At 40.5% G+C, this 72089-nt stretch overlaps 2 long non-coding RNA genes across 3 annotated transcripts in view; both read left to right on the top strand.

Annotated features, from left to right (window-relative positions):
- Positions 1 to 19802: 19802 nt before the first annotated feature.
- LOC131901220 (uncharacterized) lies at positions 19803 to 57689 on the top strand. The gene is made up of 3 exons (XR_009376437.1): positions 19803 to 19871; positions 27887 to 27985; positions 57020 to 57689. It is a non-coding gene; the product is annotated as an uncharacterized LOC131901220 (long non-coding RNA).
- A 13827-nt stretch (positions 57690 to 71516) lies between these two features.
- The window catches only part of LOC131901218 (uncharacterized), a 21785-nt gene continuing 21212 nt past the window's right edge, over positions 71517 to 72089 (top strand). The window contains exon 1 of one of the 2 annotated variants that reach the window (XR_009376436.1): positions 71517 to 71914. This is a non-coding gene — a long non-coding RNA (uncharacterized LOC131901218). The remainder of the gene's footprint in view (positions 71915 to 72089) is intronic. The other variant, XR_009376435.1, reaches the window with a different exon arrangement.

The raw sequence follows: 72089 nt of genomic DNA, 5'->3' as shown, positions 1-72089 counted from the left end.
AAGGTTACAGAAAAAAGTGTTGAAGGAAGTTTTGATATTCATTTCTAGATACTGAAAGCAAAGATTATTTATCATGTTTCTATTTTTTGAAAGTTACATTTTATATATTTTCTAATAAGGCAAAAAAGTGTCTCTGTTGTGAATTAAAAAGTTATGCCTTTCAAACAAACATAACAGGTACTCAGAGTTGAAGGTAGAAAAGAGCTAACACAGCAAGGTGGCCACTCGGAAAGTTCTGTTGCCTCCTTGGCAGGTGTCTGGGAGTTGGGATTTCAGTTTATCTTTATATTTATATACACATGTATATGCTGTTAGATATGGTTGTACATATTATGTATACCATATAGGTACTTATAAAAACATGCACATAACTATACCCATAGCTCTGCGTACAACATGCATACCATACACATGCTTACCTGTAGCTTGAGTTTTCCTGCCTGGCCCACAGTCAGGACAAATCTCTCTCACCTGCCAGTCCCACAGCCGCTCAAACCCGACCAAGTAAACACAGAAACTTATATTGGTTACAAACTGTATGGCCGTGGCAGGCTTCTTGCTAACTGTTCTTACAGCTTAAATTAATCCATTTCCATTAATCTATACCTTGCCACATGGCTCATGGCTTACCGGCATCTTCACATGCTGTTTGTCATCCTGGCAGCTGGCAGTGTCTCTCTGACTCAGCCTTCCACTTCCCAGCTTTATTCTCCTCCTTGTCCTGCCTACACTTCCTGCCTAGCCAATGGCCAATCAGTGTTTTATTTATTGACTAATTAGCAACACATTTGACATACAGAACATCCCATAGCACATACCAACACCACAAAGATTGTTTGTTTCTTTTTAGTTTTGTTATGCCAAATTATTGTACATCTAATTAATTTAATGTATATTTCTATGTGTCTGCATGTGGGTGTGTGGGTGTGTGTGCATGCGAAGGTGTAGACAAAAAAAATGTTTCTAAATTTATGAAAGTGGGCTCATATATGTGAGTATAGTGTGTAAAAAAGCATGTGTGTATTGTGGCACAACAATGATGGTGCCCTCATCCTTTATGATGGGCTAGTGGCACTATTACTTTTGGGTGGGGCATGCTTGAACATGCTGCATTCTGTGCATGGAATTTCCACGCATCTAGAATACTGATGTTGTCTAAGATGTTGCTAACAATGTGTAGATGTTTCAGGTTCTTTCTTAGATGGATATCTACAATCTATGTCACATGTTAAGCCCTTCAGATAACATTTGACACCAAGCATATGTAAGTTTTCAGTTTCTCCTTCCTCTTCTACTGCACTTTCAGATTACAGTAAATCATCACCATCAAGTAAAAGTAAAAACACTTACTGGCTATCTAGAACTTGGTGAAGACCAGGAAATTGTGGGTTCCCAGGATACAATGATGTCCACTGGAAGACTTGCAGGAGGGGCGTTACTGCTGCAACTGTTATAACAGGCATCCAAGCTGAGACAGCAAAGAGACATCCCTGCTGGCCAACCGTGTAAGTTCTCTTCTTCTGGATTCAGCTGCTGCAGACAGGAAAAGTATTTCAAGCTCTGTGATTAGATAGCTGGTTTTATTGAGTCCACCCTCCCAAAATCCTGTTTGGCTTTGAGAATAGCATAATGCTTACGCTGCATCTAGAAATAACAGGAAGACATTCCCAAGAGTTTCTCTTTTATAACTGAGATTTTATTGGTTGAGGACCAGTAGAAAAACATGTTAATTCAGTTTGGTTTTCTTTCTTTTTGCATGCCACAATTCTTAAGTGTAGGATTCCATCCTCATAAGATAGAGGAATGGAACACTGTGATACCTTGACTAACTCCTCAGATCTCTAAGATGCCTCCTTCCCACTATCCTTAAATGTCATATTATGGCAAGAAAAAAGCATCTATGATAAAAATAAATAAATAAATAAATAAATAAATAAATAAATAAATAAATAAATAAATAGGAAACCCAACAAAAAGGAGAGTGAGTTAGAAGAATCGCTGGAAATCTGAGACCAGCCTTGAGAGATAAACTTTCAAGGAAGGAGAGAGTCATGAAGGCAAAGGACAATGGGAGATTGGGAAGGGGTTTTCTCAAAGTGGGATATGACCATTATTTTCTACTACTAATCTCCACTAGCATTTGTTAGAAAAAATGACAACAGCTGAGGCAGAGTCAGCACCTGTCCCAGGACTCCACTTTCCAAAATGGGACAGGATGAACTGCTGTTACACTGCTATCCAGTGAGTGACAGCCTCAGAAGTCATCAACTACCATAATGAGAGGAGGTAGGGACAGCCTCATGGCTCTATGCTTTCTGGTCAATCCCACTTCAAGTTGTGTTTAATGATGGTGAAGGGACAGGCTGGAGGGCAAATTTCAAACAGCTCTGTTCCCCAAGCCCCAGGTACCGCAGATGGCACAATACAAGCCTCATGACAAGAGAATCTTGAAGACAAACTGAGTCCCAGAAATGATAGACGAGTATTTGAACTGTGTACATATGGCCTGAGACTGCCCCATTCCCAATGACCTTCTTCCACTCTGTAGTGAACTTCTGTGGTAGGAGAGGATGACTGAATGGGAAGTTGTCCCCAAGCAATGATGATAACTGTAGCCTTCAGGCACCTTCCCTAATTACCAGTCCAAAAACATCTGCATAGCTTGACCACCTTTGTGCTTCCCTGAGCAGAGTGAGGCCTGAGCTCTGTAACACTCTTTAAGGAATCACTGTCATAATTATATTTGTGCCTTTGACAGGTTGGCAGCTCACTCTATTAAAGTGGCCTGTGATCCATAACAATAATAATGTGAGCAGGAAACAATTTCTGTTAAGTCAGTGCAGACATTCTTTGTGGGAAGACCTGATCGCACGTCAGTGAATGGACACGACAAGGAGCTTTCTTACAAGGGATCACAAAGGCATGGTTCATTGTTCCAGGGGTTTTCAAGGTAGAAGACAAATGACATTTTGAGAAGTTTTTACATAGCAAAGACCAGGGGAACAGCCTCATTAGTGCATGCCATGAATGACATACAGGAAAGGACACCATGCCCACACTACATAAAAGGCTCCATGAAGATCTTCATAACCCTCGCGTGCCTATCAAGGCAGCCTCTAGATCAATGGAGGGCCAGCCTCTGTTGTTGTATTAACTGCCTGTGAGATGCCTTCATGGGAGCAGACCACAGAAGGAAGGAAAGGCAGTAGGGGCCTTGTTGGGACTCTAGGTTGTTATCTTTACTGAGAAGCAACAATTTTCCACATGAGCTCATGGTTCCTCTTTACCATGCCCACAGTCACCAATGCAGCAGCAAGGACTCTTCCAAGCACCACTGTCTCGTTCCTACTTCACCTTTCTATTTGTGTAATATGTAGTTTATTTCATCTGGACTCTGTGCTGTGTGTATTGGTGTCTGTACCCATTTCCCTTGGAAAGAGACAATGTTTCTCATAATATACTTGAGAAGAAAGGGAAGGGCAATAAATACAGTCCTCTATCAATATCCACATGTTATTTTTATTTCAGAATGGCTGAGCATAATCCAAGGCTAATTATAAATTACAAAGCAGCTTCAGGCAAACCTGGACTCAAAAGTATCCACTGCTTCAACCCTAAAAAGAAACAAGTACCAGCCACTCCTATCAATGTAACAGCCTTAACTCTAACACAAAAACTGCCTGGACACAGCCATACCCTGAAGTAGCCCAGGCCAACATGGTCCCTGAAAAAGCCCAGGATAAGAACCTAAAGTGAAAGAAGATCAGGATTAACCATTAAACCATGATGTCAAGAGAGAAGTATTCCAAGGCCTGAGGATGAACCTGATGAAGACCCAGGAATAAAGCCTAAATTAGCAATGGCTTTCCCTCATCCAGAAAGGCCAGGGACCAACCATAAGAATAAAAGTGCCAAACCATGACCTAAGAGAGGCCTGCACCAAAACCTGAAGTTGAATAAGCTCTGACCCAGAGGAAAAACAGAGGTATCCCTGGGTCAGTCCATTAAATGGAAGAGCCAAGGCCAAAGGAGAAAAGTAAAAGTAACAAAATGAAATAAAACAAAAAGAAAAGAACACTCATGCCTAACCTTGGCCATGAAGAATGTTGGCCCCAACTAAGAGGGAAATGAGTTCTACTCTATCCCTTAGACGAAAAATACCTGGACTGAAAAAAGAAAAGGAGAATATCCATGCCTAACATTCACCTGGACTCTCATGAAGATGAGAAGTTGGCCTCAGCATAACTCTGACCCTGAAGACTGGGCCAAATGAAGAAAGGACACAGGCCCAGACCAATCCCTCAAATGAAAGAGTCCAGGGCAAAGCAGGAAAAGGAGAACACAGGGGCCTAACACTTACCCTGACAAAAGCCTGAGAAAAAACAAGGAGAGAAGAAGACCTGGGTCATTCTCTTAAATGAAAGAGGCCAAGAACAAGGCAAAAAAAATTGGTCTGCCTATAATCCTTACCCTGACCAAGTATGGACCTAAGGAAGAAGAGATTTGGGCCACATCATAACCTTAATGCTGACAAAGACCAGGCCAAAACCAAGAAAAGTAGTGGGACAGAGTCCCATTCTAGCTATGAATATGCCTGGGCCCTAATCAAGAAGAGAAGTGGGACTGGGCCATCCCCTAAATAAAGAACACCCAGAAAAAAACAAGAAAACAGCCATGCCCAGCTCTAATCCTTAATCTGAGGACACCAAGGACCAAATGCAGAAGCAGGTCTGGGACAAATATTGACTTGGAAGAATTCAGAGTTCATACAAAGCTCATAGAACAAACCAGGCAAAATCAAAAGTGGAAATGTTACAGGACAACCACAGACCTTGATGAAGAAAAACAACAAACCCTAAAATCAAGGGAGCTCCTGCCAACCCAATAGAGATATGTGGTCACACTTAATGTTGACCCTAGGAAGTCCAGTTTGAAGAGACAATTTAAATGGAGCCTGCTCCAACCACAATGAAGAACTCTTCCTAGGTCAAACACTGATATCAAGTAGCTAAGGACCAAGTCTTATGTGAACGTGTCCAGGCAATCTAAGAAGAGAAACATGCCTGACCATAAACTGCTATCAGTGGAGACCTGCAGCCTATTGAGCAAGAATTAAACTCAGAAGCCCTGAACATTAAGGATGTGAGGGCAGAATATTCTCTTCTTCAACCAACACCCTAACCAAAAGGGAGCCAGAAACACCATGTTCTCAGTGGAGCCAATGACTCTCTTACAGATGAAAGCAAATGGACATCATTAACATATTTGGTAGTTAGAGGGAACCTTGAGGCACTCTGATCCCAGATTTTGATTTCACTTGATATTTTACAGTCAATTAAGGCCTCAAAAAATACACATAGAAAAATATTGGTTGAAAATCTTAGACTCACAGACTTCATGTACAGATAAAAGTTGACATCCTGAGTACCAACTGTGTGGATCACATACATTTCATTTACAACATGTCCCATCCTCAATACGTGCAAGCCAAGATGTACTACTCACCATATGATCCAAGCTCTCATCTGGGTAACTAATTAATATGGACATAGCATAATACAAAGGGGTTATACTACATGCTGTTGTGGCCTGATAAAACTCCAAATCTTAATTTCAACTGATATTTTTAGGAACAAACAAGTCTCAAAAGTAACACAGTAGTAACTCTTCCTACAAAGAAGCTTGGACTAAGCCAAAATAAGCCTTGTTCAATTTAACTGACATCTGGACACATTCTATCCTCCAAAAAGCATAGTTGGTTTGTGTCCTGATTATCAATACAGGTGCAAGGCACAAAACAGATCTCACAGTAAACGTGGCAGTTCCTTGACCTCCAGGTAACCAGGGCTCATATTGTCTTCAAGGGTGAGGGGTTAGTGCCCTCTTTCCATCCAACCCAGGAAACAATCCCACCACAAATGAGCCAGGATTTAAAGGGAACAAACCTCAGCTTAATGGCCAAAGGAAATAGACATACCCATGACTGTGGCCTCCTCTAATGCCAGGCCTTCTCAAATTATTTCTGGACACTCCAAACCTCATCTGTGACCTAGGACATACCTGTTCACCAAGAAACATGGACTCACCCATAATCATTTCTTCACTGATGACTCATATCAGATCACTGGCCATGAACTCCAATGCTAATCTGGCAGCTCCTTGATCATCAGGTAGGCTGAGCTCACATTCTCCTATGACATGAGCCAGGACCACATCATAGACTTTTTGGGTTCTGGGCTTCAAAACCTTTGTGTCCAATCCCCCTTACACTCATTTCCTTGCTCCAACTAAGGCCTCAAAGGAGCCAGAGGCTCTTGCTGACCACAGAAGAGTCTGTGTACCCATACTTCTTAGTTGATCCATAACTATACTACATAACACATTAAGCCTCGACCTAAACTCAGACTTTATGAAAAACTTTAGAGTATGCTATACAGAAGGGACTAAAAGACAAAGAACTCATACTGATACCTATCAGAATGAGACAAAACATCACCATGACCTATATGAAGAGACCACAGGTGCTTCCCCTGTACCTTCATATCAAGGAAACTTGGATCAGCTGAGTTATATGTCCTTTGTACTGACATCATAAGTTCCCTAGCCTCTCCTTATTGACCTTAGCCCTCAATCTGACTTGAATAGAAAATCACAGGACAAATTATGAAAGGAAAGTACACCAGTCAAAATGTGAAACCATAGTAGGCCAGGATAACCTCCAAACCCTGTCCCTGAAGAGCACTGGAATAAACCAATTCTCTAATGATGGTAGGGTTGTAATCTAAAACCAAAGTTCCTTTAGACAATTTCACAAAGACAAGGACTCTGTCATAGGAAATCCTCTTTTGTGTTGAGGGCATGGGACACCAATAGACTCCCTAAGCAATCTAAGCTAATAATAGTGCCTGTGGTCACTTCTCAGAAGTTGAAGGTCACACCCTAGTGACTGAAACATCAAGCACTTGGGACATAAGATTCACAGAATTTGGCCTAGATGTGATATTAAAGACCCCTCTATGAAGAATAGTTTCATAAAACTCGAAGGTGCTACAAAAGCTGCCAGGGAGGGACCTAATTAATTGTGATGCCTATTAACTGCAAAATGTCCAACAGGGTGGTATATCACTGAAGGTGAAATAATGGCACTCATATTGGGTAGTAACTGGTCTATCTAATAGGACTTAAGGCTTGGTTATCAGGGAAGAAATCTTGCCTGATAGTGGACTACGAGGCAACTCAGCATGGCTATTGAGGTCATGGATCTTATTTCAGAACCTCCTCCTGACACTTACCAAACTCTCACAGTTCCTAACTGAAATCCTGTATTAATCCTTGTATTGACAGTTAAGCTTAGCTCTCACACTCACCCATGTAGATAGTTTTGCTGTAGATTCTGCAGCCCATTTCAGAAAGCTACAGCTGGGTTAATGCAGAAGATGTGAGAATGTGGGGAGTCAAAGCCCACTGATACATCTACAACAAAACCCTCAGCTCTTGTACCCTGCGATCACGGAATAAAAGGGGCCAGAAAGATATTCAGAGTCAGAGGGTCTGGAAGTCTTTTGCTAAAGGAGTGTCTCCTAGATAGGACATGGAAGCTGCACCCTGAACCCACAAAAACATGGTTCCCTCAAAAAGATTTCAACAAGAAAACACCATTAGACATGCTAGTGTGGCTGGAGAAACCTCACTGTGACTCTCTCATAGAAAAAGAGCTACAGGCAACTCTAGGCAGTACTGGAAGGGGGAGACTTAGTTTCCCCAAGGATGACCCTGTAACTGGTTATCAGTAATTACTAGACAGCCTGAAACATGCAAGAAACAAGAAACATACATGGCATTCAAACACAGTTACATATTTATGTATAGCTATGTATTTTATAATAAAGGAGAAGGATCTACAAATTTGTCAGAGACTCAGAGAATCATAGTAAGAGTGAGTGGGAAAGAGGTATAATTTTATTTTAGTTTTAGATACTGTAAGCATTAAAATTTGGTGGCCCTTTTATAGAGGCTTTGGCTGGGTTCGATACTAAGCATTATAATATTTATACAATGACACAACTTTCATGTGTTTCTATTTTACTTTAACAGTCCTTCAATCCTAGATGTCTGTTCTCACAAGGATTCACAATCACAGTAGTCACATGTTAGTCATGACAGTGACAGCCGACATAAGCCTTTACAATATAGATGAAATAAGGGCCACTATGCTCTCCCCAAGTCTTCACAGTACCCTACCCTAGTTCCCAAGCCCCTCACATTCAGAAGGTAAAAATACCAGTATTCTCCATAGTCACTGGATCAGAAGAAGCTGGATCTGTCATTTGATTCCGAATTATACAGGTAACTGAGTCTTCCAGTGTTTAGACAACAGAAAATCAAGAGTTATTCTACATGTATATTTTACATTTCCTATTAAATGACCCAAGGTAAGTTAATTAAGACATGACCCGCCACTATTTTCCTACACCTCATATTTTTCTTGTATCCATCTTTTTCATCAACTGGAAAAAGTGTCTACTATGTTTGATTTTGCAAATACACATAGGATTCTTTTCTGCTATATTCACATACTTATTAAAGTAGTTCTCTTTTCTATTTTTTTCTTTTTGGAAAGTAGAAAATTGTTGCTACTAGACAGGCATACATTTTTTGAGATGTTAATCACTGTAGAAAAACAATGAAATGAAACACCCTGGCTAGATCAAAGAGTGTGTGTCTTATTTCACAGTATGTGCAAACTAGGACAGGCAGTGCCTAAGTCAGAGGATACTTCATAATACATGGTTTTCTATGTCTAAGGTTTCAAACTCTTCAGATAAATCACTATTTTATCTACTTCTAATATTTTACTTGTTTGATTTTGAAGACCAGGTTTTGCTACAGAGGTTAGGCTGACCTTGAATTGTTTTACATTGGTATAAATTTTAGTTCATTGATACAAATTTAAAGTTAATTTTGTTATACTGTGTGTATATTTCTACTCTTGTTTAAGGTATTATGTTTGTACAGCTCATTTAAAATTGTAGTGGATAATTAAGAAATAGATTAATAATTAGTCATCTATGATAATCATAGTTGTAGCCATGTTAGTTTAGTTTTCTAGGTATGTATAGATATATTTCAGACAGATAGGTAGTCTTCAAATACTTCAAAGACCTACAAAATATGGCATTTAAAATATTTTTAAAAAATTTAGACTTTCTGGACAATGAGACATGTCTGATCCTGACAGCACTGATTTACTTCAGAGTGGATGGGCATCAAAGACACTCTATATGGAGTTTATCTTCACCTTGGCAAAAATAGCCATTTGGGCAAGAAACTGTTCTTGCCTGGACTGCTTGATTGACTGGACTTACAGGACCCATAGAAAGATGACCACTGAACTTTGCTTGGCAAAATAGTCCTTCAGGTTCCTGCTTCACAGAAAAAACTGTCAGACATTCTACAGGACACAGAGAGAAGTGACTGAGAGACTCTAGGCCTATGGGCTAAATACAGATGCCCCAACTTTACAAAGAAACATTAGATGACTGTCTATGCTGCCAGCTGTCTCTGTCTACTCTCGCAAGACTCCCAAAAGTTGCTTGCATCCTTCTCCCATTTCTCAGGTAATTTTATATCCTTCTGAGTTCATTGATGTAGTTGAAGACTAGATAGTTATAATTTTCCTTAATGATAATAAAAGATAAGTTAGATATAAAACCTTAGACTCACAAATGTAAGATAGGTAGGATATCTTTAATTTTGCCAAATACAAACAGACTAGTTATTATAAACAGACAAGATATTGTAACTGTAATTCTTGCTTGATAATTGTTTTTTTTTTTTTTTTGGTTTTTCGAGACAGGGTTTCTCTGTAGCTTTGCGCCTTTTCCTGGAACTCACTTGGTAGTCCAGGCTGGCCTCGAACTCACAGAGATCCGCCTGGCTCTGCCTCCCGAGTGCTGGGATTAAAGGCGTGCGCCACCACCGCCCGGCGATAATTGTTTTGTTATCCATAATTTTACTATGTAAAAGTTAAAACTTTCCTTTAAAAAAAAAAAGGAAAAGTGCTGTGGGATGTTCTGTGTGTTAAATTGTTGGTCTGATTGGTTAATAAATAAAACACTGATTGGCCAGTAGCCAGACAGGAAGTATAGGTGGGACAAGGAGACAGAAGAATTCTGAAAAGTAGGAAGGCTGAATCAAAGAGACGCTGCCAGATGCTGCCATGACAAGCAACATGTAAAAGATATTGGTAAGCCATAAGCTATGTGACAAATTATAGATTAATAAAAATGTGTTAATTTAAGATATAAAAACAAGATAGCTAAAAGCCTGAGCCATTAGGCCAAACAGTTTAAAGAATATAAGAGTCTATGTGTTTATTTTATAAATGGACTACAGGACTGCCGGGGCTTAGCGGGAGCTGCAGAGAAACTCTCCAGCTACAGTTCTCTTTCTATTTTTTTGTTTTTTGGAAAGGAGAAAATCATTGCTACTAGTCAGGCATAAATTTTTTGAGATGTAAATCACTGTGGAAAAACAATGAAATCAAACACCCTGGCTAGATCAAAGAGTGTGTGTCTTACTTCACAGTACATGCAAACTAGGACCTGCAGTGCCTAAATCAGAGAATATTTCATAACACATGGTTTTCTATGTCTAAGGTTTCAAACTCTTCAGATAAATCACTATTTTATCTACTTCTAATATTTTACTTGTTTGAGGTCAGGCTGACCGACCTTGAACTCACATCAGTGCTCTTGTCTCTGTTTCACAAATGATGTTATTCAGTGACCACCATGCCTGGCTCTTTTTCTAACATCTACAATGAATCAGCTATAAAGATCGAAGCATATTAACACATGAGGCTTGGATTCCGTGAGACATGACCTCAATGTTGGGGATAGGGCTATTTAAGATTCTACATGGAAGGGAAGGATAAAGAACCAATGGATAACAGGGAAGGGGGCTCCATCTATGTGGCCATGGAGAAGCCATCATTGATGCTGCTGTACACCTTCCAACACAGCTGCTGTGGGGACATTCTCCCTCCTGACAGTAACTGCTCACCTGGCTAGGTAACTAATCCCAATAAACTCATTGGTTCCTCAGTGTGAACTTGGTAAAGTCACACTTTGATTGGGGAACCTTAAGAAGAGTAGGTAGACATTGTTCTCTACAATTGGAGGAGAAACTCACATCATACACATTCGCTCCCACACATAAAATATTTGTCAGCTATTGTGACATGGTACAATTTAAAAATAAATAGAAGAGAGATAAAAATAGGCAATAAAAACAAACAGAAGTTTCCCATCTAATTTTGTTTTATTTGTATTAATTTTAATGAAATCCCCACCCTGAGATGCCTGTTTTTTAAAAATCTATATTCCAAATTGTAAATTATGGGTTGTATAAATAAAATAAAATATCACGTCATTTAAAAAAAAGAACAAATGCAATACATTAACACATTCAGAACCAATGTCTTCTGAAAATTTATCTAAAAGTCATACTGATGAGTATTTCTCTCTGAGGGCACTGGAGAAGATAAGGGGTTAAACTATAATGATATTCAGTAGAATTTCATACAAAAAACAAGGTAAATGTAAATTAACAACAAATAGGTTCTACTTTGTATATGAAACTGCTATGAATATTAATTTGTAAGATGATTTTCCTTGTATCAATCTTTTTCATCAATTGGAAAAGGTGTCTACTCTGTGCAATTTTGCAAATCTGATCACTAAGGACATACTAGTCATCTTATTAGAAAAGCATAGAGGTGCCTTTCTGCTCTCATAGTGCAAAGGATGTTTCACTGAACAAATACAATATCAACACCCATGCATTAGTGCTCAAGTCTGATGCTCTGTCCTGTAAGGCTCACAGGCAATAAAGAAACAATAATGAAACTTAATATTAAGTAACAGAGTCACAAGACTTTCCAAATGTTCATGTTTAGTCAGGTTCCAGGGTTCTTCACAGCCAAATATTAATTCACCAAAAGAAAGAAAAGGATATGCCACTTAAGATTACCTTTTCCTGAACGTGATGTGAACACCTGTGGAAATGCTCAATAAGAATCACAAGGCTTTATGTCACTCTTCCTAAGGAATAAAAAATGGTTAAAAGCATAAGTGAATAAACTGAACAAGGCCCATCATTTGGATCTGGAGCCAAAATCTTCTAGTCCAATGGGCATAAATCTAAATTGCAGTGAGTGACTGTCTTACTCTATTCTTTCCAAACCTAAAAATTTGTATTAGATTTTTAATGCTATAGATCTGCAAACTTTTAAATAATAGTTTTAAAATTCTTTGAGATTTTTATACATAAATAGTGTATTTTGATCATATTCCCCTTCATTTCTCCCAGATGGTTCCTGATCCACTCTGCTAATTCCAACATTACTAAATTCGTGCCTTTTGTTTTGTTTTAAATCATCTACCTAGGGCATATGCTCATGTGTTAGAGCCGTCACTGAGTTTGCTCAAACTACCTGGCATCAGCACCCTAAAGTAAACTGACTCTTCCTCCTCCAAAAGGCACCCACTGCCACCAGCTTCTCAGTTAGGGGTTTGGGCCAGTGAGCCCCTTTCTCTTCCATACTAGAATGTTGTCGGCTTGACCTTGGAGTTCATGAGTGCAGTAGTCCTGTCATGCCCAGAAGATCCTGTTTTATTTCAAGTATTGTAATATGCTACAAGAATTTCAGAGATATCAAACTTGACAAAAAATATGATTATGTGTTGAGAGGAATTCTGAAGAAAATGTTAATGTTCTTATTTTGACTTTTTTTTTATTATTTAAACTGCTTGGCCATTAGCTCAGGCCTATCATTGTCTAGCTCTTACTCTTATATTTAGCCCATTTTCATTAATCTATAATTTGCCACATGGCTCATGGCTTACTGGTACCTTACATCTTCCTTGTCCTAGTGGCGGCTCCAGGCGGTCTCTCCCTCTGCCTTCCTGTTCCCTCAATTCTCCTCTGTTAGTCCCGCCTATACTTCCTATCTGGCTACTGGCCAATCAGTGTTTATTTATACAGAGTGATATCCACAGCACTTCCCCTTTTCTTCTTTTTAAAAAAGGAAGGTTTTAACTTTAACATAGTAAAATTACATATAACAAAACAATTATTGAGCAAGAATTACAGTTACAATATTAAAGAAGATATCCTATCTATCTTTTATTTGTGAGTTTAAGGTTTTATATCTAACTTATCTTTTATCATAAATAAGGAAATTTGTAACTATCTAGCTTCAACTACATCAAAGACCTCAGAAGGATATAATATTACCTGAGAAATGGGAGAAGGATGCAAGCAACTTTCGGGAGTCTTGCAGGGTAGACAGAGACAGGTGACAGCCTGGACAGTCACCTCATGTTCCTTTGTAAAGTTGGGGCATTTGTCTTCAGCTCACAGGGCTAGAGTCTCTCGGCCATTTTTTTTTCAGTGTCCTATAGAATGCCTGGCAGTTTTCTCTGCGAAGCAGGAACCTGAAGGACCATTTTGTCAAGCAAAGTTCAGTGGTCATCTTTCTATGGGTCCTGTAAGTCCAGGTGATCAAGCAGTCCAGGCAAGAACAGTTTCTTGCCCAAATGGCTATTTTTGCCAAGGTGAAGATAAACTCCATATGGAGTGTCTTCGATGCCCATCCTCCTCTCTGAAGTAAATCCGGTGCTGTCAGGAGCAGACATGACTCACTGTCCAGGAAGTCTAAATTTTTAAAAATATTTTAAATGCCATATTCTGTAGGTCTTTGAAGTATTTGAAGATTACTTGTCTATCTGAAATATATTTATGTATACCTAGAAGACTTAACTAACATGGCTATAAGTATGATTATCATAGATGACTAGTTATTAATCTATTTAATTATCCATTCTAATCTAAATGAGTTACATAAACATAATACCTCAAACAAGAATAGCTATATATATATATATATATATATATATATATATATATACAGTATAACAAAATTAAGATTAATTTGACTTATTATACTCACACATGAGTTACAATTAAATGAATCAAGGCAGTACTGTATCATGAATTTGATTGTTGCTTTGTATACTTGAAAATGTTTAAGGTAATTTCCTCTCTCTACATAATTTCTAAAATTCAGAGTAAGAAGCTGAATGTACAAAAAGACCACTGGAAACTGAACTAGCGTACATCCATACTCTTGATATTTTACCGAGGAACTTTGGGTGACTTACCAGGCAGCCAGCTGTGTCTGTCATTCTAGGGTTTTGGAAGTTGCTTACAATGCATTTCCTATTTACTTAGATAATATTGTATCCTTCTAAGGTCTTTGATGTAGTTGAAGACTAGATAGTTATAGTTATAATTTTTCTTGGTTATAATAAAAGATAAATTAGATATGAAACCTTAAAATCACAAATATAGGATAAATAGAATATTATCTATTAATTTGACAAATATAGACGAGATATTACAACTATTATTCTTGCTTGATAATTGTTCTATTATATCTAATTTTACTATGTTAAAGTTAAAAACTTTCTTTTTAATTAGACAGAAAGGGGAAAAGCTGTGGGACAATGCTTTTGTACACTGGTTTAATAAAACACTGATTGGCCAGTAGTCAGGCAGGAATTATAGGTGAGGCAAGCTGACTAATGGAATTTTGGGAAAGGTCAGGAGTCACCAGCCACACAGAAAAAGCAAGATATGAAGGTAGAACTCAGAAAAGGTACCAAGACATGTGGCTAAAGACAAATAAGAATTATGGGTTAATTTAAGTGTAAGAGCTAGTCAGTAATAAGCCTGACCTAATGGCCAAGCAGTTTTAATTAATATAAGCTTCTGTGTGTTTACCTGGGTTTGATCAGCTGTTGAACCTCAGAACCATGGGAACCGGGTAGAACCAAGAAAACTTCAGCTGTACCTAAAGTCTTCCACTGTGACCCCAGAGGTTCATAAAAATGTCAACTTGGTGTGAAGTCACTTTTGGGTGAGGTATGAGACAGGGATGTAATAGCTATACCATGTGACATCAGCACATGGACATTCTACTGTATCATGGAGAGCCCTGGCATTCAATGTGATGTCACCAGTGTTGTGGCAATGCCAACTGTCATTGGGGCATTTGTGCAGTGTCTCATGTTTCACCTACAGACATGCTGACTAGACTGAACAGGATTCTTGGGAGACAGGATGGCGAGCACAGGGAGGCCAAAGGGAGGCAGAAGGAAGATGCCCTTCAGTCTCCATGTCACACATCAAGAAATAAATGGTTCTGGGGAAAGCACAGTGAGTCCTGGGAAAGGGATGGGGAGCTTCCTGAAGGAGGAAGGCTTCAGCTGATCCTTCTAGGAGTGGGGATAAGGGGGTGAGAGTTTCTGAGAAGCCATGGGCATATCCAGGTCCTCTGAGTTCTTCAAGAGCAGACCTAGAATTGAGGATTTTCATGGATAGTTTGGCAGAGAGCCAGGGATGGTCAAGGCTGCAGCTGTTCTGTTGAGGGCCCTCTGCTTTAACTCTGAGTGGGAAGGAAGCACAGAGGGACTAAAGAGGTTTCAGTAGCAGCCCTGCAACTCACACACACTGGATGTCTTTTGTCCTGTGTCACTAATAACAGGGAAAGTAAAGTCCCCTGGCTAGAGCTAGAGGTTCTCACATTTTAAATAACAACCTCTAGCAGGGCAGGAGCCACAAAGGATTGCTGCATGTCAGTGATCCCTAAGGTTTCTGAGTTCCTGCCCTCTCACTAGCCAGTCATCTTTCCTCTACCTTGAATACATGATTGAGACATCACTCTTCCTGTAAGTTTTTGTTCTTGGTGTCAGAGGGTTCACCAGTGGATGCCCAGTCCTTAGGTATTTTCAGTCATACCTTTCAATAGTTAATAACAACTTTGCTAACATCATGAAGGCTGGAATGTATTCTGACCTGCAGTATGGTGGGAATGAAGCCTCTGCAAATGGCACATTAAGCTATATGATGGATTTAGCCTTTGCTAATACAAAACAAAACAAAACAAAACAAAAAGAGATTTCTGGGCTACACGCTGCTTTGATAGAAACATAGACCCACTATTTCTGAGAATTGATGGCTCCCAGAGCTGGCGGAAAACATACTACCGCCATGTTGGGAAGCTAAAATGGGCGGAACCAACAGCCACAGCGCCAGCGCGTTTCAGGCTTAGAAGGCTACAGTTTAAAGCAATAGGCTCAACCAATATAAAAAAATAAGCCACATAAAGATGGCTACCACACAGAGAATCTGGATTATGTTCTCTTTGATATTCGTAACTGAAGAAAAACATTTGATTACAAAAGCTGTTAAATTATGCCAAAATATATATTTTAAAAGTACCTTGACTTCAAAATTTGGATGTAAGGATATGTTGCTTTGGAAAGGAGGCTCTGATTTTGTTTCCACAGAAAGCCAGAGGCTAAGGATTTGTTCAAGATTAAGAAACATCAGATTTGACCAGCCAAGTCCTCCTGAAAGGTCTCCGATGACACCATGGCCCTGATGATCCAACATCCAAAATGATTTCAAAGCAACTGGCTCAGACGACATACCCTCATGGACTATTTCATAATTCTAAAATTTTCTTTATGTCCCCATAAGATACAGCGCCCCCCTCCAGCAGGAAATAGTAAGAAAAACTACGCCCAAATTCCCAAATATACCAAGCTGACTTTGGAGATATATAAAGGTTAAAACCTTCCTTTTTAAGAAAAGAAAAGGGGAAGTGCTGTGGGATGGTCTGTATGTGAAGTGTGTTACTGATTGGTTAATAAATAAATCACTGATTGGCCATTGGCTAGGCAGGAAGTATAGGCGGGACAAAGAGAAGAATTCTGGAAAATGGAAAGCTGAGAGAGAGAGACACTGCCAGCCGCCACCATGACAAGCCGCATGGGAAGATCCCGGTAAGCCACGAGCCATGTGGCAAGGTATAGATTAATGGAAATGGATTAATTTAAGATATAAGAACAGTTAGCACGAAGCCTGCCACGGCCATACAGTTTGTAACTAATATAAGTCTCTATGTTTACTTGATCGGGTCTGAATGGCTATGGGACTGGCGGGTGAGAGAGATTTGCCCTGACCGTGGGCCAGGCAGGAAAACTCTAGCTACAGCTGAAGCGTTTGGAAAAAGATTCATCATTACCTGTGTGAATTATCATTTTTCTGACAGGACCCTAATAATCCTCCACCATCCCCATACATTGTAACTGCCCCGTGGATCTTCTCTGATGTGCTTATTCACCTCATGGAACTGATCTTCCTTCCCCATTATCCTGAACTAATTCCTTAGCATCATTTATTTCTCATCTTATTAGTTAGCGATCATCAGGATGAGAAGAGCCATTCCTGGGCAAAGTTTGGAAAATGAGTCTTGCCCTTCATACATGATGAACTACTGAATTAGAATGAACTAGATTCTAATGAATCAGAGAGATCTCTGGATTGGAAGGAGGGGGTGCTGAAGGCTTTCCCCTGTGTCTCAGAGAAGGCTTCTGGAAAGGGTGGCTTGGCTTTTGTTGAACTGGGAAGAATTTATTATCAGATAGGTAACAACCATTGGCAGTGACCATAACAGTTCCTTCTCTGGAAATTCTATTGTATCCCAGAGATCCCTTGGCATCTTCTGTGAAAACACCAGTGTTGTGGCAATGCCAACTGCCCTTGACTCATTCATTAAGTGGTTACAGGGTTCACCAAAAGACATGTTGGCAAGACTGAGCTCAAATGATTGGCAGAGGAAGCCCTGGTTTTCTAAGGAGAAGATGATGCCAAAATTGGACCTTATCTTAATGAGGTTCAGTAGCTGTAATCATCTGAAGCGATGGGCCTCTGTTGCTTCTCTTGGTCCCTAAAGAGCAGATCCAAAGTGGAGGATTTCTGATGGGTAGTTGGCAGGGGGACTAGGAATGATCAAGGAGGCAGCTGCTAAGTGGGTCCACTGTACCTGGATCTCTGTCCTCTTTGAGTTTCTGTTTGATTGGCAATGCTCCCAGCCACAGCCAGGGAAAGAACACCTTGTCGTTACTGGCTCAGTCAACAGGAACTTCTGTCCAGGAAGCAATATGCATCCATGTACCTCTGAAAACAGGATCCCTGACATCCCCCACACATACCCTGGTGCTTAACTGTTCACAGTATTGGGAAAAAAATTTCAGGTCTTTGTAGAGGCAGAATTATTTATCTGCAAAGATATCCTTTGGAGAAAAACAAAGTAATGGGGTACATGAAGGTGAGAAAGAGGTTACTGAGAGGCATGAAAGGCTTCCTGAGGGTTTGTGTCCTTCTCTGCTCTGGGTGAATGGTGACTGACCACTGATGACTTCCCTGCATCCTGTTTTTTTCTTCTCCTCATCACCTGCTGCCATTTTCCTTTCACCTTTGCCTAACCTTGGTTCAGCTAACCTTGTCCTTGGAGCTTGGCATGGACTTTATTCCCTGAGAAATTCTGAACTTCAGAGGAGCTTGTGGCTGCATCTCAGCCCAGCAGAAGTCCCACAGCTATGCTGAGGTGTGAGAAGAGGCTGTCTCAGTGCACCCCTTAGACTCATCATACTCTAAAGCACCCACTCCATGTTGTGTCTGCAGCACTCAGAACCTGCTTTTATTCCAAACTTCTTCATACTGAGTAAAAAAAGCCTGATGGAGGGTTAGAAGAAATGAAAACTCTCAGACATTGATAGAAGTGTAAGATGGTGCAGCCGTGTGAGAAGCTATGCACAAATATTCAGAAAGTTGAACTGCAGACCCTGCGTGGACCATTGATTCAGAATGGAAAGTAGGTGTCCTCAGAGAATAGGGGACAACAGGGTTACAGCAGGACTCATCAGAACACCTCCAGCTAGAAACTATTCAGATGCCCATCTTTGATAAGGGAAAATATACAAGGTGGTCCATGGAATATTGTGAAGCATGGAATAATACATGCAATCATTTGGATGTGTGTTAGTCAACCTTCTGTTACTCAAAGAAATCCCTGACACAACCATCTTACTTGAAAGAAATGTTAACATAGACTTCTGATTTTATAGGTTTTCTAGTTTTCTGAGCATGTTACTTTGGGCCTAAATTGAGGTAACCTGTGGTATAGAGAGCTTTCATAGGAGAAAGCTGCCCTCCTTGGAGGCACTGGGTAGCACTGAGAGAGAGCAAGGGGCTGGTCCACTGCCATCCAGTGGTCCTGTGCTGGGGAACTAAGCCTTCAATGCACAGACAGGGAACTTGCTAGGAGAGCTTGAATTACTGGTCAAGGAACCCTGGTGTTCACCTGTCTGTGTACAGGTTTATAAGGCAAGCACTACATTGACTGATCTGCACACTGAGTTCTTCTTCCAGATCACCAGGCATGCATGTGTTATACAGACACACAGGCAGGCAGAACACCTGCACATTTAAAGTAAAAATAAAATGAAAAATTATGAAAACAGAGTAAAAGTACATAATCTTCTCCACATCCCTGTGCTCAGAGCATCCTGTGTTTTCCTGACTCTCGGCTGAAATGTGGGTAGGGGGAGTGTGGGTTAAGGAAAGTTAACTTCTCCATAGTGTACCAGGTGGTCTTCTTACCTTAGTGTTATCTGGGAAACTAAACATAGATGTAATGTAGTATGCCTATATGTATGCATCCACATACATGTGTGTGTTCAATTGTGTGTGTGTGTGGTGTGTGTTTGTGTATGTGCATGTGTGTGTATGTACAGGGGTGCAGGAAATCCTCTCCTAAAAACACAATCTTCTAATGAGCAGGAACATCAAAGACTTGGGGAAAATCTTCAGTCCCTGATGAAGCAGAGGGAGCTGCTCACCCGGCAAAGGGACTTGGCAGTAAAACTGCAGCAACACTTCACTGTGTCCCAGATGAGGTAGGAGCCCAGGCTTCCAGAAGCAGGTAGATCCAAGTGGGTCCACTGTACCTGGATCTCTGTACTCTTTGAGTTTCTGTTTGATTGGCAATGCTCCCAGCCACAGCCAAGGAAAGAACACCTTGTCGTTACTGGCTCAATCAACAGGAACTTATGTCCAGGAAGCAATATGGTTTCTCCTTGGTCTTATGGGCATTGTGTCCCCTTCTTCCCTTCTGAGACCTCTAGTATCCTCTGAATCCATCTCTTAGATTAGATCTTCCCACAAATGTTCACATGGCATCCAGAAACCTAGAGAGGGTCATTAATCATGAAGGAAAGTGTTTTCTCCTGCAACTTTATTTTCCATCAGGAACATCACGTTTAGAGATTAGTGTCTACACTTTGGCAGATGTGCATACTGTGGGAGCCCATTCTCGGGTTCCTTGTGGCTTTACCCAGCAGGTCCGAATAGAGGATGATTAGGACCACGGGCCTAAGTGCAGGTGTCTGAGATGGTCTGCACTTGGCTGTGCTGGGAGGAGGTCTTTTGCTCCACCCCTTGGTGTCTCTATAAAAACCCTGGGGCAGAGACAGTCGGGGCCCGTTGGAATAGGTTCCAGGCCCTCTCGAGGCTATCCTTTATTTTCTATCTGTTTATCTCCGCGATATTCTCCGCAATAAATCCTTCTATCTAATATTTCCTGCTGCTCGCACTCAAGAAAACTCTGGGGAACTGTGGGGGTGGTTGGGTAAACGCCCCACAGAATGGCGCCCGAACAGGGACTAAAGAAAAAGGAAAAAAGGGACTAAAGAAAAAAGGGGGGACTAAAAAAGAAGGGGGGACTAAAGACAAATGAACAGGGACTAAAGACAAAGTAATAGGGACTAAAGATAAAGGAAAATAATAGTTTTATTACAGAGTTTTTGGCGAAAGTGCTGAGTTCAGCCCTGCCAGTGGATGAGGCATGCTGGTGTTATGGAAAATATATATTTTTTATATATATATTTTTGAGAGGCAGGGGTTTTATCCTCGAGAGAAAAGGAAAGCGGACTGGAAGGATGTCCGATGCTGCAGCGAAATTCTCTTCTGTCAAAATTTTCTATCTTCTATCCCTTTCTCAATTTCTATCTGTGAAAAATAAGTATAAGGCATAGGGTAGTAAAATAGTGTAGGGAAAACTTAGAAGTGTAAGATTGTGTAGGAAAAAATAAGTAAGGCAACTAGACAGAAAAACTCGTCAATTTTCTAACTTGGGGGCTCTGAATGCAAACTGGGGGAAAAATCTTTCTTTGGGCTATTTGGGTAGTAAAAAAGCTCTTCTTCGAGCTTATGGGGAAGAATAAGTTTCCTATGGAAGCTTTTGACCTGGGGCAGCTGAAATGCTAAGTCCAAGCAGCAGGAGAAAGTGATTTCTCCCTGAGGCAAAAATGGGGGTGTAAAAAGCCAAAAAGTTTAAAGTTGGGAAGTTTTGGGTAAAGTTGCTCTTTCTCTTGGGGGGAAAAAAACCTTTCTCTTAAAGCTTTTCTTGGAAAATTTGGGGGAAAAAACTCTAAAAAGCCTTCATCTTTCTCAAAAGCTCTCAAACTTAAAAACTAAAGCCTTTAACTTTCTCTCAAGGGCAAAAATTAGAATCACCTGAAGATATTAGTATGGGGACCACCTGTGATTAGCTCTAAGGGAAAAACAACAAACCTCTTAAGACAGCAAAACCTCTAAGTTCTGTTTTTCAAGCCTTAAAAATTGTCCCTGCAATGCAGGAGGCAGGGACAAGTTCCTAAAAACCTCTTGTAAGCTGTGTCTCTTCAAGCTAGTAAAAGACAGTGGGTCAGAGTACCCTGAGGGAAACGCTTGGGAGAGTGTGGGTAAAGAGCTACAGAGAGCCCAAAAGGGCCAGAAACTTTACCTGAGAAAAGCAAAAAAGCCAAGCTTTTCAGTTACAGTGGAGCTGAGGCATCAAGGGTTTTGTTTAAAAGCAAAAAAGCCAAGCTTTTCAGTTACAGTGGAGCTGAGGCATCAAGGGTTTTGTTTCTGAGTGAGCATTTCAGAATGAAAAGGTGCTCCTAATCGTCCTAATGCAAAGATCCCCTGAAGCATGCAAACTGTTAGCATTGTATCCTCGCTTCTGACCAAAAACCCAGAGGTGACTGGCCAGCATCTCTGAGTTGGGGTGCATTTCGGGGATACTAGGGTTCCTGCAGTTGTAAACTTCCTGGAGCATAGAGCTGAGGCAGGAAGGTGCAGGACCCAGGGGAAGATTGCTAATGAACAAACAAAACTAAAGCCAGTGGGAACAGCACAGTTGCCTGCTCTCCTACAAATCCCGAGTTGGTAGGTCCACAGCTGCAAAAAGAAATCTGAGAAAAAAGCTTTCCTATCAGTAAGGACCTTTCTGGGAAAACAGTAAAGCTGAACTGTGTCTGAAGCAGTTGTGCTGCTGAGTCAGAACGCTGTCTGGGGAAAGAGCCCAGCCAGGGCAGAACAGCACTATCCAGGAGTAAAGCTTTCTTTTCTGTCAGAGAAAGCACCTCTTTGAGAAAAGCTTTGTTTCAACTGACTCCCCTGAGATGAGGGAGTGTAGCCCTGAGGGGTGATTGCCTCTGGCATAAGCTCTGTCCTTGAGCACCCAGACAAGCAAACGCAACCCACTGGGGGACTGGGTCAGGTGAAGGCCTGATGAAGTAAAACACCTGTCCTAGTGGGAGTTTAGAGATGGCAAAAACCTCCCTTGTTAGACTTTCAATCTGTACGCTAACCACACAGACCCTGAAAACAGACAAAAAACCCCTACCTTCAGTAGCAGGGAAAGCCGCCACTGTAGTGTCGGAAACTGTTTCTGGGGTAGAGGGGATAAACTGAGACCAAACTGGGAACTGTCTGGGAAAAAGACTCCGAAGAAACAGAAGGGACATATTCCTCCCCAGAAAATACATGACCTGTGAAAAGCTGCTAGAATTTGAGGCAGATTCCGGGGGAGAAAAAAGGCCCCTACCTCCAAAAGCAGCTAGGAGGGGAACAGAGCCGCAGACAGATACCTGAAGCTCTGCATCTGGGGAAGGGAGGAACAAGCAAAATGAGATAGATCAGTGGGAGAAAATCTCTCTGAAAGAGCTATGGAAAAGCTGTTGTACATGATCTTGTTTTTCACTGACTGGCTAAAACACAAGCCCCTAGGAAAGTTGCTATCAGAAATGCCAGCCTCAATGCCAGCTAACGAGGCAGGTGTGGTTCTGATTTGGGGCCAGTGTTGGATGAAGGAGAAACACCTGTTAAAGCCAGTTGAGGCGAGAATAGAAATCTCCCAACGTGCCATAACTGAAAATGTAAAATGCTTGTTCAAATCTCCCGTTGCAAAAGCAAAAAACTTTGTTCAAACCTCCCAGGCAAGAATTTGTAAGCAAGTCTGGTAAAAAAGAACTTAGAAGTTGACTCTCAGACCCGAAAAGAACTATGGGAAATGACTGATGGAAAAATGATATAAAGGACTGATATAAGGGACTGATATTATTATGGACTGATATAAGGGAAATGCATTCTGGGAAAGGTAGTTTTTTCCGCTAAAGATGGTGACATTGCCCTGAAACACGTTTGTCAGCTCGAAAATATGTTCATGGTAAATTTAAAATTCAGCTTTTAAAAGAATAAGGAGGAAAATCATCTAAGAGTTTTAAGTGTCAGTTCCAATGAAATATTGAAAGGATATGGAACTAGGCACTTTGTGGTTTGGGGGTTGGTAAAATGCCTTATTTACCCTAATAGCTGTGCAAAGTTTTTACGGTAGTTGGATGGCAAAAGGCTACCTTTAAGAGCAAACAAGCCACTTTAAAATCCTTAAGACAGCAAGAGAGAGCAGTTTATACACTGAACGTTGTCTTAGATATGAAAAAACTTATGTGAAATTAAAAGTTATTTACCTCTTGAACAAAGAACCTGCAATGAGTGATTCCTTTGCAAATCTAATTAAGAGGATAAGAAACAGGCATTCAAAAAAATGACTGCTTTATAGATGGGAAACAAACTTCAGAAAAGCTCTCTTACAAGAGTTGCTTCACCTGAAAGTTCCTTATAAGAAATCAATGCTAAATCACAGCTGCTAATAACATCAGTAGTTAAAGCTAATAAAATGAAAATGCTAAATCCTGAAAATGCTTTTTCTCAAAGTAAGCTAATGAAGGATATGTTTCATGAAAGAACATCTATGTTCTTGACTCCTTTGAATAGTAACAGTTTTGGTGAAAATATTGGAACTAACAACAATCCAGTCAAAATGTTTCAATAAATTCAAGATGCTATTCCACAAAAGAAAGCTGCCATGCTTTGTGGGCCATATTAGAGTTCACTCCAGTCTTCCTGGTCCTTTAGCTGAGGGTAATGAGAAATAGAAAGAACCCTGCTTGGGATTATGGAAGGGTACTAATCCTGTGTTAATATGGGGTCTAGGACATGTTTGTGTTTTTTCACAAGAGGAGAATGAAGCTCGGTGTTTACCGGAGCGTCTGGTAAGGAGCGTGGAACTAAGAAAGGTCAGCTCCAATGACGTTCCTACAAAGGAACCAGAATGAAAGTGGCTCGATCAGTGTTTCTGAGGTTTTGTCACTGGTTGATGCAAACAGTGAGGAAATAGAGTTCGGAGCTGTGCCACTTTTGGCTTTACTAGCTCCTTTGGAAAAATACGTTATATCGCCTAATAGCTGTGCGGTATTTGGCAAAGACCTTACAGCAGCTAAATATGGTAATTTCACCCTCAGTATGAAATGAAGTTTTTTCGGTAGAGCAAACCAAGAGTACTGCTATAATAGAAACATTTGTCTGAATTGAAGCACTTAGGGGAACTATTATGAATTTGGGTGAAGGGACAGCCTCTAGTTAAACACCGTCTACCACTGACAGTGCATCTCTGCTGGGTCTGGAACGGCTGAGAGAACTGGCAACTTTGGAGTGTGGCGTCATCCTGGGAAGGTTACAGTCCCCTAGCAACAACTATCACAATTCTATAACAACAACACTCACTAAATCCCAGTGCTTTATAACAAAGCTGACTATAAACTCTAAACTTTAGAAATGATGTACGTACTTCCTGTCTAGTTAAGAGAATCTGTCTAATAGAGATAGTACTAATAATTTAGAGTAAGAAATAGAAAAAGAAGAAAATAAGATATGTGAGTTTGTAAAAATTATCTTGTTAGATCTGTGTTAAGAAATCTTTAGGTGTTTGCTAAGTTAAATATATGCTAATGGTAGCCCTGTATAAGTTTGTAAAATAGATCTATAGAGTTCCTTTAAGAAAATAAGCTTGCAAGAAATATCTAAGGTAGTCTAAGACGTGTAGTAATAAGCTTGTAAGAAGTAAAGATACTAATTGTAAATGTAAGTTTAAATAAGAAATATGATAAGTATATAAGAAATATATTTGCTAAAGTAGTTCTGTAGTTTCCTTAAGGAGTATAAATAAGTAGATGTTAATGTGTTATATGTGAGTTTGTAAAAACATGTAAATGTTGAATATGAATCTAAATGCAAAAAATGTTATATGTGAGTTTGTAAAGTGTAAATGTTAAGTGTGAGTCTATTTTTAATGTATATGGTGAAAGAACCTGAGACACAGAAGGTAGTGTCCTACTAGACTGCAAAGCAGGCAGTCTGAGCGGTTTTTCAAAAGCTCCAAAAGCCGCTAAGAAGCTAAGAATGGCGGACGCCAGAACCAGCACAAGGCATCCGCAGCTGAGATCCGTGGAAAATCGACGCAACACAGAAAAACCTGAGCTAACATCAAAAAATGGTGCAGTTTAGACTACTACTGTCTAAAAAGGTCGGTCTGTGAGAACAAAAGTTGCAGAGACGCTTGTTTGAACTAAAATTGTTAACTGCAAAAAGTTTTGGTTGTAAAAAGTCTCTTCATATTTGGAAGTGAAAGCCTGATACCAGAATTTATTTCTTGTTTGAACTTTTTGAACTTAAAATGAGATAAAATTACAAAAAGACTTTGGTTATGAATTTCTTCATATTTGGAAGGCTCATACCAGAATTTATCATTTGAATTTTGGGACTTAAGAAATGAAATGAACAATAGAGATTTCATTGCAATGGGACAATTTTGAGTTTATTCATAAAAAAATGGAACTGTTTAAATGAAGAAATTTATTATTTCTACCTAGAGTCAAGATGCAGTTTTGTGTATGCATATATGCTTTATTAATTGGTGATTCATGAATTGTTTTGTGGAACTGTTTATGTAAAAAAGAAATTACTTACAGAACTGGTTTTGTGTTACAAATGGAACTGTTTAAATTGAAACGTTTGGGTTTTCTAACTAGGCTTGAGATTTTGCTTAAATTATAAAGAAAGGGGGAAGAGTTAATATTCCTTAGTCTAATTTCAAAAGTTGTTTGAGGGATTAATGTCATGTTTTTGTTAGTAAGAAATGCAAATGGGGTATATTAAGAGACTACTTTTAAAGTGTAAAGAGTTTTATTAAGAAACTGCTTTTGGATGTTTTGCTAAGTTTTCAAAGTGTTAATGGTTAGATTGAGAAGATTGCTTTTCAATATGGGTTTGTAGGAATTGTATGAGTTTGGGTTCTTCTAACTAGGTTTGAGGTTTTCTTTAAAAAATTATAAAGAAAAGGAGGAGCTATGAGATTGAATTATGTTTGCAGAACCCTATTGATATTAATGCACCCTGGTTTTGTGGAGTTAAGGAAATATTTAAGTTTGATGTGAATACATCGAAGTTTTTCCTATGTTCTGTTAACAAGAAAATTCAAATGATTGAGTTAAAGTTGTAAGACGGAGAAAATTGTTAACTATATATAGCACCATATATGCTAATTCAAATGGTTCTGTTAAGAGTTTGCTTTGAGTTGTAAGATTGAGAGAATTGTGACTATGTATAGCAATATTTATGTTAACCTGTTAATGGTAATGATGAAGCTAAGGGATTCTTTAAGTTTGTAGCCGCCTTAAGAGTTTTGGCTTAGAAAGGGCTTGAGGCAGCTAAGACTGCTGTAGTCACCTTGGACCTAATTCAAAAGAGAAATGCCATCTATATCATCCTCTACTCCCATACTGGGAGGTGTAACAGCTATGGAGATTGCTGTAAGCCATTAATAGTTTTTTTTATATATTAAGAAAGGGGGACCTGTGGGAGCCCATTCTCGGGTTTCTTGTGGCTTTACCCAGCAGGTCCGAATAGAGGATGATTAGGACCACGGGCCTAAGTGCAGGTGTCTGAGATGGTCTGCACTTGGCTGTGCTGGGAGGAGGTCTTTTGCTCCACCCCTTGGTGTCTCTATAAAAACCCTGGGGCAGAGACAGTCGGGGCCCGTTGGAATAGGTTCCAGGCCCTCTCGAGGCTATCCTTTATTTTCTATCTGTTTATCTCCGCGATATTCTCCGCAATAAATCCTTCTATCTAATATTTCCTGCTGCTCGCACTCAAGAAAACTCTGGGGAACTGTGGGGGTGGTTGGGTAAACGCCCCACAGCATACAGCAGCCTACTGCTGATTGCTGGCTCTCTGCAGTGTTTATCAGTTTCTCATGAGAAGATTTACTCTGGTCATAAACAGAGTAGGAGTTGACAAGCTAATCCCATGCAGGGGTCTGGGCTGTAGGAATCATCAGAGCCTTCTCTGCATTGCTGTGTAGGCTCCACTAGAGGGCAGGCATAGAGTTTTCCAGGAGGTTCACATTCACCTGGTATCTAATCAAGACCAGGTACATCTTTCCTGACCTGTGCCTCAGACCTTGTCATACTGATATTTCTCCAAAATGATGTCTTTGGACTGTTGAAGAAACATGCTGTTTTTTTCTAATCCAGCACAGTGTGTATTTTCCAGTTCAACTTCTATCAGTTTTTAAAAGTTGAGGAAAAAATCCTGCCCAGGTGTTCTCTGACACTTTTCCGTTGGTGAAGCAGGGAATGAACTCGGATGAAAGGTAATGCTGATTGTCTAGCTGTGTAGATCTGGTGGGGGCACAAAAGCTGACATGGCAGGTCCCCACCAGGCTTGTGTCCCATCTGTCTTCCTCCCCTAGGTTTGAAAACCTCCAGCAGGAACTGGGGCAGACCACAGCCCAGGATGAGAGCCTCCTGCAGATGGAGCTGCTGAAGCAGAAACACTATGTCCCAGGCAAGTCAGCCACCATTGAGCCCCATCCCCAGCAGCCAGGGTATTCATGGGGTGTGTTTCCTTCCTTAACTTTTGTTTACTAGAGATTAATAGGTCCTGATTTTCTTGCCAGTGGCACAGCAAAACTGTTTCTGAATCATATTTTCTTTACTGATTTTACCTGACAGCACCTGTTAAGAGTACTGAGAAGGCTGGAGGAAGCCAGAAACACCTTGAAGGCATGACATTCTACACTCCAGGTTCAAGGCCTCCTCAGAAAATGCCACCTCTTTTCAGCTTTGAACTCAATAGTGAGGCAAATATCAACCTACCATCAGGGGATCCAGCCACAATCTGATCCACGTCTGTTGGCTCACTATCCTTGGAGAAAAGTTTGTGTCAGAAATGAGTATAATATCCAGAGAACACAACACAAATTACTAAGATCCCTGAGTCCATATGTGATGGGCAAGTGTTGCTGAAGATAATTTACTACAGAGAATAAGCCAGTTCCTCACCTCATTTACTCTTCCATAGTGAAATTCCAAAGGAAACTGAAATTTGTTTGTTTTATTTTTTGTTTTATTTCTTGGGATATTTATGCTTTGGTTTTGTGTTTTCTTCATTTTGTTTAAGGTTGTGTTAATTTTTGTTATTTCTTTTATTCTTGTCATTGTTTTAATAGTTTGCTAAGGCTATACACTGTATATATTGATGCTGTTTTGAAAGCCCACATTGAATCAAATGAATGTATTTTTGTGAATAAAATTCAATTTCAAACTTTTCACTCTAAGATTCTTCTTTAGTCAGATGAGGTTTCACACTTCTGTAAACCAAGAACTCACAGGCTTGTATTTATCTCAGTAAGTTCCAGGAAGCTTGGGCTGCACAAGGATTTTCCATTCATGGGTCTCAGGGCTACACAAGGGGATTGCACCTAGGATGTGGATGGCATAGCCTACTACATGGACACCCACTACATAATAGAAAAACTAGATATATTGTATATTTGAGGTCGTATATTTAGCTACCAGTAAACTGTGGTACACTGTACACACATGTTCAAGAAATCATCATGTAGACCAAATTAAAGAGAAACAAAAATATTTTGCTCCAGGCTTCTCTGGAAATGAGAACATTCATTAAAATTGTATAAACAAAACCAGGAAATGAAAATCATTCTGCCTCTGGTTTTCTTGAAATATAACATGAGTGGCAACTGAACAGCAGAGATCATTTCCTGCATAACATGTTGGGACTTTTTTTTTTGTGATGCTTTTCTTTATACCTATGGGGTTTTTTGCCACTGCGTACATGCAATTCCCACAGAGGCCAGGTGAGGGCAGATTCAACCAAGAATTTAATTTAAAAAGGTTTGTTAGCTGTCCTGTGGGTCTTCTGAGACAGAAATAAATGCTCTTAATGGATGAGCCATCTCCCCAGTCCCTGCAATTGACCTTGTCCTCCCATCCATGTGTGCTGTATTAGGTGAATCGGATCACTCCCCACCAAAGACTGAAGTTTCTTGAAAACTGTAGGGACAGGCATGCTAAATTGTCTTAGGCTGCCACACATCCATTCTGGGTTCTCTCATAGGTTCAGGATCCTGCCCCAGTCTCACTGACTGTCAGAATGGAACAGATTTCCTAGATCTCTTCTAGGTTGACAACACCTATGAAGCCTGTCTGATGAAATGCAGAATTGAGAAGACCCTCCTGGGGTTGGAGGTAGGATGAGGAATCCCTCTTGATGGTCCATATAAGCAATGTTGGGAGGAAATTATGACTAGGTGGAGTGGATGGAGGCTTATTCAGGGGCCACATGTCTCTGGTGCAGAGTGATTCTGTGAAATTTATAACTGAGATAAGGCTGTTGTGAGGCCCAAACTACTCTTAAAGTTCTATACATATCTGGTGTACTGGTCAAGATTCTGTGGGGTAACAACTTATAGAATGCATTTCTATATATACAGAAGGCTATTTTTTAGAATGACTTAGAGGCTTTGGTCCAGCTAATTTATCACTGGCTGGTTATGATGGCAAAGACCAAGAATCCAGTAGTTGCTCAGTCCACTACGCTTGATATCCTAACCCATCAGTAGTATAGTCTGGAATCCCAAAGAAGTTGGCTCCAATACCAGTGAAGGTATGGACTTCCTAGCAAGGAAAGAGCAAACAGCTAAAGAGCAAAAACTCCCTTCCTCCATTTCTGTAGAGGCATTAGAGGCAAGCTCTGCTACCAATCTTAGGAGTCTCACAAGAAGACCAAGTTATACAAGTCTAAAATATATGCAGAGGGCCTGGATCAGGTCCATGCATGATCCCTGGTTGGGGGTTCAGGCTCTGAGTCACTATGAGCCTAGGTTAGTTAGTTCTGTGGGATGCTTTTGGGGCTCCTGATCCCACTGGCTCCTACAAATGTTAATTGTTCATTCATTATTTTATGTACATTGGTGTTTTGCCTTCATGTAAGCCTGTGTAAGGGTGTAGAATCCTCTGGAACTGGAGTTACAAACAGTTGTGAGCTGCATTGATTTTTTCATTATTTTAAAAATTATTTCATATGATGAGTATATGGAAATTTATTGGTGGGGATTTAAAATGATAACATATATCCATTTACTTATTTAGAAAGGATAAAATACATATATACATATATATGATAGAGAATGAACATACAATACACACCATGACATTTTGACATTCTGTTCATATGGAGGTCAATGAACAAATTAGGAGGAGTAAGCTCTTTCCTTCCACCCAACTAGTCATCTCATTGGCCCTTCTCTGGTACTTTACATGATCAACTTGTGGCTTTCTGCCTTAGAAGATTTTCTTGTGGTTTGAAACTTAAAGAATATTTTAATATTAATGTGCATTAGGAAATATTTGTGCATAATTTTGTTTCAAATGATTGATACACTTAATAACTTTTCACCCTAGGGGTAAGAATTCTTGATGGGAGGAGGGTTGCTGTGTGTCTAGCTTGAAGAAACTGCTAGTCCAGAGTAATTCATGGGAAAAGGCAAAAGTGAAGTTACTCTGCCATGCAGGTCAGTGAGTTCACTGGAAATAACCAGTGAAAAAGCACCAAGGAAGGTTCCAGAGTGAGTCATTGAAATGCCATGTTCCTTCTTGGCATTGTGCTTTGAGAATCTGTCCTATGTACCCCATGAACTTCTCTGGACTAAGACTATTGGTCACTAATGCTCTGCAGGCCCCTCTTGACAGTTCAGGTTTTAGCATTTAACCAGTTATAGCAATCATCACATAGTTATCCAAATATAACATTCTTACAAAAGTCAAAATTTCCAAGGCACTTCAGACGTTAAATAGCCTTCATGTTTACTAAACATTTTAGAATACTAAGGTCTCAACGACTTAGTAAAAAACATACCAGTTAGATGAATTACCTTGTATATTTTCATCTCTAGATACTTTTAAACATGAATTTCTGAAAAATTGATGCAAAATGACATGCACAGTACATGATATACTGAGGTTCTTCTTAAATGCACTTCAGAATCAAATATGAGCATAATCATTAATTATACCCAGAACTTTAGCTTTATTTCATACTTGATGATATTCAGAATAAGCTATATCAAAACATGGTGCTTGACATAGGTAGGTATTTGAGTGGATGAATGAATGTGAGGAAGGAGTCGGATCTTCCCCTGAAACTGCTCATAAAACCTAGAAAGGATTTCCTGACAATTTCCTGAAGCAGGTCAGAAGCACCACATGTCCCTCCATGGAGGAAAGGTGCAGCCTCATATCTGAAGACTGATGAAGGCACACAGAGAGGACATGATCCAAAAGCCCTCACTATTTGCCATTCATCTGCTTGACTCCTATTGCTTTCATTTTGATACACTTTTCATATCATTCCACTTTCCATCAACTCTAGAATAAACTCTCAGGTCTACTACATGCTCTAAAAGGCACAGTGCTGGCCCTGAGCAATGGTGCATGTCCATGGCTCAATGCCATGCTGCATGGGTGAAATGACTAGGCCCACAAGGAGTTGAGTATCAGGAAATGCCCCCGAAGTGAGAAGGGTAAGGGTATTGGGACATATGGGGGAATACATAAAGGCATCATTTTGTGGTATGGAAAGAACTCAGGTGAACATGAAGGCTGTAGACCACTCCAAGGATCAGGACCATAATGAAATCTGGAGTAAGGGCCCATCTGTTCTGGAGCCGTGTGCACCTCTGTCCCTACACGTTGTAGAATTTGGGGACAGAAGCCTGATATGAGACCAGATGAGTGTTTGGAAGACTCCCTTTCTTTGGTAGCCTTGTTCAGGTCTCTTGCTGCCTGCAGGTCAGTAATTCCTCTTGAGATGACCTCCACAGCAAGACTGATGCCCTTTCGCCATCTCCATGTGCTCCAAGGGTCACTCTGACTTGTGCATGGGATGGTACCCCATCTTTAAACTAAAGAGTGTTCTGGGACTCCAGAGGCTTTAGGCACAAGGGAGATGTTGGTGTGCTTACTCTTCATGTTGAGACTTTAGGCACAAGTGAGATGCTGGTGTCAAAGACTTTATTCCTGTCTTTCACACTTGGAAGCCTGGCTAGGGGTGGCATAGACCAGGAAATGAGAACTGTTCAAAGACAGCGCAGGCATGTACAGGGGTAACAGCTGCTCTTATACCCTCATACATATCAAACAGTGTGAGTGAGAGATAACTCTTTCCATCTTTTCCCTGTTAGATGGAAGCTCATTAGGTTGGGTCCAAGAGGGACCTCTCCAAATGAGCGCGGTGCCTGGATTGGTTCACAGGGGTCTGGGATTCAGGGTTAGAGGGTCCCCAGGGCAAGTGACAGTGAGGGGGGGGATGGATGGCAGCTGATGATGCTGTGTTCATCTTCTTTCATCTCCCCTGTATACTGTGGCTGGGCTTCAATACTATATGCTTTTATATTTAAGAAATTTGATACTGATTAAGTGAAGTCCAAACTTTTGTTGTTAATGTACATTTAATGTACCTGACTTTTTAAATTGCAAATTAGAATATTTGTTTAATATTGTTTGAAAATATGGACATTTACGGATTCCTTCATAAGCAAAAGATATTCTATGTAACGACAATTAATTCTGAATGAAAGCAATCTTGAACAAAATCTCAGGTCTAAGCATTTGTTGGGGGCTTTTCTTCCTTAGGAAGACTTGTGCTGTGAAAGTTTGTACTCGGTGAGTGTTCATGTGTTTCTCTTGGCAATCTCTGTTTTGTTGTGGAGTCCCTAACAAGGAATTTAAGATAGGTAGAGCCTAATGATGAGACTCTCCTTTTTTTTTTTTTTAAAAAAAGTACTCTCATATCAAAAACATCGTCTACTAACACCACCATAATCTGTTTTCTTATGCTATCTAAGGATATCTTAGAGATTTTTTAATTTGAATGTAATAAGCCCCTATAAGCTCATAGGTAGTAGAATTATTAGGATGTATGGCTTTGTTGGAGAGAGTGTGGCCTTGTTGGAGGATGTATGTTACTGTGGAGGAGTGTTGAGATCTCTTATGCTCATGCCATGCCTAGTGTCTCAGAGCACTTTTTGTTGCCTGTGGGATCAAGATGTAGCTTCTTCTCCACTTTCTTTTCCTTCTCGAGCATCATGTCTGCCTGCATGCCTCCATGTCCTGCCATGATCATAATGGACTAAACCTCTGAAACTGTAAGCAACCTGATTAAATGTTTTCCTTTTTAATTGTTGCTGCAGTCATGGTGTCCCTTCACAGCAATAGAAACCCTAACTAAAACAGCATGTATGCAACATAATTACAGAGGACAATGGACTCAAAACAATTTTACTTTTGGACCACCCTTTGAGCATGGATCAGATGCAGAATACATTGTAAGGGTTTGTACATTTAGGTGTATTTGTTACAAATGCTTTTAGACCTGTATCATCTACGAAGACATCATTGCAGAGCAAGCCCAAGGTCAATCAATTCACCTTGCTAAGTTGAAATCTGGGACAGCCATGTGTCATGCAGTGGGTAAGAGCTGATGTGTTGTTCTATGCTGAGTAGCAGTGTGCAGAGTCAGAAATGCCTTTCTCTTTGTGTTCTGCCTTTTTTTCCTCCTGTTACTTCAGACATGATCTTTCACCCATTTAACTAGAACTTTCCCAGCACATGAAGTCAGCCCACCCAAATGAACCCCTTCCCATGCTACTCACCCTGGTTACCTCCATGTCTTCAAAGCCTAGTGTAATAAATGCTTCTTAGTCTGCACAGAAATATAAACTAGTACATGAAGAAATTAACAACTCGACTTCTAGACAACTAGAAGATGTTTTAGATAGAGACCATAGTGGCCGCCACCATCATGGAGTATGATATCTCATGACACACACACACACACACATATATGTATGTATATAATGTATACATATATAATGTATATATATGTATGTATATAATGAAGACTGCATTTCTCAGGGGAGAAAAAAATAAAAATATAGTATTAATATTAAACTACTGAAATGATATGCAGGTATAGAAAAATGAACTGAAGGAAGATTTGATATTCATTTCTAGATACTGATAGCAAAGATTATTTCTGATATTTATGCTTTTTGAAAGTTACATTTTACATATTTTCTAATAAGGCAAATACAGTGTCTCTGTTGTGAATTAAAAAGTTATCCCTTTCAAAAAAATGTAACAGGCACTCAGAGTTGAAGGCAGAAAAGAGCTAACACAGCAAGCTGGCCAATCAGAAAGTTCTGCTGCCTCCTTGGCTGATGTCTGGGAGTTGGGATTTCAGTTTATCTTTATATTTATAGACACATATTTATGCGGTTAGATATGGTTGTACATATTATGTATACCATATAGATAATTATAAAAACATGCACATAACTATACTCATAGCTCTGCATACAACATGCATACCATACACATGCGTACCAATACCACAAAGGTTGTTTGTTTCTTTTTTTTTCTTATTTTGACAATTTATTGTACATCTAATTTAATTTCAAAGTTTATTTCTATGTGTGTGTGTGTGCCTGCAAAGGTGTAGACAAATACATGTTTTTAAATTTATGATTGTGGGCACATGGATGTGTGTACTGTGTGGGAACAAGCATGTGTGTATTGTGGCACAAGAATAATGGTGCCCTCATCCTTTATGATGGACTATTGCAGTAGGTGGGGCATGCTTGATCATGCTGCATTCCGTGCATGGAACTTCCATGCTTCTAGAGCACAGATGTTGTCTAAGATGTTGCTAACAATGTGTAGACGATTCAGGATCTTTCTTAGATGGATATCTACAATCTATGTCACACGTTAAGTCCCTAAAATACCATTTGCCACCAAAACATGTAAGTTTTCAGTTTCTCCTTCCTCTTCCACTGCACTTTCAGGTTATAGTAAATCACCACCATCAAGTAAGTATAAAAACACTTACTGGCCATCCACAACTTGGTGGAGAGAAGAAAATTTTGGGTTCCCAGGATACAATGATGTTGACAGGAAGAATTCCAGGTGGGGTGTTCCTACTGCAACTGTTACCACGGGCCTTGAGGCTGAGACAGCAAAAAGGCATCTCTAATGGGCAACTGTATAAATTCTCTTCTTCCGGATTCTGCTGCTGCAGACAGGAAAACGATTTCAAGGTCTGTGATTAGATAGCTGGTTTAATTGAGGCCACCCTCCCTAAATCCTGTTTGGCTTTGAGGGTAGCACAACACTTACACTTCATCTCATCTAGAAAACAGGAAGAATTTCCAAAGTGTTTTTCTTTTATAACAGATTTTATTGGTTGAGGACCAGTAGAAAAACATGTTAATTCAGTTTGGTTTTCCTTCTTTTTGCATGCCACAGTTCTTAAGAGTAGGTTTCCATCTGCAATAAGATCTAGCATACAGGAAAGGAACACTGTGATACCTTGACTAACTCCTCAGATCTCTAAGCTACCTCCTTTTGACTACCCATCAAATGGCACATTAGGGCAAGAAAAAAGCATCCATGGTAAAAAAAAAAAAGAATAAAAAGGAAATCCAACACTAAGGAGACTGTGTTAGAAGGATTGCTGGGAATGTGAGGCCAGCCTTGAGAGAGAAAACTTTCAGGGACGGAGAGAGGCATGAAGGCAAAGGACAATGGGCGATTGGGAAGGGGTTTTCTCAAAGTGAGATATGTCCATTGTTTTCTACTACTAATCTCCACTAGCATTTGTTAGAAAAGGTGACAACAGCTGAGGCAGAGTCAGCACCTGTCCCAGGACTCCACTTTCCAAAATGGGACAGGATAAACTGCTTTTACACTGCCATCCAGCGAGTGACAGCCTTAGAAGTCATCAACTACCACGATGAGAGGAGGTAGGGAAAGCCTCATGGCTTTCTGCTTTCTGGTCAATTCCACTTCAAGTTGTGTTTAATGTTGGTGAAGGGACAGGCTGGAGGGCAAATTTCAAACAGCTCTGTCCCCCAAGGCCCAGGTACTGCAGATGGCACAATACACATCTCATGATAAGAGAATACTGACGATAAACTGAGTCTTAGAAATGGTAGACCATTATTTGAACTGTTTACATACAGACTGAGTCTGCCCATCGCCACTGACCTTTCTCTTTTGAGCAGTGAACTTTTGTAGTAGGAGAGGATTATTGGATGGGAAGTTGTCCCCAAGCAATGATGATAACTGTAGCCCTTGGGCAACTTCCTTAATTACCAGCCCCAAAACATCTGCATAGCTTGACCCCCTTTGTGCTTCCCTGAGCAGAGTGAGGCCTGGCCTCTGTGACACTCCATAAGGAATCATTGTCATGGTTACATGTGTGCCCTTGACAGGTTGGCAGCTCACTCTACTAATGTGGCCTGTGATTTACAACAATAATAACGTGAGCAGGAATCAATTTCTGTTGAGTCAGTGCAGACATGCTTTGTGGGAAGACCTGATCACACATCAGTGAGTGGACATGACATGGAGCTTTCTTGAAAGGGATCACAAAGGCATGGTTCATTGTTCCAGGGGTTTTTAAGGCAGAAGACAAATGACATTTTGAGAAGCATTTCCATAACAAAGACCAGGGGAACATCCTCATTAGTGCATGCCATGAATGACATACAGAAGGGGACACCATGCCCACACTGCATAAAAGGCTTCATGAAGATCTTCACAACCATCATGTGCCTATCTAGCGGCGGCCTTCATCAATGGAGGACCAGCTTCTGCTGTTATATTAGCTGCCTGCGATATGCCTTCATGGGCTAGACCACATAAGGAAGGAAAGGCAGCAGAGACCTTGTTGGGACTCAATTTTGTTATCTTTACTGAGAAGCAACAATTTTCCACATGAGCTCATGGTGCCTCTTTACCCATGCTCACAATCCCCAATGCAACAGCAAGGACTCTCCCAAGCACCACTGTTTCCTACCTACCTTACCTTTCTATTTGTGTAATATGTAGTTTATTCCATCTGAACTCTGTGCTGTGTATGTTGGTGTCTGTGCCCATTTCACTTGGAAAGAGCAAGTGTTCCTCAGAATATACTTGAGTTGTAAGAAAAGGGCTGTAAACACTGTCCTCTATCAATATCCACATTATTTTTTTTTCAGAATGGCTGAGCATAATCCAAGGCTAATTACAAATTACAAAGTAGCTTCAGACAAACCTGGACTCAAAAGCATCCACTGATTCAACCCTAAAGAGAAACAGGTACTAGGGAGTTCCAGAATATCAATGTAACCAAGCTTACCTCTAACACAAAAACTGCCTGGACATAGTCATACCCTGAAAGTAGCCCAGGCCAACATGGTCTCTGAAAAAGCCCATGCTAAGCACCTAAAGTGAAAGTAGACCAGGATTAACCATTAAACCATGGTGTCAAAAGAGAAGTATTCCAAGGCCTGAGGATGAACCTGATGAAGACCCAGGAATAAAGCCTAAATTAACAATGGCTTTACCTCATTCAGAAAGGTCATGGACCAACCCTAAGAATAAATGTGCCAAATCCTGACCTAACAGAGGACTGCACCCAAACCTGAAGCTGAATAAGCTCTGACCCAGAGGAAAAACAGAGGTATCCCTGGGCCAGTCCATCAAATGGAAGAGCCAAGGCCAAAGGAGAAAAGGAAAAGTAACAAAATGAAATGAAACAAAAAGCAAAGAAAAGAACACCCATGTCTATCCTGACACTGAAGCAGGCTGGCCCCAACCAAGAGGGAGATGAGTTCTACCCTATCCCTCAGAAGAAAAAGACGTGGCTCAAAGAAGGAAAAGGAGAGTATCCATGACTCAACTTTACCTGGACTGAAGGCAGGGCCCTCACCAGGATGAGAAGTTGGCCTCAGCATAACTCTGACCCTGAAGACTGGGCCAAACTAAGAAAGGACACAGGCCCAGACCAATCCTTCAAATGAAAGAGGCCGGGACAAAGCAGGAAAAGGGAACACAGACAGGGGCCTAACACTTACCCTGACAAAAGCCTGAGATAAAACAAGGGGAGAAGAAGACCTGGGACATTCTCTTAAATGAAAGAGGCCAAGGACCAACCAAGATAAAACTATTGACTGCCTATAGTCCTTACCCTGATGAAGTATGGGCCTAACCAAGAAGAGATGTGGGCCATATTATAACCTTAATGCTGACAAAGACCAGGCCAAAACTGAGAAAAGTAGTGGGCCTGAGTCCCATTCTAGCTATGCATATGCCTGGGCCCTAATCAAGAAGAGAAGTGGGGCTGGGGCATCCCCTTAAAGAATGAACACCCAGATAAAACCAAGAAAACAGCTATGCCCAGCTCTAATTTTTATTCTGAAGACACCAAGGACCAAATGAAGAAGTAAGTCTTTAGCTAGAGTTTTCTCCAGTCCTGCCTGGCCCACAGTCAGTTCATTTCGCTCTACATGCCAGTCCCGAAGGTGCTCAAACCCAACCAAGACTTATATTACTTATAAACTGTATGGCTGTGGCAGGCTTCTTGCTAACTGTTCTTATATCTTAAATCAACCCATTTCTATTCATCTATAAGTTGCCCATGTGGCTTGTGGCTTACCAGTATCTTAACATCTTCTCATGGCTGCGGCTGGTGGCGTCTCCTCTGCCCCAGTTGTCCTGTTCCCAGAATTCTCCTCTCTCCTTGTCCCGCCTATACTTCCTGCCTGACTACAGGCCAATCAGTGTTTTATTTATTAACCAATCAGAGCAAAACATTTAATATGCAGAACATCCCACAGCATAGGTCTGGGACAAATATTGACTGGGAAGAATTCGGAGCTCATACCAAGCTCATAGAACAAACCAGGCAAAATCAAAAGTGGAAATGTTACAGGCCAACCACAGACCTTGATGAAGAGAAACCACAAACCACAAAATCAAGGGAGCTCCTGCCAACCCAATGAGAGATATGTGGTCAGACTTAATGTTGACCCTAGGAAGTCCAGTTTGAAGAGACAATTTAAATGGAGCCTGCTCCAACCACAATGAAGAACTCTTCCCAGACCAAACACTGATCAAGTAGCCAAGGACCAAGCCCTGTGTGAAAGGAGTCCAGTCAATCCCAGAAGAGAAACACGCCTGACCATAAACTGCTATCAGTGGAGACCTGCAGCCTACTGAGCAAGAATTAAACTCAGAAGCCCTGAACATTAAGGATGTATGGGCAGAATACTCTCTTCTTCATCCAACACCCTAACCAAAAGGGAGCCAGAAACACCATGTTCTCAATAGAGCCAATGGCTCCCTTACAGATGAAAGCAAATGGACATCATTAACATATTTGGTAGTTAGAGGGAACCTTGAGGCACTCTGATCCCAGATTTTGATTTCACTTGATATTGTACAGTCAATCAAGGCCTCAAAAGAGACATACAGAAGAACATTTGTTGAAAATCTTAGACTCACAGACTTCATGTACAGATATAAGTTGACATCCTGAGTACCAACTGTGTGGATCACAGATATTTCATTTACAACACGAACTATCCTCAATACATGCACACCAGGATGTGCCACTCACCATATGATCCAAGCTCTCATCTGAGTAACCAATGAATATGGACATACCATAACACAAATGGTGTTATACTGCATGCTGTTGTGGCCTGATATAACTCCATATCTTGACTTCAGCTGATATTTTTAGGAACAAACAAGTCTCAAAAGTAACATAGGAGTAACCATTCCTACCAAGATGCTTAGACTAACCAAAAATTTGCTTCAGTAATTTTTTACTTCTTTAACAGAAACATGGTCCATAAAGTTTCTTTTTTCTTACAAGATTTGAGAGAGCTGAACTTAATATAAAATATTAGATCAAGGATGGAAATGATTTCTCAAAGAAGGATCCCGTTGTATTTTTTTTTTAAATTCCCAGTATGATGTGTAATGCCAATCACCTAAGCATTAACAAATAAAGGCTTTTCTCACACATTGTCAGAGTTCCTCCTATATTTAATTTTCCTTATTCTGACTTTTCTTAACATTCTGGAGTTAACCATCTCACCCTGACCTTTCAACTGCAGGCAATTCTACATTTCATTTCATCAACTTGCTACATCTCCACTTTACTTAAAGGATTCCAGACTAATCACTGAGTAGAGTGTCCTCGTGCTGCTGAGCTCAGTGCTAAGAACCCCCAACTAATTTTGTTGTCTTTATAAAAATAACATCCCCAAAGGCAATCATGATCAGTCCATCACATTCTGGAAAGTCTATGACATGACTTTTCTCTAAAATATGTCCTTAAAAAATTGGCAATGGGGATTTAGCTCAGTGGTAGAGTGCTTGCCTAAAAGGCCTTGGGCTTGTTCCTCAGCTCTGAGAAAAAAAGTGGTCTGAATGTAATCTTCAGAGGATCTAGCCTGTGACATATTTCTGGACCAGAAATTCTTGCCTCTCCATCACAATAATCCATATCATCATTCTAGAACTTAACCTGTTTTGTCACAACATCTCTGTATCATCTGCTGTATCCAGGATTCCTTGTTTTTTTTCTAGAGTTCTACAAAAAACCGAGAGCATTTATTTAGAAAGGTTCTTCGGGGACTAGAATGACAGGGCCCCCTGGATGACAAGCGTTTATCCCCCACCTGGCATATCAGCATAAAGAAAAAGTGGGACCACTGATAGACAATTGGAATGGAACTAAATTTGAGGGCTATTTCAGGGAATCAGAAGTCACAGAATTGTCCAGATTCAAAGGGCTACAGATGTTGATGAAAAACTTCTGAGTTCTTCACCCCTATCTAGTTCTCTGACCAATATGGAAAAAAGGACAAATGTTCTGAGTCCATTCTGCCTTTGGTGGACCCAATAACCACTGTATTGTATAGCCTGAAAAACTGTATATACTTTTATCTATCTATCTATCTATCTATCTATCTATCTATCTATCTATCTATCTATTATCTATCTATCTATCCTTCCATCACCTATCTCTATCAATCTATCCATCCACTTAACACTATCCATCCATCAACCCATCCATCCATCTTCTCCTGCTGCTATACTTCCTCTTCTATTTCTCCTTCTTGATCTTTTCTTATTAATCCAGAATATTATAACCATTTTTGCCTCCCTGAGTTTTTGCGGGGCCTTAGTAAATATTAATTACATCATAACAAATAAAAGCTTTTCTCTGTGGGGTCATTCTCCATATTTTCCCACCCGAAATCTTTGTAATCCCTATCTTTCCCAGCACTTGCTAAAGTGTGACATTCCTTAGATCTCTGACACTGTGACACTAAAAATCTTGTATAAAAGAGTGTTTGTTAAAAAAATGCAAGTTGTGCTTAAAACAAGCCCAAAACCTACATCCAACAACTTGATACTTTAATAACTTGCAAGTACATCATCTTAGTTTGTTTCTTTATATGACAAATGTAATTTAGATGTAATGAATTTGGTGAGTTGAAATATTCAGTGCTTGTTAGTCCTCTCCCATGAAGTTTACAAAAAGGTTTTCTGACTAAATAAATTCTTGTCAAGGTGTAAAATCTGTAGAGTTTTCTAAATGAAAATGGAAAGTTGCACACAAAGCCAGAAAATAGAGTTAATCATAAGTCAGATATTTTATGGAAGATAAAAAAATCAAGATCTTATATTAAACTGCTGAATTCATTAAAATTCGTTAGGCAAAAATTCAGTACACTTGTATACAATTAGAATGTAATTCTCCGTTTGGAATAAAAGTGATAGAAGATGCCACTTAGTTTCGACCTTTTATACAGAGAAAAGGAAAATCATTGCTAGAACTTGCATTTGAGAGTCTTAAAATGGCCTGCAAAAAGAGCCTGTCTTAGTCAGGAAGTATTCTGTCTTTCAACTAAAGACTTTCAAAAGATCAATGAAACCTCCTGTCAAAGCTTGGCTCATGGGATTATAGGCTATGAGAACAGATGAGATCAATCTGAATGCCATAGAAGTGGGAAAGCAGGTCATGCACTTACTTAAACCTCCTTGAAATACAGGCTATGTAATCTAATGAAATCTGAGAGAAATTATATCGTGATGGACTGGCTCACAGGAAGCTTTGTGGATGCTTGGTTATCACAAGCAGAGGTCTCACATACACTGGAAGATGATGAAGGAAGGATGGGGTTTTCCTGATAAAATATATATGAGAGAAGCAGTGCTTTATGGACAATTCTCTGAGCATAGTAGAGCACTGGGCTGTGCTTACAGAAGAGGTCAAACATAAAATGGTTGATTCACCAGGGACTTTAGGACTGGTGTTTGCCTTTAGTACCTTTGCAGAGCTCCACAGGACAATGTGAACTTGTAGAAACAACTAACATTTTAAGGAACAGGTGAAATGTTGTGTAACAATTTTCCTTTTTATGAAATTCTTTTCTATTATTTTTGAGATTATAATTGCATTATTTTCTCTTCTTTTTCACCCTTCCAAACCCTCACAATACTCCTCCTTGCTCTGTTTCTAATTTATGTCCTCTATTTTCATTAATTGTTGCTATGTTCATATACATATATATGTGCATGAAGATATATATATATATGTGTGTGTGTGTGCATGTATGTATATCCATATATTTAAATTTCCTAAATGTAAAACAATCATTGTGTATAGCTAGAATATATGTTTCCAGTACTGACCATTTGATATTGAGTATCCAACTGTTTTGCTCTTACCTGGGTTGGACTATTTCCTTAAGTCTCAGAAAGTTCTGTGGAAAGAGAGAGGAAGTTCATAATACCCAGCAATTAAACCAATGTTGGGAAAGCTGAAACTTTCAGGATTAACAAGGCCCTTCCACTCCCAGGTTAAACAGGTGGTAACTAAGGAGAACTGAAGAATTCAGACCCTCTGACTCATTCAGCTGCAAACAAGTCATGCAGACACATTCAGAATTCATTAATTTGAGGGAAAATTAATTACACAATCTTCCCTGAGAGGCAGATACATAACAAGGAATGGATAAATAATATAAATATGGCCAACTTCTGGATTCCTTTTTATTTTCTGTACTGAGACAAAGGCTTAGTAGGCTTTGTCTTCCACCAGTAGACTGCCTCTTCCAGCTGTCTGGTTCAGGACAGATAGGTATGTTCACAGTGAGTCCTGAACATGGTCACCTGAAGCTACAGGTGATCACCCAGAGTCAGATATTGGGGCAAAAGCTGAAAAATCAGAGAGGCAGAGCAGTAAGCCAATAGTTTTTAACCCTATGAAATCCTTCACCAAAAAAGAGTAAGCACCTCTCTCATCCCACCTTATCACTCCCTCTATCTGCCCAGCTCTATCACTTCTTTTCTGTCTGTACAGACCTCCAGACCTCTATGGTTAACTAATAGCTAACTCCTCCTTCTGATGTTCAGGCAAGCTTTGTTAGAGCACAAATAAAATATCACCACATTTCCCCTTTTTTTGTCTAAAGTAAAAAATGGTTATAACTAATATAAGAAAAACTATATACAATAAGTTCAATAACTATATAAAATATATACAGGCAATAAATATAATAAGTACAATAACTATATACAATATATACAGGCAATAAATACATCAACCATGTCTTCCATTTGCATTTGACAAAATCAGAAAAATACTCCATTTTCTATCCTATTTTTGTAAATCCAAAGGACTGTGTCTAATTCTCCTTCTATCCTAATTTGCATTACCAACCGAAAAACATCTTTTGATGTCCTTCAAACTTATGCACTTCACACCTTTTTAGTGAGTTTCTTTTCTGAATTTCTTAACAAGGAAAACTATAACTATTTAATATTCAACTCCTTCAGAGACCTGAGAAGGAAATAACATTGACTGAGTAAACAGGAAGTACAACTAAGCGACTTCTAAAACATGTGAGAAATGACAGAAACAGCTGGTTGCCTGCACAATCACTCAAGATTTCTCTGCACCATTGGGACATCCATCTTTGGCCTACAGGCCTAGCATATCAGTCAGACTGATCTGGGAAGAAGGATTTTCTGAAGGGCCTTCCTACTTTGTCTTGGCAAGGTGCAGCAGTCCTTTCCTTTGTGTCATGCTTGTCCATTTTGTACAGCATACTGTCAGCAATTGATGTAAGGTCACTTTCTTACCCAGTGGCTAACTTTTGCCACAAATAAAGTAAACACTATCTTGAGTTTCTTCAATGCCTATCATCTTCTTTGAAGTAAATTGATGCTGCCAGGAGCAGACATGTCTCACAGTCATAAAAAAAGAAAAAAAACTCTATGTTATCATCTTAAATGCCATATCCTGCAGATCTCTGAAGTGCTTTAAGATGACCTGTCTATCTAAAATATATTTCTGCTTGACCTTGAGAACAAACCTAATATGACTACATGTTTCATTGTAATGAATAAGTACTAACCTGCATTTCTTTATTATCCTAAGTAGTTGGCCATAAATTTCAAGAACTAGAAAATTGCATTGCATTGTGAAATGAACTGTATAGGAATGATACATTGAATAAGATTAGAAATATATGTACAGTATTTTCTAACAGAATCAAACTCAAATTTGTATCAATATGCATAATTTATATATAATATACAAAAATCAAATCCAATGTGAAACATTTAAAACTAGTAGTTCCGTTCTAAAAGTAGATTCAAAAATCTAACTTTCTATATTACCATATCTATATCCTCTCTTTTTTCTTTTCAGAGTAGACTCAATAATCTACACTTTGTCCTACCTTTTCTATATCCCTTTGTTTCAGTGGTTCAACATATGGAAGTCTGTAAATGGAATTCACCATATAAATAAACTAAAAGAAAAAAAACCCACATGATCATCTCATTAAATGCTGAAAAGGTCTTTGACAAAATTCAACATTCCTTCACGATAAAAGTCTTGGAGTGATCAGGGCTACAAGGAACATACCTAAATATAATAAAGGCAACACACATCAAGCCTACAGCCAACATCAAACTAAATGAAGAGAAACTCAAAGGGATTCTACTAAAATCAGGAATAACACAAGGCTGTTCACTCCATATCTATCAACATTGGACTTGAAGTTCTAGCTAGAGCAATAAGATAACAAAAGGAGATCAAGGTGGTACAAATTAGAAAGGAATAAGTCAAACATTCACTATTTTCAGATGATATGATAGTATACATAAGTGACCCCAAAAATTCTACCAGGGAACTCATTCAGCTGATAAACACCTTCAGTAATTTGGGAGGATACAAGATCAACAAACTCAAAAAAATCAGTAGGCCTCCAATATACAAATGATAAATGGGCTGAGAATGAAATCAGAGAAACATCCACCCTTACAATAGCCACAGACAACATAAAATACATTGGAGTAACCTGTCTGACAAGAACTTTAAGTTTTTAAAAAAGAAACTGAAGAAGGTATCAGAAAATGGAAAGCTCTCATATGGTCTTGGATAGGTAGAATCAACATAGTAAAAATGGCGATCTTACCAAAGGCAATCATCAGATTTAATTTAATCCCCATCGAAATCCCAACAAACGTCTTCACAGATTTTCAAAGAACAATTTTCAACTTCATATTGAAAACCAAAACCCAGAATAGCCAAAACAATCACGTACAATGAAGGAATGTCTGGCATCACCATCCCTAACCAAATGGTCTACTATAGAGCTATATTATAAAAACAACTTGGTATTGGCATAAAAATTGACACATAGATCAATGGAATTGAATCAAAGACCCTGACTTTAATCCAAAGACATACGAATACCTGATTTTTGACAAAAAGCTAAAATTATACAATGAAAAAAGAAAGCGCCTTCGACAAATAGTGCTGGCCTACTGGCATAACTGTATGTTGACACACACAAGAATGCAAATTGATCCATTATCTATGACCATGCACACAACTCAAGTCCAAATGGATCAAAGACCTCAACATAAATCCAGTTACACTGAACCTGATAGAAGAGAATTAGCACAGACACTGAGAGCAACACCTAATAAATGGGACTTCCTGCAACTGAGAAGCTCCTGTAAGGCAAAGGAAAGGGTCAACAAGACAAAATGACACCCTACAGAATAGGAAAAGATCTTCACCAAACACACATCTGACAGAGGGCTGATCTCAAAATATATAAAGATTCAAGAAACTAGACATCAAAACACCAAAGAATTCAACTTAAAAAATGGGGTACAGATCTAAACAGAGAATTCACAATAGAAAAATATTAAATGGCCAAAAGACATTTAAGGAATTGCTCAAAATCCTCAGCCATCAGGGAAATGCAAATCAAATGACACTAAGATACCATCCCACTAACAACTTCATAGCTTGAGTGAGCTTTACTGACACTGGGGGAATCTTCATAACCATGTGACTTTTTTTGAGCCCACCAATCTCTGAAATTCTGAGGATCTTCCCTGGATGAATGTTCACTTCAGAGGTCTCATCCCTACTACTCCCCATTATCCTGACCTCATTTCTAAGCATCCTTTCTTTCTCAAATTATTGATTATTAATCTTGAGGAGGGGAAAATCCAACCCTGGACAGCACATGCAAAATGAGCTTTCAATTTCACTTAGATAAAGTTTCTAATGAAGCAGAGGCCTAGATTTCTGGCTTTTGAAGGAGGATCTACCTAAAGACTTTCATTGTGAACCCAGAGGCTCCTGCAAATGGCACCTTGGTTTCAAGTCACTTTTGGGTGAGGTATGAGACAGGGATGTAACAGCTATACCATGTGACATCAGCACATGGACACTCTACTGTATCCTGGAGAGCCCTGGCATTCCATGTGATGTCACCAGTGTTGTGGCAACACCAACTCTCATTGGGGCATTTGTGCAGTGTCTTGTGTTTCACCTACAGACATGCTGACTAAACTGAACAGGATTGTTGGGAGACAGGATGGAGAGCACAGGGAGGCCAAAGGGAGGCAGAAGGAAGATGCCCTTCAGTCTCCATGTCACACATCAAGAAATAAATGGTTCTGGGGAAAGCACAGTGAGTCCTGGGAAAGGGATGGGGAGCTTCCTGAAGGAGGAAGGCTTCAGCTGATCCTTCTGGGAGTGGGGCTAAGGGGGTGAGAGTTTCTGAGAAGCAATGGGCATATCCAGGTCCTCTGAGTTCTTCAAGAGCAGAACAAAGTTGAGGATTTTTCAAGGTTAGTTTGGCAGAGAGCCAGGGATGGGCAAGGCTGCAGCTGTTCTGTTGAGGGCCCTCTGCTTTCACTGAGTGGGAAGGAAGCCCAGAGGGACTAAAGAGGTTTCAGTACCAGCCATGCACTTCACTCACACTGGATTTCTTTTGGTGTGTGTCATTAATAATAACAGGGAGAGTAAAGTCCCCTGGCCAGAGCTACAGGTTCTCACATTTAAATAACAACCCACTAGCAGGGCAGGAGCCACCAAGTATTGCTTCATGTCAGTGACCACTAAGGTTTCTGAGTTTCTGCCTCTCACTAGCCAGTCATCTTCCCTCTACCTTGAATGCAGGACTGGGACATCACTCTTCCTGTAAGGATTTGTTCTTGGTGTCAGAGGGCTCACCTGTGGATGCCCAGTTCATAGGTATTTTCAGTCACACTTTTAATGGTTGATAACAACTTTGCTAACATCATGATTGATGGAATGTATTCCCTGAAGCATTTGGTAAAAGTTTCATCTTTACCTATATGACTTACCATTGCTCTGACAGGACCCACACAATCCTCCACCATCCTCATACATTGTAACTGCCCGATGGATCTTCTCTGATGAGCTTATTCACCTCATGGAACTGATCTTCCTTCCCCATTATACTGAGCTAATTTCTTAGCATCCTTTATTTCTCATCTTGTTAGTTAGAGATCATCAGGATGAGAAGAGCCATTCCTGGGCACAGTTTGGAAAATGAGGCTTGCCCTCCATACATGATGAACTATTGAATTAGAATGAACTAGATTCTAATGAATCAGAGAGATCTCTGGATGGGAAGGAGGAGGTGCTGAAGGCCTTCCCCTGTGTCTCAGGGAAGGCTCCTGGAAAGGGCAGCTTGGCTTTTGGTGAATTGGGGAAGAGTTTGTTATAAGATAGGTGGAGGCTGTTTGCAGTGACCCTAACAGTCCCTTCTCTAGAAATTCTGTTGTATCCTGGAGAGCCCTTGGCATCTTTTGTGAAATCATCAGTGTTGTGGCAATGCCAACTGCCCTTGAGGCATTCATTAAGTGCGTATAGAGTTCACCAATCAACATGTTGGCAAGACTGAGCATACTGACTGGAAGAGAGATCTCTGGTTTTTTAGGGAGGAGTTGAGGCCAGAACTAGACCTTCTAGTAACGGGGTTCAGTAGCTGTGATCATCTGAAGCCATGGGCCTATGCTGCTTATCTGGGTTCCTAAAGAACAGATCCAAAGTGGAGGTTTCTGATGGGTAGTTGGCAGAGGGCCAGGAATGTTCAAGGATGCAGCTGCTGTGCTAGGACCTTTTTCAGTTCATTCTGGTTGTCAAAGAATGCCAAAGAAGGCACAGAACCACTAATGAGGTATCAGGGTAGCATGTTGCTACATTTTATTCTCAGTGGATTTCTGTAGGTTTCATGGATATCTGATATAAATACCAGAGAGTGAAACTTTCCATCCATGTACCCAGGTCTGAGATATTCAGTTGCTTTTAGTCCTGCACACAGGTTATCGGGCTGGGAGATGCAAAGCACCAGGCAGTCCAGGACTTTCTTGCATCACATCAGGTATTGGCTGACAATTCCAAACCAACATGGCTGGCCTTGCTTATGTCTTTCAGGGACAGTGGGGCTGCAGTAGAGCCTGAGGCATATATCTATCCTCACAGATTAGAGACAGACACATGGCTTATGGTCCCCAGTTTAAAGATAGCTGCTCTGAATTTTGGGGCTTCGCTGGGTTCCATGCATTTCCTCTTCCTCAGGACTCCTCTTGGGACTCCACATGATCTCTCTTGGCTCTATGCCATTCATCTGTACAAATTCACTTGTATTTATGGACCTACAGGGACTTAGGAAGGCATCATCCACACCCTTCTTCCTCATTGAGCAGGAGCAACAGCTGAACCAGGTGGATAAACTGACCCTTCAGCTACAGATGATGACCAATGAGAGGAATGAACTGCTTGAATTCCTGGCCCTTTATAACAACAATGAGTTGAACAACAGGTACTCATAATGCCCTGTTCTCTGGTGACTGTCTGAACCCTACTGTGTCCTGAGTGCATCTGAGAGGCAGAACTGAAACCTGTAGGAGTGAGATAGGACACAGGCTGTTCTGATTCCTCCAAATTAAAAAAGCAGAGCCTGTGGCCTGAATCACAAAGTACAGAGGGGCAGTAGGGTGTAAGATCACAACATGCATTTCAAGAGGCCTTGACAGACATTGGCTTTTAGGAGATGCTTGGTGCTCTGGGTTGAGTGTTTATATTCCAGTATTTATTTTTGCTTTTTGATCTGGGAACAACCTGAAAGGCCTTGTGGTCCTACTCGGTCCATCTGTGTATCTGCAAGGCCTAGATTTCATCCCTGCTCCTCTCTAGTCTTGTTCCTTATACTATGAGACAAGGCCACTTACCTGCATTTCTCTGACATCCTAACTGTGTGTGGAATTATGTGTGTGAACTGCTCTCTAAGGGGCTCAAACGTTGCAAACATGGCAGTGGCAGGTTTTGCTCTTTTCACTTCCCTCTCCCTTGATAAACCATTAGATTACATTCCTAAATTTAGTCCCCAAAGTCTGTTTCCTTTTGTGGACACTGACTCATTCTTGAAACTAAACACCAAAGTCCAATAATCGAAATTCATTACTTGGTTACACTGGCTAACCTATCCCTTCAGAGCTCAACAATTTACCCAGCACAGACTTAACCTTTTCTACTTAAAAACCCACTGCTGAAAAAAGCCTGCTGCTTGCTGTTTGCCTTCGCCTGATCAAGAGACAGGCTCCCAAACTATGCTTGCCCTGCTGGGTTAATAAATCTCCTTTTGCTTAGGATTGTGTGTCTGAGTGTGTTCTGTACTGCCTCTTAGAGGCTCACTTACAGTGTGTGTGTGTGTGTGTGTGTGTGTGTGTGTGTGTGTGTCCTTCCTGATCCAGAGAGTCAGAGCTTGATAGTAGGCCTGAATATTCACATGTCTCAAAGATTTCTGGTGATGTATGTGCCGAGGCCAGGGAGCCCCACATTGAGCATCACTGCTCTCAGCCTTTGTGCTCACCCTGGTCCCTCATTGGAATCCCCTTGGGAGTTTATAAAGCCATCCTCATGTAGTGCCTCCTTCATGGCACTACTGATTATGAGTTCTGGATATCCTTGTAAGGAGAAAGAATCTCTGTTCTCATGACAGTGGGAATGTCATCACAGATTTCAGATAGACCTGGATCTGTGGCACAGACTCCTCACACCCTCTCAGACAGCTAGTCTGCCGCTATAGGTCTACTGAGGGAGCTCATGTAGCCCTGTCTCCTTCCCTATTGACACCCAGCCTTTCCTGGCCATGGGGCAATGAGGCAAGTCCAATGCACATCAGGAGGTCCAGTACATAGGATTCAGGGTGTGACATCCAGTGGGCTAGGGTAGTACAAACAGAACCTTAATTCATGTGATCCCTGAGGCCTGTGTTCATGGGGTTCTTTGCTCCTGGGGCCATGCCCTACCACAGGCTGATATCTGAGCTTCAGATGCTGAAAACACAGCATGAGAAGGAGATGTCAGATGTGAAGAAATTCCCCAATGAGATCTGTGAGGCCTCATACAAGTGCAAGGAGCTGAGTGAGAATACCCACTTCTACTGGTGAGTGCCTAATTTAGATGGGACCCCAGAAATTCATAAGGACTGCTTCTGGTAGTCTGAAGTTTCTCCAGTTCTGCCTGACCCAGCTGTCAGGAGGAATCTGTCCCACTCACCTCCTGAAGCCAAATGGTCCCAAAGACACACACAGAGGCTTATATTACTTACAAACTGTATGGCCAATGGCTTAAGTTTCTTGCTAGCTAGCTCTATCATCTTAAATTAACCCATTTCTATTAATCTATGTTTGCCACATGGTTGCTGCATGGCCAGGCTGCTGGCATGTTTCTCCTTGGGTGGCAGCTGGCATCTCCTCCACCTCTGACTTGCTTCTCTGACTCTCCTGGATTTTTCTGCCTGGCTCCATCCTGCTTTGCCATAGCCCAAAGCAGCTTATTTATTAACCAATGGGAGCAATACATATTCACAGCATACAGAAAGACATTCCACAGCAGCTTCTCCCCTTCCTCACCTTAGAACAAAGTTGAATTGAGGTTCTAGTCTGTTTACCTCTTAGCAAGCAGCCTGCCTTATAGCTCTTGGACTTGTGCCTCCGAAACTGAGTTCTCCTAAGAGTGAAGAGTCTGAGAGCCCCTCCCAACATTTTCCTGTCAACTTCTGGAGCTTCTAGAGAGAAAACATGGTTTGCACCATGAATGTTTTCTGTGGCTCTGGCAGGAGCTTACAGAGCTGGTTTCTATGGGAAACATGGAATGTATTTACATTGGGTCTTCTGTCCCTCCTCAGGGCATGGTTTCCCTCTACCTGCTCATGTTTTCTCAATACTGTGAACAGGTAAACATCAGGGTGTGTGGTGGAGAGGTAGGAGATCAGGTTTTCGGAGTTACATGGATCCCTTTTGCTGTCAGGGTATTCAGAAGTAGTTTGAATCTTTCTGTAATTTGGCTATTCTCTGGCTTTAGTCTGCACCTGAGTCATGCTGGCATGGCTAATGTGGGTTTATCCCAGGGATCTGCGGTTGGGAACATGGGACCTTGCAGGAAGGATGGTATTAGGAGGCAGGAGTGGCAGATGGAGGTGGAGCTCATCATTTTTGGTGATATTTCAGCACCGTCTACAGTCAGCTCCTGAGGGAATGGACTCAGCTAAAGGAAAAAGTGAACATGTTGAAAGAGGACAACAGAAAGCTGCAGGGGGAGCAGATTTTACTACAAGAGTCCTGCGAGGAGGCGAGGAGGCTCTGTGAGGAGGCCCATGGGATGATCTATGATCTCTGGACAAAGCAGCAGCAGGTAGGTTGAAGCAGCAGGGCCAAACTGCCCACTTGTCTAACCATACACACACATACACACACACCCATGTAACCATCTACTCACTTATCCACCTGACCCATCCCATCCAATAGTTCATTTCTGTGATCATTCACAAGTCATTCTGGGGAGTTATCATCTTGAAAGGCACTGCATCACTGGCAAGCAAACCCTACTGCTCTGCTAGAAGCTGCAGTCCATCAAGGGAGATGGGTAAATCACATGTCACTCACCAATATGTTAGTACGGAAAGAGCAGTGCTATGATGGGAGCCACTTAGGGAGTAGCACAGAGATCTGAGTGAGTGAGGTCAAGGGTTCTGGGTCTCACTTGCTTTGCACAGGTCATATGAGATCAGAGGCAGAAACAGTATGGAAGGAGGAACGTGCCCTACAAAAGCCAAATGACTGTGTCGTGTGGACATCTTTTTGGGTGTCATATGGCATTTTACCCTCTTGTTCCCCGACTGCCATGGTGTTCTCTTTACCTGGTCAACCTCTTGGTTCACACTGACAGGAACTTAAGTAACAGTTTCTCAATACTGTTTCCTGTGACTAGCATTGGCCAGTTCTCCCATCCTGGATCTTACACTCAGAAGCTCACTGGATGACCAGGGATGTGGCAAGGGCTTATGACAGGTGGGCGTCAGGGTGGCAGATTTGAGATTTTTTTTTTTTGGTTTTTCGAGACAGGGTTTCTCTGTGTAGCTTTGCGCCTTTCCTGGAACTCTCTTTGGAGACCAGGCTGGCCTCGGACTCACAGAGATCCGCCTGGCTCTGCCTCCCGAGTGCTGGGATTAAAGGCGTACACCACCACCGCCCGGCTAGATTTGAGATTTTAAGAGAATTAGTTCTCCATCTTTATCAACATAGCCTGCAGAAGCATAACATGCTTTCCCAGGCATGTTTAGTCTCAAAATGATGGAAAGCAGATTTGTGGGTCTCACTTGAAACAGCTAGTGTGAGGAGTCTAAATTCAACTGGTAATGTCATCCTCAATCAGTTGATGTCCTCCTCATTGTGTTCTGTCCACTTATGATTTGAGGTGTGTGTGTGTGTGTGTGTGTGTGTGTGTGTGTGTGTGTGTGTGTGTGTGTTGTATGCATGCTTGAGGGTGCACACATTAGTGAGTTTGTTGGAAGGCCACATCAAGTGACCTCTGTTGCTTTCTCCCTTAATCCCTTTAGCCTGGGTCTCTCACTGAACCTGAAATTTTCTCTTCTGGCTAAGCCGGATAGCCACAGATCTTTGGATCTCCTGTCTCCTCACAGTAGAGCTTCATGTCTTTTTCTGTCTCATCTCATTGCTAAATGATTCATTTGGTCAGAAAAAGAACTGACTTGTAGGTTTCTCTTAATTTTTATACATTTTTATTACTTTGAAATTAATGCATTTCGTAAAAAATAGCAAAAATCAAACTATGGAGCTATTTGAAAAATCAACATAGACTTTTCTTTCACAGCATAGAGGTAACATCCCAGGATATTTCTAGTTTGTCTTACTGGCTACACAATATGGAACCTGATATTTTGATGCTCACTCTGTCATGTATATGACTGTGTCTTAGGACAGATTCCTCCTCATAGTTGTATAGAGTGTGCATTTCAGAAAAGTGCTCTAGGTAACCTAAGTAGCCTCCTAGTGACTTCCTTGGGACTGTTTTCATATAATATGCACTGAAATCTGGTCAAAAGTTATTGGGTAAAGTAATGACAATGGGTGACCTCCATTCTCTGGTCTATCACTGTCTTCTGTGGAGGAGTCTGGGTAGGTTTAGTGAGGAGTCTATGATGGGTCAAATTGCATCTGTCGGAAGGCTTCATGTCCAGCCATCATCCATGGGCACTTGGTCTTGTGTGGTTAAACTCAGTTGTGCAGAGGTTGTTACTTTTCTGTACAATCAGTGAGTCTGGCGATAAAAAGTTCCCTAGAAGGGGAAATAAGTTCAGGCCAGGGCAGAAGAGCCTGGATGAGTCTGAGTCTTGTAGACAACAGGGAGGACACACTACCTCTCCCTAGAGTAGAAAAGGTGCTGTAACATTCTAGTCTTCTGCCTTGCTCTTCTGGGTTCAAGAAAGGTGTGTGTGTGTGTGTGTGTGTGTGTGTGTGTGTGTGTGTGTGTGTGTGTCTATGTGCTGTCTTATGTGTATCTATGTGGGTATGGGAATATGTGTTTGAGCCTGTATGTGTATGTTCACTCACTCATGGAACAATGGAACATCTTTAAGAATGATGGAGACAGACATCAATGTGAAAGTACTGTGCCTAACCTGGTTAGTACCACTTTGCATCAGTCAAAGAACTGACGGAGCTGCTCATCATTCGGCATGTCCATAAACTAACAACAACAAAAGACAGAAAATTGATGCAAGGCAAAATTTTTTCAGGTCTTTGTAGAGGCAGAATTATTTATCTGCAAAGATATCCTTTGGTGAAAAGCAAAGTAATGGGGTACATGAAGGTGAGAAAGAGGCTACTGAGAGGCAGGAAAGGGTGCCTGAGGGTTTGTGTCCTTCTCTGCTCTGGGTGAATGGTGGCTGACCACTGATGACTTCCCTGCATCCTGTTTTGTTCTTCTCCTCATCGTCTGCTGACATTTTCCTTTCACCTTTGCCTAACCTTGGTTCAGCTAACCTTGTCCTTGGAGCTTGGCCTGGACTTTATTCCCTGAGAAATTCTGCACTGCAGAGGTGCTTGTGGCTGCATCTCAGCCCAGCAGAAGTCCCACAGCTATGCTGAGGTGTGAGGAGAGGCTGTCTCAGTGCACCCCTTAGACTCACCATACTCTAAAGCACCCACTCCATGTTGTGTCTGTAGCATTCAGAACCTGCTTTTATTTCAAACTTCTTCATACTGAGTTAAAATTTGTCCTGATGGAGGGTTGGCAGAAATGAGAACTCTCCGATATTGGTAGTAGTGTAAAATGGTGCAGGCCTGTGAGAAGCTATGTACAGTTATACAGAAAGTTGAAATACAGACTCTAGGTGGACCATTGATTCTAGAATGGAAATGCCTCTGGGCTGGAATATGGGTAAAGTGGGTATGGGTTAATAAAATGTAACTTTCTTCTCCATACTATCCCAGATGATCTCTTCTTACAATAGTGTTATCTGGGAAACTAAACATGGATGCAATGTAGTGTGTTTGTATGTGTGCATCCATGCACATGTGTGTGTTCAAGAGTGTGTGCGTGTGTGCATGCATGTGTGTGTGTGTGTGCTTGCACATGTGTGTATTTAAAGGGGTGCACACAATCCTCTCCTAAAAACACAATGTTCTAACGAACAGGAACATCAAAGACTTAAGGAAAATCTTCAGTCCCTGAGGAAGCAGAAGGAGCTGCTCACCCAGCAAAGGGACTTGGCAGTAAAGCTGCAGCATCATTTCACTGTGTCCCAGATGAGGTAGGAACCCAGGATTCCAGAAGCAGGTGGATCCAAGTGGGTCCGCTATACCTGGATCTCTGTCCTCTTTGAGTTTCTGTTCAACTGGCAAAGCTCCCAGCCACAGCCAGGGAAAGAACACCTCAGAGTGTCTTTACTGGCTCAGTCAACAGGAAATTCTGTCCTGGAAGCAATATGCTTTCTCCTTGGTCTTATGGGGATTGTGTCCTCTTCTTCCATTCTGAGACCTCTAGTATCCTCTGAGTATCTCATCTCTTAGATTAGATCTCCTCACAAATATTCACATGGTAGCCAGAAACCTAGAGGGGGATCATCAATTTTGAAGGAAAGTGTGTCCTCCTGCAACTTTATTTTCCATCATGAACGTTATGTTTAGAGATAATTGTCTACACTTTGGCAGATTTGCATACAGCAGCCTACAGCTGATTGCTGGCTCTCTTCACTGTTTATCAGTTTCTCATGAGAAGATTTACTCTGGTCACAAACAGAGTAGGAGTTGACAAGTTAATCCCATGCAGGGGTCTGAGCTGTAGGAATCATCAGAGCCTTCTCTGCATTGCTGTGTAGGCTCCACTAGAGGGCAGGCATAGAGTTTTCCAGGAGGTTCACATTCACCTGGTATCTAATCAAGACCAGGTACATCCTCCCTGACCTGTGCCTCAGACCTTGTCATACTGATATTTCTCCAAAATGATGTCTTTGGACTGTTGGAGAAACATGCTGTTTTTTCTAATCCATCACAGTGTGTATTTTCCAGATCAACTTCTATCAGTTTTTAAAAGTTGAGAAAAAATCCTGCCCAGTAGCTTTCTGACCCTTTTCCCTTGGGGAAGCAGGGAATGAACTCAGCTGAAAGGTAATGCTCGATTGTCTAGCTGAGTAGATCTGGTGGGGGCTCAAAAGCTGACATGGCAGGTCCCCACCAGGCTTGTGTCCCATCTATCTTCCTCCCCTAGGTTTGAAAACCTCCAGCAGGAACTCCACAGCCCAGGATGAGAGCCTCCTACAGATGGAGCTGCTGAAGCAGAAACACTATGTCCCAGGCAAGTAGGTTACCATTGAGACCCATCCCCAGCAGCTAGGGATCATGGAGTGTGTTTCCTTCCTTAACTTTTGTTTACTAGGGATGGATAGGCCCTGATTTTTCATGCCAATGGCACAGCAAAACTGTTTCTAAATCATACTTTCTTTACTGATTTTACCTGACAGCACCTGTTAAGAAGACTGAGAAGGCTGGATGAAGCCAGGAACACCTTGAAGGCATGACATTCTACACTCCAGGTTCAAGGCCTCCTCAGAAAATGCCACCTCTTTTCAGCTTTGAACTCACTAGTGAGGCAAATATCAACGTACCATCAGGGGATCCAGCCTCAATCTGATCCATATCAGTGGGCTCACTATCACTGGAGAAAATTTTGTGTCAGAAATAAGTCTAAAATACAGAGAACACAAGACAAATTATTAAGAACCCTGACTCCATATGTGATGGGAAATCTGACAAGCAAGACTGTGTTAACGTCACACTGCCATCTAGACAGAACACACCAAAAGCACAAGAATCTCTCTACTGCAGTGCTGAAGCTGACACCATGTCATGGGCAAGTGTAGCTGAAGATAATTCACTAAGGAGAATAAGCCAGTTCCTCACCGCTTTTGCTCTTCCATAATGAAATTACAAAGGAAACTGTAAATTCCTTAATATTTTTGTTTTATATCTTGGGATATTTATGCTTTGGTTTTTGGTTTTCTTCATTTTCATTTAAGGTTTTGTTAACTTTTGTTATTACTTTTATCTTGTCATTGCTTTAATAGTTTGCTAAGGCTATACACTGTATATAATGATACTGTTTTAAAGGCCCCATTGAGTAAAATGAATGTATTTTATGAATAAAATAAATTTCAAACTTTTCACTCTGAGACTCTTCTTTAGTCAGGTGAGGTTTCACACTCCTGTAAACCCAGAACTCACAGGCTTGGATGTATCTCAGTAAGTTCTAGGAAGCTCGGGCTGCACAAGGATTTCCCAGTCATGGGTCTCAGGACTACACAGGGGGATGGCACCTTGGATGTGGATGGCATAGCCTACTCCATGGATAACAACTACATAAGAGAAAAACTAGACATATTGTATCTTTGAGGTCATATATTTAGCTACCAGTTAAATGTGGTACACTGTACACACTTGTTCACAAAATCATCTTGTAGACCAAATTAAGGGAAACAAAACTATTGCTCCAGGCCTCTCAGGAAATAAGAATGTTCATTAAAATTGTATAAAAGAAATCAGGAAATGAAAAGCAATATGCCTCTGGTTTTCTTGAAATATATCACGAGTGATAACAGATCAGTAGAGATAATTTCCTGCAAGACATGCTGGGATATTTTGTGGTGTTTTCTTTATACTTAGGGGTGTTTTACCACCACATACATGCAATTCCTACAGAGGCCAGGTGAGGGCAGAGTCCACCTGGAATCTAAGTTAAAGAGGTTTGTTAGCTGTCCTGTGGGTCTTCTGAGACAGCAATAAATGCTCTTAATGGATGAGACATCTCCACAGTCCCTGCAATTGACCTTTATCCTCCCAGCCACGTGTGCTGTATTAGGTGGATTGGATCACTCCCAAACAAAGACAGAAGTTTATTGAAAACTGTAGGGACAGGCATGCTAATTGTCTTAGGCTGCCACACATCCATTCAGGGCTCTCATAGGTTCAGGATCCTGCCCCAGTCTCACTGACTGTCAGAACGGAACAGATTTCCTAGATCTCTTCTAGGTTGACAACACCTATTAAGCCTGTCTGATGAAATGCAGAATTGAGAAGACCCTCCGGGGGGGTAGATGTAGGATGAGGAATCCCTCTTGATGGTCCAGATAAGCAATGTTGGGAGGAACCTCATGACTAGAGGGAGTGGATAGAGTTTTCATCAGGGCCACATGTCTCTAGTGCAGAGTGATTCTGGGCAAAACTATAAAAGGAGAGAAGTGGTTGAAGCTGCTCTGCTACCACAGCAGATCTCGATTATATCGAGAAAGTTCTTCAAAATGACTGATTTACTCTGGTGAAGCTCCTCTGGGATAGATCTGAGTTCTGAGACTGAGAGTGAGGCAGAGATTTAATGTGTAAAGGAAGTAATTCCGTGTGCCTCCAGGCTAGAACTATCACTATCAAGAGCAAAAGGTACCTACTGTCTTCTGATCTTAGTGTGTGTGTGTGTGTGTGTGTGTGTGTGTGTGTGTGTGTGTGTTGCCAGGTCTTGGCCCCCAGAAGCTAAGACATCTGGCTTTTCATTCCTCACTTAAGCTAGAATCTGTCCATCTCATATAATTACTCATTTAATTAGATTACTGTGTGTTCCTTTTGAGAAATTTTAGACTTGTGTTATTTTACTTCTTTGCCCAGTGATTCTGTGCAATTCATAACTGAGATAATGCTGTTGTGAGGCCCAAACTACTCTTGGTCAGGGTTCTATGGGGTAACAACTTATAGAATGCATTTCTATACATACAAAAGCCTATTTTTTAGAATGACTTAGAGGCTGTGGTCCAGCTAATTGAACATTGGCTGGCTATAATGGCAAAGTCCAGGAATCCAGTAGTTGCTCAGTCCACAATGCTTGATGTCTCAGCCCATCAGTCTGGAATCCCAAAGAAGATGGCTCCAATGCCAGTGAAGGAATGGACTTACTAGCAAGGTGAGAGCAAGCAGCTAAAGAGCAAAAGCTCCCTTCCTCCATTTCTGTATATGGGCTTCCAGCACAAGGCCTGGCTCAGGTTACAGATGAGGTTTTGGGGCTCAAAACGTCTGAGTTAAAGGTGTTTCTTTCCTCATTAACATGCAGATAATGTCTTCGAACCACAAAGAACTGGATTCTATGTGGATTTTCTCTCTTCAAATTAAGCAAAAATACCTCATAGGTGTGCCCCTCCATTTTCGGGTCTTAGTTAATTCCAGATGTAATAAAATTGACAACTAATAATATCTATCACAACTTCACCCCATGTCAACTTGACACACAATTATATCTTTTTATATCATGATTAATTTCTAAATGTAAAACAATAACCAGGTCATAATAATGCCTAAACATGATAAGATTATTCCAAGTACAAAACAAACACATTATGTATTAGACCAGCTCAAAATTATGCCTAGCATGATTTAACTATCCCTGTACAACTACAAACACAATAAAAAGTTACAATAAGTGGCAATGTCCCTTGAGGGACATTTATTAAACATTTATTAAATCTCAAATTTAAATATGATAAACATCAATATTCTCCCTTATTTTAGAATGAATGATTTTATTTATTTGTTTATTTTTATTTTTACATCCTAACCAAAATTTCACCTCCATCCTCTCCTCTCAACCCTCCGCCCACCTCCACTCTTCCTGATCCACATCCATTCCTCTTTCTCTTTCTTCTCTTCAGAAATGTGCAGGCCTCCTACAGATATCTGCCTGCCATGTCATATCAAGCTGTGGTGGGACTAGGCATGACTTCTTCTATTAAGGCTGGATATAGCAACTCAGTAGGAGGAATGGGTCCCCAAAGCAGGCAATAGAGACAAGCCCTGCTCCCACTGTTAGGAGTCTTACAAGAAGACCAAGTTATACAACTGAAAATATATGCAGAGGGCCTAGGTCAGTCCCATGCATGTTCCCTGGTTGGTGGTTCAGGCTCTGAGTTACTATGAGCCTAGGTTATTTAGTTCTGTGGCATGCTTGTGGGGCTCCTGACCCCACTATCACTTACAAAAATTTAATTGTTTATTCACTAATTTAAATGCATTGGTGTTTTGCCATCATGTATGCCTGTGTGAGGGTGTCAAATCCTCTGGAACTGGAGTTACAAACAGTTGTGAGCTGCATCGATTTCTTTCATTATTTTAAAAATTAATTATTTCATATGAATAGGGTATGGAAATCTACTGATCGGAATTTAAAATAATAACATATATCCATTTACTTATTTTGAGAGGGGGAAACATATACATACATACATACATACATACATACATACATACATACATATGATAGAGAGAGAATGAACATACAATACACACCATGCCAATTTGACATTCTGTTTATATGGAGGTCAATGAACAAATTTGGAGGAGTAAGCTCTTTCATCCCACCCAACTAGGCATCTCATTGGCCCTTCCCTGGTACTTTTCATGGTCAACTCGTGGCTTTCTGCCTTAGAGGATATTCTAAGTGGTTCTGAAACTTAGAGAATATTTTAATATTAAAGTCCATTGGAAAATTTGTGCAGAATTTTGTTTCAAATGATTGATACTCTTAATAAAAGCTCACCTTAGGGGTAAGAATTCTTGATGGGATGAGGGTTGCTGTGTGTCTAGCTTGAAGAAACTGCTTGTCCAGAGTAATTCATGGGAAAAAAGCAAAAGTGAAGTTACTCTGCCATACAGGTAAGTGAATTCACTGGAAATAACCAGTGAAAAAGCACCAAGGAAGGTTTCAGGGTGAGTCATTGAAATGCCATGTTCCTTCTTGGCATTGTGCCTTTGAGAGTCTGTCCTATGTGCCCCGTGCACTTCTCAGGTCTAAGGCTATTAGTCATAAGTGCTCTGAGACCACTGTGGACAGTTCAGGTTTCAGCATTTAACCAGTTACAGCAATCATCACATACTTATCCGAATATAACATTCTTACAAGGATCAAAATTTCCAAGGTACTCCAGAACTTAAATAGCCTTTGTGGTTACTGCATGTTTTAGAATACTAATGTCTCAAAGACTCAGTGAAAACATTCCACTTAGATGAAGTACCTTGTACATTTCAATCTCTAGATACTTTTAAAACAAGAATCACTGAAAAGTTGATGCAAAATGACATGCACAGAACATGATATACTGAGATGCATCTTTAAATTTATATAAAAGTTACACTTCAGGATCAAATATGAGCACAGTCATTAATTATACCCAGACTTTTGTTTTATTTCATACTTGTTGGCATTCAGAATAAGCTATATCAAAACATGGGGCTTGACATAGGGTAGGTATTTGAGTGGATGAATGAACGTGAGGAAGGACTCAGATCTTCCCCTGAAACTGCTCATAAAACCTAGAAAGGATTTCCTGACAATTTCCTGAAGCAGGTCAGAAGCACCACATGTCTCTCCATGGAGGAAATGTGCAGCCTCATATCTGAAGACTGATGAAGGCACACAGAGAGGACATGATCCAAAAGCCCTCACTATTTGCCATTCATCTGCTTGACTCCTATTGCTTTCATTTTGACACATGTTTCATAACATTCCACTTTCCATCAACTCTAGAACAAAAGCTCAGGTCTACTACATGCTCTCAGAGACAGAGTGCTGGCCCTGAGCCATGGTGCATGTCCACGGCTCATATCATGCTGCATGGGTGAAATGACTGGGCCCACCAGGAGTTGAGTATCAGAAAACGTCCCCGAGGTGAGAAGGGTAAGGGTACTGGGAAACATGGAAGATACATAAAGGCATCATTTTGTGGTAGGGAAGGAACTCTGGTGAACATGAAGGCTGTAGCCCACTCCAAGGATCAGGACCATAATGAAATCTAGAGTAAGGGCCCATAATTTTGGGGCCATGTGCATCTCTGTCCCTACATGTTGTAGAATTTGGGGACCCAGGCCTGATATGAGACCAGATGAGTGTTTGGAAGACTCCCTTTCTTTGGTAGCCTTGTTCTGGTTTCTAGCAGCCTGCAGAGTCAGTAATTCCTCTTGAGATGATCTCCACAGCAGGATTTATGCCCTTTCACCATCTCCATGTGCTCCATGGGTCACTCTGACCTGCGCCTGGGATGTTACTCCACTTCTAAACTAAGGAGTGTTCTGGGGCTGCTGGCTGTCACTTGGGACAGTTTTTGGCAGGAGTCTGTGAAGCTTGTGGTGGCTGCCATTTGGATGAGGCATGGGAACTTCTGGGGATGGATTAATTCTGTTTGCTTGCTCTTCCTGTTGAGACTTTAGGCACAAGTGAGATGTTGGTGTCAAAGGCTTTGTTCTTGTCTTTCATGCTTGGTAGCCTGACTAGGGGTGGCATAGACCAGGGAATGAGACCTGTTCAAAGATAGTGCAGGCATGTACAGTGGTAGCAGTTGCTCTTAGACTTTCATACGTATCAAACAGTTTCAGTGAGAGATACCTCTTTCCATCCTTTTCCTGATAGCTGGAAGTTCATTAAGTTGCGTCTAAGAAGGACCTCTCCAAATGAGTATGGTGCCTGGCTGGGTGCACGGGGATCCGGGATTCAGAGTTAGAGGCACCCCAGGGCAAATGACAGTGAGGTGGGGATGGATGGCAGCTGATGATGCTGTGTTTGTCTTCTCCCAACTCCCTTGTTCACTCAATGGCTGAGCAACAATACTATATGCTTTTACATTTAATTAATTTGATACTGATTAAGTGAAGTCAAAATGTTGCTATTAATGTACATCTAAAGTACCTGACTCTTTCAATTGTAAATTAGAATATTTACTTAATATTATGTGAAAATATGCACATTTAAGGGTTACTTCTTAAGCACAGGATATTCTATGGAATGACAATTCTGGATGAAAACAATCTTGAAAAAATCATCTCATGTCTAAGCAATTTTGGTGGTTTTTTTCTACCTTAGGAAGACTTGTGCTGTGAAAGTTTGCACTAGGTAGGTGAATATGCTTTTCTTTTGGTAATCTCTGTTTTGTTGTGAAGTCCCTAAAAAGGAACCTAAGATGGGTAGAAACAAATGATAAGACTCTCCTCTTTTTAAAAAAAGTACTCTCCTCTCAAAAACATCTTCTATTAGCCCCACCATAATCTGTTTTATTATGCCTTCTAAGGATATCTTGGAGGTTTGTTAATTTGAATGCAATAAGCCCCAATAATCTCATAGGGATTGGCACTATTAGGGGGTGTGGCTTTGTTGGAGAGAGTGTGGCCTTGTTGGAGGATTATGTTACAGTCGGGGAGGGTTGAGATCTCTTATGCTCATGCCATGCCTAGTGTCTCAGAGCACTTTTTGCTGCCTGTGGATTAAGATGTACCTTCATCTCCACATTTTTCTCCTTCTCCAGCACCATATCTGTCTGCATGCCTCCATGTCCTGCCATGATCATAATGAACTAAACCTCTCAAACCGTAAGCCACCTGATTAAATGTTTTCCTTTATAATTGTTGCTGTGGTCATTGTGTCCCTTCACAGCAATGAAACCCTAACTAAGACAGTAGGTATCCAACATAATCACAGAGAACAATGGACTCAAGAAAGAATTCTACTTCTGGATGACAATTTGAGCATGGACTTTGGTATAAACCAGCTCTGATGCAGAATACCTTGTAAGGGGTGTACATTTAGGTGTATTTGTTACAAATGCTTTTAGACCTGTATTATCTTTATAGACACCACTGTAGAGCAAGCCAAGGACAATAATTTCACCATGCTAAGTAGAAATCTGGGACAGCCATGTGTCATTCAGTGGGTAAGAGCTGATCTGTTGTTCTACACTGAGTAGTAGCATGCAGAGTCAGAAATATCTTTCTCCTGTGTTCTGCCTTTTTGCCTCCTATTAATTCAGACATGAATTTTCACCCATTTAACTAGAACTTTCCCAACACATGCAGTCAGCCCATCTAAGCCATCCCCTTCCCATGCTACTCACCCTAGTTACCTCTGTATCTTCAAAGCCTAGTGTAATAAATGTTTCCTAAGTCTACACAGAAATATAAACTAGTCCATGAAGGAATTAACAACTCAACTTCTAGGCAACTAGAAGATGTTTTAGATAGAGACAGTAGTGGCCAATACCATCACGGAGAATGATACCTCATGACTTATATATATTGAAGACTGCATTATTCAGGTGAGAAAAATTAAAACAATGAGATTAATATTAAAATATTGAAATGATTACAGTTATAGAAAAAAGTGTTGAAGGAAGTTTCGATATTCATTTCTAGATACTGAAAGCAAAGGTTATTTCTCATGTTTCTATTTTTTGAAAGTTACATTTTACATATTTTCTAATAAGGCAAAACAGTGTCTCTGTTGTGAATTAAAAAGTTATGCCTTTCCAACAAACATAACAGGTACTCAGAGTTGAAGGTAGAAAAGAGCTAACACAGCAAGCTGGCCACTCGGAAAGTTCTGCTGCCTCCTTGGCGGGTGTCTGGGAGTTGGGATTTCAGTTTATCTTTATATTTATATACACATGTATATGCAGTTAGATATGGTTGTACATATTATGTATACCATATAGGTACTTATAAAAACATGCACATAACTATACCCATAGCTCTGCGTACAACATGCATACCATACACATGCTTACCAATACCACAGAGGTTGTTTGTTTCTTTTTATATTTTGTTATGCCAAATTATTGTACATCTAATTAATTTAATGTATATTTCTATGTGTCTGCAAGTGTGTGTGTGTGTGTGTGTATATGTGTGTGTGTGTGTGTGTGTGTGCATGCAAATGTGTAGACAAATACATGTTTCTAAATGTATGAATGTGGGCACATATATGTGAGTATAGTGTGTGAAAAAGCATGTGTGTATTGTGGCACAACAATGATGGTGCCCTCATCCTTTATGATGGGCTAGTGGCACTATTACTTTTGGGTGGGGCATGCTTTATCATGCTGCATTTTGTGCATGGAATTGCCATGTTTCTAGAATACTGATGTTGTCTAAGATGTTGCTAACAATATGTAGATGTTTCAGGATCTTTCTTAGATGGATATCTACAATCTATGTCACATATTAAACCCTTCAGATAACATTTGACACCAAACACATGTAAGTTTTCAGTTTCTCCTTCCTCTTCTAATGCACTTTCAGATTATAGTAAATCATCACTATCAAGTAAAACTAAAACCACTTACTGACTATCCAGAACTTGGTGAAGAACAGGAAATTGTGGGTTCCCAGGATAAAATGATGTCCACTGGAAGATTTCCAGGTGGGATGTTCCTACTGTAACTGTTACCACAGGCCTCCAGGCTGAGACAGCAAAGAGGCATCTCTGCTGGGCAACTGTATAACTTCTCTTCTTCCGGATTCTGCTCCTGCAGACAGGAAAAGGATTTCAAGTCTGTGATTAGATACCTGGTTTTATTGAGGCCACACTCCCTAAACCCTGTTAGGCTTTGAGGATAGCACAATGCTTACGCTGCATCTAGAGATAACAGGAAGAAATTCCCAAGAGTTTTTCTTTTATATCTGAGATTTTATTGGTTGAGAACCAGTAGAAAAACATGTTAATTCAGTTTGGTTTTCTTTCTTTTTGCATGCTACAATTCTTAAGTGTATGTTTCCATCCTCATAAGGTAGAGGAATGAAACACTGTGATACCTTGACTAACTCCTCAGATCTCTAAGATGCCTCCTTCCCACTATCCTTAAATGTCATATTAGGGCAAGAAAAAAGCATCCATGGTAAAAATAAATAAATAAATAAATAAATAAATAAATAAATAAAAAGGAAACCCAACACTAAGGAGTCTGAGCTAGAAGTATTGCAGGAAATCTGAGACCAGCTGTGAGAGATAAACTTTCAGGGAAGGAGAGAGGCATGAAGGCAAAGGACAATGGGAGATTGGGAAGGGGTTTGCTCAAAGTGAGATATGTCCATTATTTTGTACTACTAATCTCCACTAGCATTTGTTAGAAAAGGTGACAACAGCTGAGGCAGAGTCAGCACCTGTCCCAGGACTCCACTTTCCAAAATGGGACAGGATGAACTACTGTTACATTGCTATCCAGTGAGTAACAGCCTCAGAAGTCATCAACTACCATGATGAGAGGAGGTAGGGAAAGCCTCATGGCTTTCTGCTTTCTGGTCAATCCCACTTCAAGTTGTGTTTAATATTGGTGAAGGGACAGGCTGGAGGGCAAATTTCAAACAGCTCTGTTCCCTAAGCCCCAGTTATTGCAGATGGCACAATACAAGCCTCATGATAAGAGAATCTTGATGATAAACTGAGTCTCAGAAATGATAGACCAGTATTTGAACTGTGAACATATGGCCTGAGTTTGCCCCATCCCCAATGACCTTCCTCTTCTCAGCAGTGAACTTCTGTAGTAGAAGAGGATGATTGGATGGGAAGCTGGCCTGATGTGACTAGAAGGGCGGAGAATGCTCCTGTTAGTGGTCATGGACTTGGATTTACTATGTGGTAGGCATGGGTTTGGTGGGTCATTATGTATTATCATGTAAGTATAGGCTAACTAATAATGTAAAAACGTAGGCTTGAATTAGGGCTACTGCAAATTCTAAGATAGTTAGGAGGGCCAGGATAATGAAAGTAATGGATGCAGTGGGTGGGCTAATGCTTGTAAGAACTAATGTTGCTCCACCAATTAGATGAATAAGAAGGTGTCCAGCTGTAATATTAGCTGTGAGTCGAACTGCTAGAGCTATGGGTTGGATAAATAGGCTGATTGTTTCGATAATAATAAGCATGGGGATTAAAGAGATTGGAGTTCCTTGAGGTAAAAAATGGGCTAGTGAGGATTTTAGTTTGTGTCGGAATCCTAATATTACGGCCCCTGCTCATAGAGGGATGGCTATTCCGAGATTTATTGATAGTTGTGTTGTAGGAGTGAATGTATGTGGTAGGAGTCCTAGAAGGTTTGTTGATCCAATAAATATTATAAGTGATACTAATATTAGTGATCATGTACGTCTTTTTGGGGTGTGAATGAGTATCATTTGTTTTGTAATGAGTTTTGTTAGTCAATGTAGAAATGAGAAGTAGCGATTTGTAACTAGACGTTTAGAGGAAGAGAGTAGGATTGATGGTAATATAATGATAAATATGACGATTGGAAGTCCTATTATTGTGGGGGTAATAAAAGAGGCGAATAGATTTTCGTTCATTTTGATTCTCATGGGTTGTCTGTTTTTGTTAATTTTGTGGTTTTAATTGAAGGATTTAGTGGAAAGTTAATTATTGAAATTTTTAATTGTATAAGTACAAATAAGGTAATTGTGGATGATAGAATAGTAATAAAACATGTGGATGTATCTAGTTGTGGCATTTCACTATGGAAAATATTATTTTCTGACTTTAACTTAAAAGGTTAACGCTTTAAGCTTCATAGTGAAATTAGATTATTGATGCAGATCAGTTCTCAAAATGTTTTAGTGGTACTATTTCAAGGACGATAGGTATAAAGCTATGGTTTGAACCGCAAATTTCAGAACATTGACCGTAGAATAGTCCTGGTCGATTGGATGAGATTGTGGCTTGATTAAGGCGTCCTGGGATCGCATCTATTTTTAATCCTAAAGATGGGACGGCTCATGAGTGAAGTACGTCTTCTGATGAAATTAGTATACGAATTGGTAGTTCTATTGGTAAGACAACTCGGTTATCTACTTCTAATAATCGAAGTTCACCTGGTTTCAAGTCGTTTGTTGGAATTATATACGAATCGAAACATAGGTCTTCATAATCTGTGTATTCATAGCTTCAGTATCATTGATGGCCTATAGTTTTTACTGTTAGAACAGGATTGTTAAATTCATCTATTATATAAAGAATTCGAAGGGATGGAAGTGCAATTAGAATTAAAATAACGGCTGGAAGGATAGTTCAGATTGTTTCTACCTCTTGTGCATCTATTGTGCTTGTGTGAGTTAATTTTGTGGTAAGTATTAGTGTAATAATGTATAATACTAAGGAGCTAATTAAGAATACAATTATTAAAGTATGGTCGTGAAAGTTTGTTAATTCTTCTAAAATAGGTGATGTAGCATCTTGTAAACCTAGTTGGAATGGATAAGCCATATAAGATATATAGATGTTATTCTATAATTTAACTTTGACAAAGTTATGTAATTATTTTACTAATATCTCATTGAGAAAGACATAGAGGTTATGGGATTGGCTTGAAACCAGTTTTAGGGGGTTCGAATCCTTCCTTTCTTATTTTACTTTTACGTAGGTAGGTTCTTCGAATGTGTGGTATGGTGGTGGGCAGCCATGTAATCATTCTAGATTTGTTGATGAATACTCTACTGATAGGACTTCTCGTTTTGAAGCAAAAGCTTCTCAGATTATAAAAATTATCACTAGTACAGCAGTGAGTGAAATAAATGATCCTATTGAAGATACTGTGTTTCATGTGGTATAAGCATCTGGGTTGTCAGAGTATCGTCGTGGCATGCCTGATAATCCTAGGAAATGTTGTGGAAAGAAAGTTAAATTTACTCCTACAAATAAAATGGCAAAGTGGGCTTTGGCTCATGTATCATTAATAGTATAACCTGTAAATAGTGGGAATCAATGGACAAATCCTGTTATAATAGCAAATACAGCTCCTATGGATAATACGTAATGAAAATGGGCTACCACATAGTATGTGTCGTGGAGAACAATGTCTAGAGAAGAGTTTGATAATACAATTCCTGTTAATCCTCCTACTGTAAATAAGAAAATAAAGCCTAGAGCTCATAGTATTGCTGGTGATCATTTAATATTCCCTCCGTGAAGTGTAGCTAGTCAACTAAATACTTTTACTCCTGTTCGGATGGCAATAATTATAGTGGCAGATGTAAAGTAGGCTTGTGTGTCTACATCTAACCCTACTGTAAATATATGGTGGGCTCATACGATAAATCCTAAAAATCCAATTGACATTATTGCTCATACTATTCCTATATAGCCAAATGGTTCTTTTTTACCTGAGTAGTAAGTTACAATGTGGGAAATAATTCCAAATCCTGGTAAGATAAGAATATAAACTTCAGGGTGACCAAAAAATCAGAATAGGTGTTGGTATAGAATTGGGTCTCCTCCTCCAGCAGGATCAAAGAATGTTGTATTTAAATTTCGGTCAGTTAGTAATATTGTAATTCCTGCAGCTAGAACTGGAAGAGAAAGTAGTAATAGAACAGCTGTAATAAGGACAGATCATACAAATAGTGGTGTTTGATATTGTGTTATAGCTGGTGGTTTTATATTGATAATAGTTGTAATAAAATTAATAGCTCCTAAAATTGAGGAGACCCCGGCTAAATGTAAAGAAAAAATTGTAAGGTCTACTGATGCTCCAGCATGTGCTAAATTACCAGCTAAAGGGGGGTATACAGTTCAACCTGTACCAGCTCCTGCTTCTACTATGGATGATGCTAGTAGTAGAAGGAATGATGGTGGTAATAATCAAAAACTTATATTGTTTATACGTGGGAATGCTATATTTGGGGCTCCAATTATTAAAGGGACTAATCAGTTACCAAAACCTCCAATTATTATTGGTATAACTATGAAGAAAATTATAACGAATGCATGAGCAGTGACAATTACATTGTAAATTTGGTCGTCACCTAATAATGCTCCAGGCTGTCCTAATTCTGCTCGAATTAGGACACATGGAAGCTACTGTGGTGTTCCAGATGTTCCTGTAGCCAGCACATAGATAGGCCAAGGGTACAAAGAGTCCACTCTGGTTCACAGGTGAACTCACTTGGCTCTACTAAGTAAGTGAACACACGTTTTCTGACACCTCAGATATGCATGCCACAGCAGTTTTGTTTCTACATGTCACGTGAAACAGACGAAGCACCTACCCCCTGCACCCAATTACTCAGTTCTGTGCCTGTCTATGAGCTCTTGATACAAAATTTCATGTACTCCCCAGGACTTGACAAATGTGCCCACCAGACTGAAAGCTTTAAAGGACAAGTAGGATTCAAAGAAATTGGGGTGTGGGGAGGAGAAACAGGAGAAGGAGGATACAATGGTGGACAGACAGGAAGCCATACACAGAAAGACAAACAGATGGGGGATATAATGGCTGACAGACAGAAAGCCACACACAGAGAACAGCGAGGTCAAAGTCACACACTCAAGTGACCAGACATCAGCTGGTCATCCAGAGAAGACCTGGAATTCCTAGCCAGGAGGAAAGCACAGAGGCATCTAAGTGCTCAAAGCATTTACCCCTGGGGGAAGAGCCAGGGAGCCGGTGAAATCCCTTCAAAGGGCTGGCACATTTTAATGAATCATTTCCCTAGAGCTGACTCTCTTGACTAAATTACACTGCAATGAAATGAGCAAGTTTGTGCATAATACTTTCCAATGTCTGAGTTCCTCAGGTATAATTACACAGCGCCAGTGCCATGGCTCAGTGGATAAAGGCGCTTGCCACCAGGCCTGAAGACCTGAATTCGATTGCCAAGACCCACATGGTGTAAGGTGAGAACCCACTCCTGCAAGGTGTCCTCAGTCCTCCGCCTGTGCCCGTGGGACACACCCCGCACATGGCACGTGCACGCGTGCGCACACACACACACACACACACACACACACACACACACAAACACGCACACGCGTGCACATGCGCAGAGAAGTACATTTTACAAATCTACACGTTAACAGCTTCAGTTTAGTTCAGTGAGTATTATAAGGCCATTTGCATATTAACAAAGTTCGATTCTGACGGTCCAGTCTAAAATATATCTCTATAAACTTACTACAAAACTAGCCAAGTTTCAATACCTCAAAAATCTACAGATAACGAGTTTGAACTGGTCTCTCTACTTCTCACGAAACTTTGAAAACTTCTTCCAAGTTATCAGAACCATACACCAAAGGACTCTTACCTTTACAGCTCGGTTTCTCGGTTGAATTCTGTGAAGTCACAGTAAGGTGACAGCGGAAACGTTCTCTAGAAATGACTGACATCATCCAAATTCTTCCCCTAAGTTCTTCTGGCGTATGGATGTCCTAATTTTACCACTTCCAAGAGCAAAACTTCTCCCCCGGACTGGTGATTGATACACTTTAACCATCTTATCCCTTTGTCTCCAGCGTCTGTACAAAGCTGCCTTTGTTAGTACTCAAGAGCGCCTGTTCCTGTGGGCAACCTGAACCGTTCTTCTAGACTTCTCAGGAAAAACAAGACTTACTGCCTTAACTATTGTTCACCGTTGCAGCTGCTGTTTTGAGACAGGGTTTGGGGTGTATCAGGTTGGCCTGGAACCACTATGTAGTTGACATGACCTTGAAATCCTGATCTTCCTGCTTCCAAAGCCTGGGCCTGCTGGAGAGCTCGCCATCCCCAGCACCTTCCCATCCTCCCTACCACTGTTTTATGGTAAGAGAAAACTTTGGGTTATCTTTTAATGAAGTGAATTTAGTTTCACCCTAGTATTTCAACTGAGAAAAAATTCTAATAAAACCATTTTGTTAAAGGCAGTATAACTAGAAACCTCAAAGCCATTCCTGCTCCTGGGAAATATTCCCCTTCTGTCTTTTGTTGCTGTTTCTTT

Source organism: Peromyscus eremicus, unplaced genomic scaffold, assembly GCF_949786415.1.
Source record: "Peromyscus eremicus unplaced genomic scaffold, PerEre_H2_v1 PerEre#2#unplaced_57, whole genome shotgun sequence".
NCBI lineage: Eukaryota > Metazoa > Chordata > Mammalia > Rodentia > Cricetidae > Peromyscus > Peromyscus eremicus.
The sequence above is the reverse complement of the archived record's forward strand: the minus strand, read 5'-3'. Positions and strand labels throughout refer to the sequence as shown.